This window comes from Aptenodytes forsteri, unplaced genomic scaffold, assembly GCF_000699145.1.
Source record: "Aptenodytes forsteri isolate BGI_AS27 unplaced genomic scaffold, ASM69914v1 Scaffold1, whole genome shotgun sequence".
Taxonomy (NCBI): Eukaryota; Metazoa; Chordata; class Aves; order Sphenisciformes; family Spheniscidae; genus Aptenodytes; species Aptenodytes forsteri.
The window spans coordinates 4,695,445-4,767,533 of NW_008795035.1; positions in this window are offsets into that span (position 1 = coordinate 4,695,445).

Here is a 72,089-nt window from a genome sequence, read left to right on the forward strand (position 1 = left end):
ATTGCCTTGGGTGCTGTGATAGTGCCATGTGAAACTGGGTAAACACAAACTAGCCTAATAGGACTTAGGTTAGTACGAATAATTAAAACACAAGCAAAATGCCTTCGTGGCAGCTTTCTAATTCTTTCGTTCTGTCTCTTCACCTCTGTCTTGTTGCACAGTGTTCTGAGGAGAGTGTCTGTGGCAGCCATCTTGTCTCATACAGCTTCCCCCTGCTCCTTGTGAGGTGTGTGTGGTGAGGAGGAAATGGCTGCCTCTCTTCCTCCCAGTGGCTCCCCAAAATGTAATGTGGGTGAATGCTGCAAATCCTCTCAGGAGATGGTTATGTAAGCAGACTCTTACAGGTTGTAAGCAATAGCTATTGTTTTCATACCCTGAGAACCGTATACAAATTTTCCCTCTGTTTTCGGGCCTAGTCAGTAGAGAGGTGCCAGCCTGGAGGGCTATGGCAGCATTTGCTGTGCCTACTGAGCACCTGACTGGGGGCTGTAGTTAGCAGCTCCTACTTGCAGGAATTTGTATCAGAATATGGCCCTAAGCATCCCATCTAGATCAAAGTGGGAAGAGCTGCTCCATAGGCAACAGCAAGGCTTCACTTTGTTCCGCCTTCTCTTATTACAGCCTCTTACCTACATCCTCTCTGGGACACTTGTGTGAGTCAGTGCCAACCCTCTTTTGAATTGTTACTGGGAGGAACAATTTTGAAGTCATAACAATTCTTGCTGTCTGTATATAACACTTTTTTGCTGGCATTGTTGATGTCCTTGTGTTATACAGCATTGGTTTTGGTTTTGACTAGGGTTCACAGCATTTGGGTCTAAAAAGGAATCTGAAAATAATTCAAGTCTGCTGGTTTGGCGAGCATGTCTTATCGCTCTGTATCCCAGCACAGTTGAGGATGTGGACAGAGGAAATGCACAGTTGTCCCAGTGCTATTTCTTATTTATCTCAACCTCTTTCTTGCTCTTTCTTGAAGAGGGCAGTTTTTAAAGTTACTTCCTCCATGCTGTCACGCTTTCCATTCTAATCTTCCTCCTCCATACTGTAATTCTGACCGGAAAAAGTGATTTAACCTCACTGCTGTTATATGTAGATGACATGGTAATGGCTAACAACCTCAGGTGTCCCAGTGCTACTTCTTATTTATCTCAACCTCTTTCTTGCTCTTTCTTGAAGAGGGCAGTTTTTAAAGTTACTTCCTCCATGCTGTCACGCTTTCCATTCTAATCTTCCTCCTCCATACTGTAATTCTGACCGGAAAAAGTGATTTAACCTCACTGCTGTTATATGTAGATGACATGGTAATGGCTAACAACCTCAGGTCAAAGGACTGTTGTACTTACAGCCCCAGCACACAGGAATATTGCAGGCAGGAAGGTCACCCCCCAGAGTGGGGATTGACAGAATAAACTGAGATGTTGGTGTGAGAGAAAACGTGGAACTCTAAATACAGCCTGAGCATACAGGTCTTAGCGCAGATCTTGTACGTTGTATTTTCCTGCTGAAACATGTCTGGGGTATTGGAATGTGAGTGTGTGAATAAACAGTCTGATCTATATTATTTCTTCTTAATGTGAGCCATTTCTTAACTATTTAAGTAGGTTCAAGGAGGATATTTTATGGATATTTTAATCTTGGAGGCAAACACACATTTAAATTCTTCTCTGCTGTACCTTTTAAAGAACAAATTCAGGGGAAAAATCTTCAGTTGCTATTAAGTTCTACCACAACCTTATAAAACGAAACACTAAGGCCCTTGTGTTATCATCTCATGAGAGGCTTAAATGAAAGGCAATTCAGAGTTAAGGTTGTATCTGTCCGAGTCATTGTCTCAGACTTACATACTTGTAAATAAATGTACAATACTATGTGTTTAAGGTTCAAATGCTCTGAGCAATTAAATTGTTCAGTTCTTAATAATAGCATATAGCAAATATCATACTAAATGTTGGCCCATAAGTATAACTCATCCCTATGGTGGAGGTGCCAATAGCCCTATATTTATCCTTTTGCCAAATCAGGTTCTAATGCAATAGCAATAATAGGAACTCTGTAGCTATTCAACATTCATATTGAAACAATTAATTTGTGTTTAAATACAGTTGAATTCTGGTCTTCCTCAGTCTTGTGAGTATTCATGTTTTCTGGAGGGTGGGTTTCGATAACGGTTCTCTCACTAATAAGTCATTTAAAACAGGAGTTCCTCTGGCTCTGATTTAAGTTGAGCCTCTGAGTGTAGTGTGATAAACAACTAACAGGGAGAATGAAAAGATCTTTGTAATTTTAGAGAAAGAAAACCTAACTTTCACTCTGGAAAGCATTTGGAAAATGCTTCCTTTGTGAAACTGCATCCTGTTGTCCACGTGTCCCTTTGCAATTTAGCTCAAGAGACATATAGTTCTACTATGTTTGGTGATGCTTAACGGCTCACTCTGTGTGTTTGCAGTTGAGGAGATGTATGGTATATTATGTCCTGTTATGATTGCTGCAGTTTGCTTGTCTTGCCCTTACAGCTTCTCTGGGAGGCAGGTGAAATCCTGGGATTTAACTGGGCAGGTTGCTTTGTGGCTTTTGGGAGGGAGGCTTTTGGGAGGTGCCCACGGAGGTGAGCGAGTAGGGAGCCTGCAGCAGCAATTCAGCCCAGGAATTGCTGAGTGAGAGGATTAACCCCGAGGCAAGCTTCAGAGGTGATAAAGGAGGATGACCTCCTGAGGACTCAGCTGTGACTGTATAATATTTGCTGTGAGACACCAATAGTTAGACTGAAGCTAAGGACCAATCCTGCAAGTATGGGTCAGGAGGATTTGTATTTAACCCTTGCATTTTAATCCAGTTCCCTCAGTACACCTTAAAGAGTTGATAAAATCTTAAGGAGCCTGCGTGCATTTGGCTGTGTTTATTTTAAGGAAAATGGGTGTTTTGCTTGGGGTACTCTCACACAGTGATTGTGTGTGGCAATTCTCAATTTCAAAAATTGAGATTATCCAAAATCAGCCCCTCTTTTTCATGGCCTGGTTGAGTTTCATGAGGTTCCTTCACAGAAAAGCTGGGATTTGCCAGTGTTCTGCTTTTCATTGCTGTTGGGCTGGCCTGTACTTGGGGAATAACATGTTGATGAAAACTAGAAAGAAAACAGGCATCCCACACAATCACCACATCTCACAGACTGATCGTCCTGCAGTTTCCCATTATCTTCATGCACCCAGTTCTTATCTTAAAAGCAAATAGATACTGCTAAGGAAGGATTAAAAAAAAAAGGGGGGGGGGATACCAACGCTTGGAAGCTAAAAGCCATGCAAATTGGAGATTTGGCTGCACAGTGTGTTAGGGACACTGTGCACCTACCTTTGCCCACTTGTGTGTTTTTATACCTGGGGGTCTTGTCTGGGCCCTTACAAAACGGTTGTTTGGGATTCCCTCCCCCAGCTGAAATGCCTGTCCCTCTGCCCAGTACCTGCACAGTAGATAGGAAGCTTGCCGATGTGTATTTTTGTGTGCACTGCATGGTGTCTGTGCTATTTCTGACCAAGATCCTAGATGGATTATTAGGCTCGTATTGTGTATGAAAGTGCAGCTTACTTTGGGTGGAAATGAGACATGATCTGCCTTAATTCAATCCCAAGAACTGATTTATTTAAAAAAAGAAAAAGTTGAAATTTGCAGGGTCATAGTCCTCCCAAGGAAAAAATGTGTAATTTGTTTTTAAAAAAAAGAAAAAAGAACCAAACAAAAGCCCAATTGTTTTCCCTAAATTGACTGCAAATGTGCAAGTATAAGTAACATTTGGGTTCCTTTAACAGATTCCCAAGTGATTCAGCAGTTGCCAAGGTAACAGTGCTACTTTTAACAACAATAAAGCAAGCATATAAAAATTCCACATTTCTCATTGTCTAAGATGCTGCTGCCCTGATGCTGTAATAACATTATTAGCATGTACTTTCTTTTGTTCATTGAGAAGCATGTCTGGTTCATAAATTGGTTGTACAGTAGCGTCTAGCACAGTGGGGTCTGGGCTCATTAGGACTCCTGGATACTACAGTAATGTGAAGAAATAATAAAGTATTTTTTAGCTCCCCATCCATTTCTTAGAATGTCCTTTTTGATTTTGCTTCCTGTGGCGGCTGTTGGGGTATGTGGTTGCCTTAGATTAGTTAGTTTGAATATTCTGTGATCTTTTTTAATGCAAAAGCATCAGTATGTTACAAACAAGTCCTGCAGATAGTCTTCATGACTAAGCTATACTTCATAAAACATTGAGAGTACTCTTCTATTATTCATGGGAAGCTGTGTATTACTAAAGAAAACTCAGTTTCTAGTACTAAAATATTGTTGTTCTTGCATCTTTTAGAGCTGCCCTTTTCCAGTTTAAATGGATGTCTTCTGTTGTGCTTTTTTTTCCCCCTGAAACTTGAGCTTCAATTGAACTTTGGCAGATAGCTCAATGTGGTTACTGTGGATATAAACCCCTAGGTCTGGGTGGATTATTTGCATTCTGAATGCTTGACCTCATGTTTCATTCTAACTGAGTTTTCCACCTTTCTATCAAGATTTTGGCACCTCACAAAAGAGAGAAACCTGTTTTCCTGCTTATATTTCTGCAGTCAGATCTGTGATTTGAAGATCATTCTTCTTTTGGCCTCTGTAGTTGTCGCAAAATTGAGTCTTTTTAATTAAAAAGGTCAAAATAAATATTCAAGAGCCTTTTACTAGTGATGTGGGCTATGTTATTTTCTTTTTAAAAAACTCCTATTGCTTTTTAATATTTTTGTTTTGAGGAAATTGCACTGAAATTGCATAAGTAGCTATAGACAACTCTGTGCCACGAACTGGGATTCTTGTTGCATTGGAGATACTAAAGTTTAATCTATGTTTCTAAATGCAGACTATTTATTTCAAGTTTGTTTAAAAAAACCAAAAAAACAAACCCAAAACGCCCTCATGGGTTGAAGACCCAAAAAACCAAACCCAAAACGCCCTCATGGGTTGAAGATGTGAGATGTGGAAGGAGGAATCACTTCCTCATTTGCAGTCTTTGCCAGTACTGACTGCCTTGGCTGGTTATCTCTCAACAACACTTAATGACCGCAGGGGAGGTTAAAGCAGGATTTAGTTCATTGCAGGATTAGATGATAGTTTCTGAGGTATCATCTACGCAAGTGTCTAGTTCAAAGTGATAATGTATTTTTTTGAGTTTACCAGTTTACTATGCATTAGTATGGATCATGGATTGCTCCCAGTGCATGTGGAACGTGATTCCTTTCTTCTAGAAAAAGCGCAATTATTTCCAGGACATCTGCTGCAGCTGCCCACCTAAGACCTCTAACCCAACCCTGACGTGGACACAAGGGTCTGAACCAGCGTCCCACCCCTCAGAAACTTCTCCAGTGTGTACTGAGCACTTGTGCACCAAAGGCATGTCCTTGAGCTGCTGAAGGATTTTTACCACACCCTTTCTCTTCTTGGCATGCTGTAATTTTCAGTGTCTGTCACATGGGATTGGTTGCATGGCATCAGTGAGGGCTGACTGAGGATACACGCTGCTTTCATGAAGATCTTGAACAGATCTTCAGGTAGGAGTGCACCTTGGAGCACACAGGGCCCAAGACTGTCACGTAGGAGAGCCCAGAGGAGGATATTGCTTTTGATACACGTCCTTAGATGTCACAGCAGACCTTATAGAGGCAAGCATGATGTCTAGGGACACCTCTTTGGCCTACTCAGTGCTACTGTCAGCATTGGAAACCCTCTGTGTTATAGATGTAAGATCATTAGTACCAACTCTGTATCTGTTTTGTTGTTTGTGCCACATAGGTTGTGTCTATACTAGAAAGATATGATACTTTAGGATTAAAACTAAATGAGTGCATTTAAATGTGTCTTTTTATCTTTGTCTAGTTGTTTTCATTACGTAAAATAAGAAGCTACTTATCTGACTTCATATGAGGGCATATTTTATCCATGACAGCATCAAATAGTCAATATTTATTTTAAAAAATTAGCTATGTTAATACAGAAAAACTCATCCTAGGGCAGAAAGTTTGCTGAAGGCCTTTGACCCAGTGAAGTCCTCCTTTTATTTGGCCTCTATGCAGGAGTCCGTTCCAACTTGATTTTGTCATTCGGATTCTTTTTTGCTTATGCTAAGATGCTTTGGGGCAGGGATTGTCTCTTCTGGTTTGTTTGCACAGTGCCTAGGACAATGTGGTCCCTGTCCCTGGTGGGGCCATCTAAGCCGTGTTGTAAAGCAGATAATAGGTTACTGCAGTTGAGAAGGATACATCAGGAACGGCTTATTTACTTATTTTTAAAGAATGATATTTCCAGACAGGAGATGTAAAGGAAGAGCAGAACGGTGGTGACCATTAATAATGATCTGTTATAGCAACAGACTGGAGCAGACAGTATAACTGGCATAATTTACAGCTTGAAATATAACAGTACTGATTTAAGCTCTGGGCAAGATAAAGTGTTTATAAATCTTTTCACCTCTATTCTGGGAAAACTTGTTTTTAGGATAAGTATCTGGTGGGCTATATTTTAAGAAGTGCAGAGCAGTTGTTTCTTCACTGCAAATTTCATTCCTCAGTTAGGATTACAGTAAAAGGGTGTTTGTGCATAAAACCTCAACAAAACGCTCTCTAAAACATAACTATATTGCATTCTGCCTCTCTGTCCGGGCATGCATATGCCAAAAGTGCAAATTTGCCATTTCCAGAGAAAGTTGTTGCCTGTTAGTGGCCAAAGGCTGATGTAATAGCAGACTGATGAATTCAAGATGTAATTTTCCACATCTTTACTATTTCACTGTTTGGCTGGCATTCATCCTGCTGTTATCTGGTTTTACCTCAGTGCAAATATTGTTGATAATATTCCTAATATAAGAGAGTAAGTCCTTAGTCTTCCATTCTTCTTTTGTCTATTTCACTGCAACTGGGCAAGAGTTTTGACAGAGGAAAGTCTGTAGCTTTGTGCTGGCCTGTAGGAAAAGGGAAAACATGTTTTTTGGTTTTTGTTGGTGTGTTTTTTTATTTGATATTTGTTGGTAAGGAAACAGAAGTATTTGAAAGTATTTTGAATTGTCTGATTCTGCTTTGTCAATGTGCTCAGCACTCACCTTCTGAACAACTGCCTTGTTCTTTTCTGTTCTTTGAACACATCTGGGAGTGTTCTGCTTTGGAGGTGTCACCAGGTAGTTTATCTCCTAATGTTTATGCCGGTGATCAGCACCCTGTCTGCCATGGGCAGAGCACCATCTCATTTGAAATGCAATGCAATGTCTGAACCCAATCAAGTGATGCTGGAAAGAAATGTTCAAACAGTATCTTAGAGAAAATAAGGTTTGAGGGCTAGAGGGAGAAGTTTAAATCGGTGTCAAATGGTTCTGAGTTTTACTTGGATTGATGGGCTTCTGCTGATTCATTAGTGGATCTGCCGGTAGGACTGCTGCTACATTAAAATACAGGCCTGCCCAGCCTTGGATGGAAAAGCAGGAAATAGCCTAAATCCAGTTAAGGACTGAGTTATTACAGGCTTCTGTCCTGGCCTAATTGGGAGCAGCACTGGACTTAAGAATATACAGGCTTAAGGAACTGTTTGAGCTTTTCCTGTAAAACTTCATGCTCAGCAGGAAAAAGTTGTGCCAATTACTATTCTTTTAAATTATAATAGTTGGCTGTGAAGAGAGCTGTGAATGAAGCACTGATACTATTTAGAAGTTTTATTAGAGATGATGTAGTAACATACTTGAATTTGGAGCCGCTTAGGTGATTTTTAGATCAAGTTTCAATCAAAGGTGGTGATGCCTAGGGCCAGAGCTGGCAAATACTGTCCCTTTTTCCAATTGCAAATGAAACTTGACTGCTATCACAGCTGCTATGCACTGCTTTAGTCACAAGCACGTTTTATTTTCACTGTGAACTGCTTGTTAACTATTCTCTTCCACTATCCACTCTTTGTGGTGGATGCCTTGTCACTTGGTCCACACAGCATGTAAGTTATTTCTGGATGGATGGCAGAGGTTTTTTCTTCTTCTTTACTGCTTGATTGTTTTCCTAAATGAGCAGTTACAAATAGATCGTGCAAAGCATTTTGAGATAACTTTTTAAGTAAATGCTACATCTTGTGGAATACTGATATCTGTAGAACTTTTCTTATTTGGAGAGACTTCAAGTATCCTGTCACCACCTTACCAATGGGCAACAAAGAGCAGCAGAGCCAATGCTTGTATCATTGAAAACATTTACTAGCAGTTGATTCTAAAGTTTGATCAGCTCTATCAAACAACCAAAATTTTGATGGATCAGTTGAAGGTAGTGGTTTTTATTAAAAAAAGAAGAGTTGAAGTGGCTGGGGGCCAACCTAAGACATTCCGTGCTGAAGCATTTAAAGTCTCATCGTGAATGTTTGAAAGGGGTGATTCTGAGAGCAGAAACCACTCTTACCTAAAAAATTCATTAGAAGAAAGGATGGGCTGGTCAAAGGGTTTGGATCCATGCAGAGAGCAGGAAGCTGATGTAATTCAGCAGTTTTTCATGGTGTCGGAATATGGAAATGTGCTGCTGCTGAGGTGCTTAGTGTGTGTAGACACCAAACTACTTAAGGCTGCAAAGTATTCAGGAGCAAAGATAGCACTGAAAAAACTGTCTAGCAAGTTGAGATGTCTGAAGACCATTACTGCTGTCACTGAGTGGTGGAGTCCTGTTTTTCAAGTTTTTTTAGAAAATATTTTCTATGGCATGACACTTAGGGTCATGCCAATTGCCTTAACGAGTGCCTGAGACTGGAGTATGTAGAGTTGTGAATTTTGTCTGATCATAAATCACTTTGCTAAACATGTTGTGACAATTACTGCGCAAGATCAAACACCTTTCACAACTGCATGTTGTTTCTTCCAGTAGGTCTTTTTATTAATATTGTAATTTACTTTCAAAAAATGGAAAAGGAGTTACTGATAACCCTCCTAGTTTTACTCAGAGCAATATTTGCTCTTTAACTTGGTAGTCATTTAAAAAGCATTGTACGGGGACTCAACAGAAGAAGAATGGAATGTATCCAAGGAAATGGTTCAGAAGAACATTCCTTTTAATCACTTTAATATGATGAAACTAGGTAGCTGGACACTTTGTTATGACAATGTTCATGGTTGGGGTAATACTGTTCCTATTACTTATTGCTACTTAATGACTGAAAAGGCAGGTTTGAAACATTGATTGAACTTCAGGAGTAGTACCGATCAGGCTTTGATTTGTAACTGGGTGAAATAAAACTCTCTATTCCTTGTAACCTCACATGTAAGCAAGCAGTTGGATGAATTCAGAAGAGGTCGGAGATCATGAACAGAGGAGAAAAGCTGGCTTAAAAACTTTTTTATAAATCATGCTTGGGAAATGGGAACTATGTGGCACTAGTATGTACCATTCAAGATAGCTATGTCTTCTGGAAACTAAGGTAACATAGAAGCAACATCTGTGGTAAGACTCTCTGCTATTTTGGTGTCTTCTACAACTCACACCAGTTATATTTTCCCTTGCACCACTGGCATAGTATTTGGATGCCAGTGCTGAACTTGAAGTAAACTAAAAAATTGCAACCCCTTCTGTCAGTGGAAGGCTACCTTTTCTCAGATGGCCTCCCAGAGACCCGCTGAAGCCAGGAGGTCAAGGTAGCTGTTGTATTCTGATTTCAGGCTGCCCTTTCCAGCTGTGATGGACAGCTGTTTGGTTTTGGCTTGGGACAGTTTCTCTAAAGAATGACTGGGTGAATGCTCTGGAAGGAGGGAGAAAGTTCACGAGGGGAAGAAGTGATCTACTGAACGCAGTCACAGGAGAGATTTGCAAACTGTGGGATGTGGTAGATAAGGAGTGGCAGAAGAGGCTACTTAAGAGTGACTGTGAGGATCTTATGCAAAGAGCAGGGAGCAAACAGCCAAGCCTCAGACATAGCAGAAAAGGCTTGTGAAAAATGAGAGTGTACTGGGGAGACCTTACTGCAACTCAGATTCTATCGCTTGCTTTAAAATGCAGCAAAAAGCCACAAAAACTATTTTTAATATTGTTGCTTTAGCACTCACTCTTGCTTTTTGGTGGAGTTCCATGCTGATGACAAGGAAAAATGTTGCATTGCTCACTCTTTCTTTGTGTGACCCTTTGTGGAAGTGTGTATGCACAAACCTGTGCATACGTTTATATAAGGTGGTATCTTCTGCAAGCAGTGCTGTCAAGCCAGCTTGTCATATTGTTAGGGAATTATAAACTGGATGGTGGGTCATATTGGTGTCATCTCATCTGTTAAGATCTTTGGGATCAGACTTTCCATAGGATCTGACAGAACTAAAATGTGGTGTTCTCCATTTTCCTCTTCAATCTACAATTATTTCTGTGCTTTGATTTATTTTTTATATTTTTTTTGCATAAGAAACCCCATAGCACAAAATAGATTGCCACAGAAACACAAAGTGCTCTTCTATGGCTGTCTTCAGCCTGTGATGTTTTTCCAAGGCTTGGAAGTAAGCTAGTGTCCATGCATTGCACTTAGGGCGGCGGGGGCTATGTCTTGCTGGCATTTCACAGATCAAAAAACCTCTTCTGTCATTCATTCTGAACTCAGGAGAGTTTTGGTGGGTTTTTTTTGTGGTGGTGGTTTTTTTTCTTTTTTTTGCTTTAGGAGGAGAGTTGAGCTAGCCCTCATCTTGCCTGAACTCTAATATGGCAATATTTTTCCTTTGTAAATCTGGTTGTATATGGCATTCAGTTTTTGCTCCAATATTGTTACTGCCACAATGGAAGCTGCCACATTCCGTTGGAGGGTTGGTTGCTTCTAGGCAAAGGGTGAAGTGGAATTTATACAGAAAACCAGTAAAGAGCTTCGAGGTCCTTTATAATGAAGGACTTCAAAGATATATTATTATTTAGACTTTAAGTAAGCCAGATTTGAACTTTAACTGTCTGCGTTCTCTTTCCGACACTCAGATCAGGCAGATAGTGAGATTACACCAAAATGCCTTTTTGTGATTGCAATTCCAGTGTTTCTCGAAAGACTTATACTGTCAAGTGTGTTTGTGTGTGAACTGTTTGGTTTTTTTCACTTGAATGGAGGTTTTTGTTTCAAAGGCCAGTACATGTATGACTGGAGTATCTCTTTGCGAGGTAGTATTATTGTAAATGGAAAACTTTTTGGGGAAATAATATGTTTTACTTTCATTTTGAGTAAATAAAATAGCCATGCTAAAGGAAGAAAAATCCAGGCTTTCCATTTAAAGAAATCTTTATTTGCATAAAATTGCACACCTATAATTAACAACTGGTGTTGTAGCTGTGTAAGCTTTTATAACTAAAATGCTCATGCCCTTGATTATCTGACTTACAGTGGCAGAACAGGCTATTTAAGTCATTGTGATAAAACAAATTGAGCATCATGACACTTAAACCTCTTGAATACTAATGGATTTAAAGCACAGACTTCTTGAAATGGTGCCCACTCATCCTCATGCTATTCATCCTGCTTCTCTGGCTCTGTTCTCTTCTAACCAGTGATAGTAGCACTCAAACATCTGGACATTAAAAAAAAAAAGTGAAAATGAAAACACATAAGTACTTGATTTAAATGTGTAGTATTCTCTGGGATGAAAGGAATGCCAGAAGGATATAGTGTAGTGTTATTTACTCTAGATACTTAGACTCTCCTGGAAAATTAATTTAGTAGCCACTTTTCAGGAGAAGTGTGTTTTGAAAGAGGCGTGGGGGGTGCTGGAGTTTTTCACTTATTTGCCACACTGTGAAAATCTTTAGCTGCTGATAAATGTAAGGCTGTTGATCTATGTAAGGCTTACAGTCTGCTGTTTCTCTGTAATACTCAGCTCCCCACTGCCACTCTACTCATGCCTATCATTGGGAACAGCTTGCATATGAATTTTCAGAAAAATTGCATTGGTAAGATGGGCACAGCTGGTTCTTAGACTTCAGCAGTTCTTCAGACAAACACTTTTTGTTTGCAGGGATTTCTCTGCAAACTTAATAAGAAAAATATAACCATATACACCTTTTAATAATGTAGTGACTCAAGTTACTTTATTGTTTGAGATGATTACTCTAAATAGGACAAGGAACCAATATTTATTTTTGCTTTAATCTTTTCCTGGTGATTCATAGGAACTGGCAAAATTAAGCAATAATTAGGATGTTGTTTCAGTATAAGAAAATTCCTATCATTTAGCACGTGGTGTTTCTCTGGTTAGCAGAGGGAATTTGACTTAAGAAAATGCCTCACATCTTCACCTCTTGGTGAAAATGGAATATTACTTCTGACTTTGTGGCTGCATCTGTTGGAGAGTTTGTATGAATATGTAAATTATGCTGGATGTATGGCCTATAAAATGGTTTTGGGATCATAGGACAAAAGTTGCTGTATGAATGTTAATTAAGGTATCTGATGAACTATAGCTCTAGGGCAGGGATGAGGGTTTTTGGCCAGGGCAGCTTATTACACCCCTTCTGAAGGCACCAGAGCACTGTGACTCCAATTCTTCCTTGTTGCTTAACTGACCTGGGTGATCTAAATGTTGCTGTGTCCTGTTGTATGACAGGCACTTCTTTGGACATGTGTCACTGTAATAGTTCGAGGGATACACATTTAGTCATACCTAATAGATTTAGATTTTGCAAAAAAGAATATTGTGATCTTGACTAAGAAACACTAAACTATAAATACCAAGAGCTGAAACACTTAAAGCCCTTCCAACCAGTGGTTCCAAGTGCTCTTGCAGTGGAGGTCAGGAAGGCGCAGAGCCAGAAGCAAATATTTTGCTGCATGACAGAGCCACAGCACCCTTCCTTCCAGGAGAAACCCTCATTCACTCACTCCTAGGATGCAGGTCTTCTCCTGGGGGGTGATAGGTATACCAGTGCTTTCTTGTTTTCTTTCCTATTCTTCCTAGCATCGCTGCTCTTTTCCTTGTTCTGGTCTCCCCTCTGGGAACTTATCCATTCTCCTTTAGAACCCGGATCTTCAATTTTACCCTCTTCTCCTTGCTTCCCTGTCTCTTCCTCTAAATATCTTGGCTTCAATCCTCTAGTCTTCCCTTGCCCTTAAAGGCCTGATGACGATAAGCTTCATGGAAAATTTAGCTTCCAACTCTTCATCTGGGCATTTTTGGGAAAGACGACCTGCATTAGCAATTGGAAGTTCTCTATGTGCTGTGCTCTAGGGAGATGATGCACACAAAAAACAGGCCAAGAAAAGATTAGTCAAGGTCAGGGGCAATCTAGCCTGGACTTGTCTGGGTCAAAACATGCCTCTTATTTCTAAGTGAAAGCAAAGTATCTATTTTTAATGTTTTTCTACGGCAAGGAGATTTTGATTTACATCATTCCAAAGCTTCTGTGGGCCATAGGTGTAGCTAGATTCCTCTGATCAGCCTGTGCTCCATAAAGATGGTAGATAGGTATCCTTTGGGTGGTGCAATTAAAATCCACCTCCAGCCCCCTTGCTGTGTCCATCAGCAAGCCAGTGGCATCATAAGCAGCTGATTCTTAGAATTGTATAATGAGTAACACGTGATTGATTACATTCTATTTTTTTGGAAGGCTTATGTGTAAAATTTGTCAGTTGGGGATCCCTTGGAGCTAGGAACATGTTTGATCACATCTGCTGGCAAGCAAAGGCCAGCGGGGTGTGTAAGGGGGAGTCTGGCCATGGGTTCAGGTGATTGCTCTCCCTAGCTATTTGCTCTGGCGCTGCTTGAGATGAGAAAGCAGGGGATTTCTGAAAACCTGTTTACCTCAGTCCCAGGCTGCAGGGGAAGGCATTCCCTCCCACTCTTCCTTCCTTTTCTCTGACAGTCCTCGCCTTCTCTGTCTTGCCTTGGGGCTAAGAAGGGGCTGGAAAAAACTAAAAACACTGGGAGAGGAGCAAAGATGTATGTAGGGTTAGGCAGCAATTAAAATGGGAATGTCCGGAGGGTGGGAAGGAAAGAAGAGGAAAGCTTCTCACTGCCCCAGTCCTGGTAGTTTTATTAACTCCATTTATATGCTCAAAAGCAGGAGGCCTGCAAATACTAGTTTTGAGCACCTGTACTGATTCAGTGGATTACTAATTGAGGCCTGTGAAGGAGGTTTGTCAGTCAAGGCTCTTGTTTACTTGTAACATCATGAATGTATGTTTGAAAGAACGTTTGTCATTTTTCCATTGCAATAAGTGTACCCATCCCCTTTCCTGGGTGTCTAAACATGGAGGCTGTTACAACTGCAAAAGATGTAGCACTGTGGATCACAGAATAGCAAACCAATTTGCGTGAGATTTCCTGCAGATTCTTCTCTGGATGTTGGTAATGATTTATTTACTGACTTTTGAGCTCATCTTCTCATTGCTGACTAATGGCAGATAACTTGCAATTGTTTGATGCCAAATAAAATCTACAGAGGCTTGTAGGTCTCTTTTATTTGGACAGGTATACATACAGTTAGTTGGTCAGATTGAAACTGAATATTATGGTTTCATTTTTATTAGACATACAAATCATGTTTTTTGTTTTTCCCTAAAAGTGTTCCGACCTGCTAATGTTCCTGTCAATAAACTCATCTACTGGATTATTCCTGGAAGATGAAAAGAAGAGTTTATAAACTCTTTATGTAAATTATTTTAAAATTTGAGCAGTTTTGCATGAAACAACCTTTTTTTTAGGGCACTTTTTTAACCAAAAAATAGCTGCTCGCCAAGCTCCAACTTGACTTCTGTTTACCTTTGAGGGCAGCTAACTTCTCTTTTCATCATTTTGTGTATTGAAATTAATGGGTTTTGGCTGGTTCAGCAGAAAATGTCTTGTTTCTTGAAAAGCACCCTGAGAGGTTGTTTTTACAGTACCGTTCAAGCTTGAACAGACATGGTAAGTACCAGAAAGTCTCACTCAAGCTGTTCTCTCGAGATTTCCAGCTCTGCTTTGCAGACAACTGAATTTTCTGAACTTTTGGGTTCCTATCTTAAACCAAACCTCTGAACCACTTTTGAAGCCTGCCTGTTCTTACAAGAAACCTTAGTACAGAGGAGATTTGTTTATGAAAGGATATATTAGACTCCTTCATTTGCAGCCAACAAAAGCAGCTCTCTCTTCCTGGCTGCTCTAATTGATTTTTATTTTTTATTTATTGTTTTGAAGTTAAACGAATCATAGATTAAAACCCCTCCAACCAATGCCTCTAGGTATTTTTGCCACATAGTAAAAATACAAGTACTAGTGCAAACAAAAAGGAAACCACTGAAGCTTGGAGTACAATGTTGCCTGCAGATGCTTTGTCTGTGCTTATTAACTTGTTCATGACCACATCTCTCTTTGTGGGCTCTGCTGCCATTGCTCTGGGTTTGTGATGTTGGAACCAGCAACGGTAGCCTGAGTTCAGATGAAGATGGCAGATATGTAAGAAACACAAAACTTGTTTTGGTGCAGGTATAAGAGTATCTGAGTGAATATAATAAACAAAGATTGTTTTTAAGTGGACTTTATTCAGGATTTCCCAGGAAGAGTTTAAGTAAGAATACACTGTTGTGGCTCAGAACAAAGAGATAATTCCACTTTTGACCCCAACTCCTAAACCCAGAAGACAAACAACAATTAAAAACTCTCTTAAGAAAACAAAGCTTTGTATTCCCTCTTAAACTTCAGCGCAAGCTAAATCTTGTACTGTTTTCAATCTGGTTAGACTTCAGCTAACTGTCAGTCTTTCTCCTTTTCCCTTCTATTGCACTACTGTTGACAGCATTTAATGCATTTTTAAATGCATGTCATGAATAGGCCGGGTCACTCAATAGAATATGAGATGTCTTCATGAAAGAAGAAGCTGTTTCTAGAGTCACGACAAAGCCATTAAGAAAAATTAACTTTCTTTGCCATTCATTTTGGGCCACAACACTTCTATAGAACATAATTAAGTTTGAATCTGTAGCGAATACACAGTTTGGTCTTAACCTGTATACGTTCACAGGCTTTTTTACACATTTTTACATGGCAGGCAGACTATAGATCTGGTTCAGCAAAGCAATGAACAGAATGATCTCGTGCTGAGTGATTAGGTGTGGTTCCTGAGCAGTTATTTAGGTTCTTGCGGCCTCTGGCCAATTCCAAGTCCTGGTGTTGGGTCTCTCTTCCCTCTAGCCTTCATTTAAAGGTCATTACTGACTTTCACTGACCTACTGACTGCCTTCCCCTGACATGTACTACTTTAGATATGAAGGACTGCTGGATGTGTCCGCTGTGCTTGGTATTCTTCAAAACTATCAATGGGTCAGATTCAAAGCTAAGTGATGAACTCTCACTGATGTCAGTTGAGTCCCTGTGTATTCCTTATTTATAAAAGCAAGGTGCATTTATGAACCAACGATGGCAAGAAACCGCAGATCTTCATGAGGAGACCAGAACAGAAGGCTGATCATGAAAATGAATGGAGATGTCTTGTGCGTGCTAAGATTTTCTTCTGAACAGATAACATTTTCTTTGTTACTCTGAGCCCATAAATTTATGCCTAACGTTGGCAGAGAGCAATCTCTTTGTTTCATAATGAACTTGTTTAATTTATTAGTAAGGAGATAACTTTTTTCATATGCCAAGAGCCTGTCTTTGGAAATTATATAGTCGTCTGTATTCTCTGTTGCTAGATAATGGGCTTATGTGCTATTTAAAATATACCCATCATTTTTGCATATTACAACGCAGTGAAATTTATGGGGTATGCTACAGTTTGTGTAGCATCATGATTATTTTTGTGGTATTTAACTAGCAGTCACTTGTCTGACTACTTTAAAAAGAAAAAACCAGTAGTGGTGGGGAGAATTTTTCTTACCTAAATGTTATTTGGCTTTCATAACACCTAATGCTTTAAGCAGGTCTTAATACCCTCTCCCCCCTCCCCCACCAGGTAATATGTGAGAAATACTATTTACCAGGTTCCTGGAAGTAGGTTAAACTTTCTAAAGGAACTCATTATAAGATCGTAAGAATTAAAAATGCTAAGAACTGTAATCTGAGTTAGTTCTACTGGTAAAAGTGGGTTGATGCAGTGCTAAATCAGTCATTAGCTTTGAGGACGGAGCACTTTGAAACAGTCCATTAAGGCGAGGGATTGCCCAATTAGATATTCACGTGGCAGTTAAAATTGCATCAGAATGTTAACCACTTCAATGTTCTTAGTTCTTGCTGCATGGAGAGAGAGAAAAAAGTGCTTGAAATACTTGTTAAAAAATAACCAAAACCCCACATCCATATTAAGTTCATGCCAAGTTGTTCTCTATGTAATTTGAAAGGGCTGTGATATTCAACTTCAAGTATTGAGAATTTTAAAGGGAATATTAATATGCCCTTATAATATTACCACACTAGTGCAAATGATGCAAAGACTTTCTTTGTAAACCGAGACATGAACAAATGTTTTGAACCAACTTATCTGCAAAACTTTTGATGCGTTTCAGAGTTTGGAATATTTTTTTTTAAATCGTTAGGGGAAGGGAAAGAAATCATAGTCAGACGTTTCGGTTTAATTAAACTTATTTTAAATGCTATTTGTACTATTCTTGAAGAAATTACAGCAATCACTTGGGGGGGGGGAGGGGGGTGGCTTTACTGTATGGTCTATGTAATTGTTATTAAATTCAGTCTCATTAACCAGTCTCCTGAGAACTCTTGATTTGTTCTTTTTCTTTTTCTTCTGGTTGTGTGGGTTTTTTTTTTTCCTTTCTAAACATTGATTCGGTAAATAGTTGAAAAGTACCTTGGGCTAATGGAGCTATGGATCCTCCAGAGTCACACATCAGTAGAGTTGCGGTATTCAGTAAAGTTGATGTGAGTGAATTAGGCATTATAATACTAGAGTCAGACATTTGCAACTGTCTAGTGAAAACAAGATAATAAAGGCACAGACCAAATTACCTGGAAGTCTGCATTAGTGCTCTGTATTCCTGTATGTGCCACAAAAATACAGTGTCAAGTATATTAGAGCAATTCCTTCAGGAAAGGCAAGAAATGCTGTAATACTGAGGCTGTGCTAAGAGATGAATACTTACTGCTTGCAGAGATGGCTATTTTAAAGACAGTGCCAGGGCTGGCTGTTTTAGGAGTTGATCAGCATCTCCAGATACTGTTAGAATTATAATCCCAGCACTGCTGTCAGGGCTACATTTAGAAAGCTTGTTTTGAAATGTTTATAGGAATATTCAAATTTAGTTAAAGTGTCTGATATCTTGAAAGTTTGTTCTGCAAAGTGTCAACCTAAGAACCCCTTTACCCCAAATTTGGGTTGGTTGTGTTAGTTTGTGGGTTTGGGGTGGTTTTTTTGACGTGAAAAGGGAAGGAACTCCTTTCTTCAGGCAGTCAACGTGTTGGTGATGTTGATTGATTATTTAACATTTCACCATGTTTAGATATAGATGCTTGCTAGGGGAAGTCAGGTCCGCAATGACTGATGTGGAGTGTGTGCATATTTGGTTTGGGTTTGGTCTTTGTATGTCAGAATTTAGTAAGAAAAAATGAACAAAATGGGCTGTACCAACACTCTTTGTGCTTATTCTGGCATATGCGAATGAGGTTACTGTTCTGGCTTGAAAAGTCATGAAGAGAATTGGATGGGAAAGAGCTGGGGATGATATGTGCTGTCATTATTTCTGTTGAAACAAAACTTATTTGTCCCTTTACTAACACTTTGACACAAGTGCTCTGATATAGTGTATGTCGTGCAAACACTGCTCAGCAGGACTCCTTGATATGCAGAGCGCTATTCCTTTCTATGGTACTGTGGCAAAACCCAAACAATACTCAGTGGGTCTGTGTTGTGTTGAAAATACGTAGGAATGAATAAAGAAAATGTGTTTGTCAATAGCCTTGTTCAGTCCATCTCTCCCACACCTTCTTTCTCTATCTCCAGGGCAAAATGGTGTAACTTATCTCTCTATGTGCTGCTCTTAATAAAACTGAAAATGGAGAGCCCGTGCAGCACTTTGCTTAATCTATTCCTTTCTCAATCTTCTCTAACACCACGTAGCTGTGTTGTTCTCTCACGTGAGCAGACAGCTTAAAAATTGGCCTTTCGTAATTTAAATCCCCTGTTACTTTAAAAAGTGGGCAATTCTTCCTTCACCAGAAGAGACCTAAAGAAAGTACATCTAAATGGAAAAATGACAAGTGTGGTGTTTCATGTTGTGTGAGGTTTTTTTTTTTTAAAGCTTCAGTACAAAGGGCTGGAAGGCTATTAAGTTCTTACACAATATATAGCACATATAAATGTGCATTAAATGCCAAATAGTTGGGGTGAGCACCACAGAGTTGACAATATTTCAAGTTTCATATGGCTGTGATAGCATGAATGCAGGCATAAGGCTAAAAATCATAGAAGAAAAGTAGTATGCCAAGTTAGGATCTATGAAAGTAAAAATATTCATAAGCTCTTGTGATGTCTGACTTAAAATATTTTGTTTTTTCAACCTTAAAGTTAAACTTGTTATGCTATAGAAGAATTTTTCCTTAACTGAAAAAAGTATTCAGTATATGGTTTCAATTTAATCACTGCTTAAACAAATTAATAAGCAGTGGATGCTATTAGATTGAAGGACTGAGCGAGTCCTTCACTGGGCTACCTATGGAAGTAGAATAACCTTCTCTTATTACTTAGATTTAGAAGCCCAAAATGTAGTGCGAGGCAGTCTAGTAACTCCTTCAGTGAGAAAGCAATGATTGAAAAATATGAGAAAGTGATTCAGACTTCTGAGGAAAGATTTGCAGGTGCAGTAACTATATGCTAGAAATGCAAAGATGTCTTTTATTCATCATTCAGATTCATTTCTACCACAAAAACAACACAGGAACTGTTTCGAGATAATAGAAATGGCAAGAAACATGTGGCAAGCATAACCGGTATCTACCAGTATTGCATGGGGAAATGGAGATTAAAAGCTTTAAGCAGACTTTAAAACAAATAAATAAAAATAATAAAAACGCTCAGTTTAAGAGATTCCTGAGGTCTAGAATGTGACTAACATAACGCCTTCATTTGAGAGGGTCAAGTAACATACTGGAAAACTTTAGACTGCACTGTTTGATGTCATTCATGTGGAAAGTCTTAGAAGCTGTTTTAAAGTTTAAGTGAATTTTAATGGCCCAAATGAGAAAACACTTGGAAAAAATGTCATACGATTAACTGTTTACCTGCTGAAGTATCAACCAGTCCCATTGGCAGGCTACAAAGGAGTATGAAAAGCCAAAGAGATCCTTCCAGAATCATGAAAGCTCTGAGGAAAGTTGCATAAAGATGATGCTGAGTATTATAAAGCGCTGGTAGCTCTTTTGCCATCAGAGTCTTGCTCTTCTTGATAGAAGCCAGACAACAAAAATCCTGTCTTGAATATGCTTAAAATCTTTAAAGATCTTAAGAAAATAGTGTATTAGTTTCATTTAAAACAAACAAACAAAAAAAAACCAACAACCCAACATACTTGGGGGGTAAGATGGCTCGAGGGGGCCAAATTCAGGAAATGAATTGGAACCATCAATAAGCCTTAAAGGTTATGAAGGGACCATAGCGTGACAGCTTAGGATCTGTGGTGGAATCCAGGCTTTACTTGTGTACTGTAATTGCCTCTGGTAATGCTGTACAAAGCAAGGATTTCAAGGTTAGAAATCAATGAAAAGGCACAACAAATGAGACCTCCCTCACTACAATTAGATACAGGAGATTCAGATCATTTAAGTTTTTGCTCATAAATTGCAAAACACAGTCAGTTAGGAAGCTATAAATGGTGTGTGTGTGTGTGTAAGCCTAACAGGCAGTTTAAAACATCATATATAATGGGTGAGATTCCAGAGCGTGCTGCCCAGGAAAGACACTTTCAAGTGAACATAAAAATCCTTGAAGTGCTGATCCCAACATGCACAGCTGCAGTAAAGAAGGCAAACAGTGTTACTGCCAGAGGACTACAGTGTAAATAAGGGAGCCGCCATTCTTGTTATCTGCTGGTTAGAGCATGAGCACAGGGTCTGTTCAGTGTATCTTTGACAGGAAATAGCCACTCTTAATGGGATATGAGGGAGATGAATCCAACTGGCACCATAAATCTTGGAGGTGTTGGTAAGCGTAAGGAAATTAGGATCCTTTTCACTGCAGGAAGAAGACAGTTTTATTACTTCTTTTAAAGTGTATTTTTTTTTCTAAGTGATATAGGTGCCTATTTTGAAACCATTTCATTTAAATATAGCAATGAGCGAGGGAATGTAATCTCAACAGGAGAAACAATCTGAGGTTTTGAGTAGGCTATTTCGCACAAACATAATCCGAGCCAGCTGTATGCTAGTTTTAAATAATTCAAAGTAAGGTTTGGTGTGTTCACCCATAGTGCAGTGTGCAAATTCAGGCTTCCAATACAGTTGCCCAGGCAGTGTTGCAAAAGACCTGCTTGGTAGATGATAATTAACAGCTCCAAATAGTGTGTTCCCTCTTCCCCTGCTGATCTTGGCCTCCAGCATCTCTCACTTACCAAATCCAGTGGTAATCTTTTGGATGCAAGTGGCATCTCTTGGACTAAGTGTTCCTAGGTAGGTGCGTGGTTCTCCAGGCATTGCGGAACGGTGGTGGAGGAGAAGGTGGGTGGGAAGGGGAAGTATGTGTATGTCAGTGCAACAGCTTTTGGAAACAACTGCAGAGTTAACATTTGCATCTAGCCAGGGAAAACTTGGTTTCCAAACTTCAAACTTTTTTATTTTCCCCAAGTTCTAATGCAATGGCCAAAGGCAAGTTCAAAACTGTGATCGACAATGCTGGTAAGACGCTCCAAAGGATCTAGCTAGGCACCTCCTGTGCCAAGAGGTGCCTTTCCTGAGGTTGTGTTGGTGGTTTTTGGTGGGGTTTTTTTGAGCTAACTATGTCTGTGCCCATTTAATGGCCAGTTCTGTTAGAATCTTTTACTGTATAAGCTGGCACTCTTTCTTTGTTTTTATAACATGCTCATTACCATGGTATCTGAGCACTTTGTTTTGCATTGGTAACTTTAGAGCTTCTGCTAATGTATAGAATCATGTTTTTCCATTACTTTTCCCAAAAGGCCATTACCTATTTTCCTGTACCAGCTGGGGACTTCACTACAGATTAACACTCACTCCCTCGCCCTACACCCAAACTGGAGGAGATGGTTTATTCAGATTACCTTCTTTCAGAACTGTGCAAATTCCTCAGTAAATGGGCTGGCACACACACCATACAGCTAAGTGTGTTTGGGGTTTTTTTTTGTTCATATATCCAGACTAAAAATGTATCGCTATCTGCAAATTGTTTAAATTCTTTGTGCCCTGCCTTGGAAGTCTATTTTAGAACTGTTTTATATGAAATCTGTGGTATGGTTCTTAGTTTTTCCCCCACCCTCTCTGTGTTAGAGCTTTGCATGCAACCCAGATGCTGAACTATTATGGATGTTTAGTCATGTATCAGTGGAAGAGAAATTCAATGTGATATGCTGAGCGTTTTATATTGCTGTGTCTGATTTCTGATCAGATTTTTCTGAACCTAAGAAAGAAAAGGCTTTTTCCTACCATATGGAAGGGCTTCAAATTCCCCTGCATCTGAAAGACAATGTGTTTCTTTTCTTATTCACATTGCTAATAGTGGTTTCGGTAATTCCATTCTGATCTTAATAGCACTTGTTCTTACTCCATTGCCTACGTATTTCTGATACTTACTGGATCATCCTCAGTGTTGATACTAACAATAATGAGGGGCATCTATCCCTTCGGGCCTGCCTGTAGGTTTCAGTGGGCATCGTAGATACAAGTGTTGTCAATGAGGTAGCTTGTGGAAAAAATGATGGTAGTTTGTCAAAGAAAAGTAGTTTCTTGTATCCATGGGATTGCACTGTGTAAATCGGCTATTTTTATTTGCTGAAGTTATATGAAATGATCGCACTGACAGCTCATTTGGCTGGTGTCTCCAGTTCCGATTCCTCACATAGTCTTGTAGCATGGTCAGTGAACAGAGCTTTGAGCTGTTCTGTAAACTTCCTCACGTTTGATTAGGGCTCTACCCCCCTGAGAAAACTAGGGTTGTAAAACTTGGTTAAGCAAGGGTTTCACAAATCAGAAATGGAGAAAACTAAGTAATAGGAAGAGTGATACCAAATTCCCCTATAACTTCAGGGAACCTCTGAGTGGAAAAATTCCAGGCGCAGGGGTATCTGGCTTGTGGTATTTTTTTTAGGAGCAATGAAAAGTTGCACGTAAGAAATGGAAGATTCAGAATACAGTAATACAGACCTTGGGAAATGATCAAATGGAAACTTGTCTGCAACAAATTGCTTTAATGATCAGGATAAATGTGTTTTAATTTGGAATAATTACAGCCTGGGAAGATTTTACTTCTAAATAAACTTCAGGAAAATGTCATCCATAATGAATATACTAAATAAACTTCAGTATAAATAAATGGGTCATGGCTCTCCTTCCCACTGAAGACTTGCTGTGTTTAGAAAATATCAACAAAGCCCTGCATATATACTATACCTTAAGGTATTTACGTAATGACAAAAGATCACTTTTTCATTTTCCAACCATCACCAAGGGATTGCAAAGCAATCAAACTTTAACAGCCAATTAATCTCTCTAGATGATGTTTGTGTAGCACTTAACCAGTTTCAGTAAATTAGATCCCTGTGGGCTGGGCTGTTACATTGATAGAAATGTTACTGCTAGCTGGAGGCATTCATTTACTAGTTTGTAAGAACAGCAGTATTGAGAAATTGTGAGCATATGGAAACAAACTCTCTGCACCTTTTTAAAAGAAATGCTGTTTGTAAAGAATAGGAGGTTCTGGGAGTCACCCAGCATGGAGCCTCGCTAAACTAAGTAGTTTGTCAGTTCTGTTGGATTGGAGACTGCTGTAAAATTCCCTGTAAGAAACAGAAGAAATCCATTGGGAGGCAGCTGTGGCTAAAGAAAGATAATTCATTGCAATAGCATCCACTTAAGCAAACTGTTAAAGGAGCAGACTTACTTAAAGTACTTCTCCTGTGCACCTAAGCAAAATACATTGAAGTAATACTAAAAAAAAAAAATCTCCAGCAGAGCAAAAGCTTTCAGTATACATGAGAAAAATCTATCAGAAAACTATCATCTTGGAATGAAGTTGGAAATTTTCCTTTTCAATGTGGTGGTTTAAGGCATCTGCACTAGTTTTCAGGCTCCCTGTGTGTGAGTTGAAGTCCACAAAGCACAACTGCAAGTCTCCAAGTGAAGAACTGCATGATTGATGTCTATGTACCCACAGCGATACAGCACCTAGTAATTGTAGCTAGATTCTCTGTATGTGTTCCTCAAGGATCTTAATAGCACCATGACTTCTGTACTAGGTTGGTGTAAGGATTCCCTTGCCCATCGTGACTCTGGAGAAGGGTCCTGGGGAGTCATGAATGAGTTCAGCTCTGTCTGCTCCCCGCTTTGGCCAATTCCAGCTGGGAGCAAGGCAGGAATCCTGTATCAGATGAACTGTTCCTGCTTGCAGCTGCACTGGTGTTGCATTCAGGATGCAAATAGGGTTAAGGGAGATGACTGAAGGCATTTCAGTAATGGTTTCTGATCCATGGAAATGTCAGGAGGTCTTGAGGGAGAAATTAATTCCTGGCAGAATGAAGGCACTTGGTAAAACTCACAGTTTAGATTGCTGCTCCAAGAGCAGCAATGTAGTCAATGACACATGGCTGGGATCGCATACTGATGTTGTCACTGTGGGTGTGGAAGAGCAGCATACTCTTGCATACTCATACTGGGATCGCATACTGATGTTGTCACTGTGGGTGTGGAAATTGTGTGTGTGGTCGGCTTTTCCAGGTAAGGGTCAGGGAGCCTGTGGAAATTCAGGACTTGCTGTTGTTACTTGGGAGTTGTCAACCCAGGAGTGTCATGGCCTAACCTGTTGGTAGGTCAGTTGGAGAGGCAATTGGTTTATATATATTTTTAATGACTGGTGAATGTGCTCAGTGTGACTGGATGCTTGCCTTTGAAAGAACAGGCTGCCCAAACCCTGCTCGAGCCTGCGGTGGTACTTTGGTTCCCTGAATTCATTTGCTGCAAGGTGCATGTGCATTTTTGAAGATTATAAAAGCTGTTCACCATTCTGTGGGTGTTTGCTGAGGAAAAAGCAGGGCCGTGAGTACCTGCTGAGGAAGGCAGGTGGTAGCAAATAGGAGTTGACCTTTGGATATGACTTTCTGCTTTATTCCTTCTGATAACTTACATTATCATGCGGTGGCTCACGATGTGGTTGGACCATATGGTGTTTAGCAGTGGACGGTTTAGTTATATTGTTAGGCAGCACATACGCTTGCAAGGCCAAAGAAAGAGATAATAAAGGAGATCTGTTGCTGTATCACATTGCCATTGCTGAACTTGCTCATTATGGCCTAGAAATAGCAGAATGCTTGAGGTCAGAAGGGACCTCCAGATGTCATCTGGCCCAACCCCCCTGCTCAAGCAGGGCCACTTACAGCCAGTTGCCCAGGACCATGTCCAGATGGCTTTTGAGTATCTCCAAGGGTAGAGACTCCACAACAACTCCCTGGGCAAACTGTGCCAGTGCTCAGTCACCCTCACAGTGAAAAAGTGTTTCCTGATGTTGAGATAGAACCTCCTGTGTTTCAGTTTGTGCTCACTGCCTCTTGTCCTGTCACCACTGAAAAGAGTCTGGCTCGGTCCTCTTTGCAGGGCTGAGTAGAGGGGAAGTTTTTGCTTCCCTCAACCTGCTGGCGATGCTCTGTCTAACGCAGCCCAGGATACCATTAGCCTTCTCTGCTGCAAGGGCCCATTGCTGGGTCATGCAAACGATGCTGTTTGCTTAGGTGCAGTCATTCTTGGTGGCCTGTTTGGCAGGACTTGGTACTGGCTGTGGTGCTGAGAAGAGTTAGTTCTTTAAACTTAAGCGATAAGTGCTGCATCTGTGGCGGTTGTCCTTTGTGCTCTCGGTCATAACTGACCCTGAATTCTACCAGCCTCTTCTAGGTGTTTTCATTCTAGCGCCTTTCAAACGCTGCTCTGGACTTCTGCGATGAATACAGGGGAATTATAAGTTTAGCTACAGTTCTAGATTGCTCCTTGGGCAACTGGAAGTGTGATGGGGAAATGCCATGCGTTGATTTACTTAGACAATACAGCAGCTTTTACAGAAGGAAAGAGATAGCTATTAACCAGGTAAACAGAAAGTAGCATAGGGTATGTGGATGCAGTAAGAGCAAATGTATAGGCCCTTACGGCTCTCTCCCCCAGTATTTTAGCGGGACTTATGCTGCACGTGTGTATGTTTAGAAATTCCACTTGAAAGCAAAATAGGAATTTCACCCCACACTGTAGCAATTGTAGCACTTGCAAGAGTGGACAGGAAGGTTTTTGAGTGTGGATATTGTGGTCAAAACAGTTTAGAACATAGGGAAGCCTGTAGTATAAATGTGCTATTCATTACAATTTTCCAGCAAAGATGTGGTCTGAATGGTTGATAATGAAATGCTTTCTCAGTGCAATGATTTTACTTACTGTTTAGATGCACAATGGATGAGTTTGGGTAGAGGCTCTTTTTTGAGAACATATGAACAATTTCGTGTATTGAATAAAATTACAACTTCCTGAAATGACATGCTGGGAAAATAAATGTATCTAAGTGATACTTGGCTCTAGGGGCGAAATGAAAGAACAAAACTACAGGACTCTCTCCAGCCAAGTGAAGTTCTGACAAGGTCATATAACAAAAGCATAATAATATCACTCTGGGTTTCTAGTTATCATTTCAGTATGTGCTCTGAGCAGTGAAAGCATTGCTAATTTTGTTTTGCACAGCTGTCCTCCATGTCATGAGTTTGTATTTTTGTATTGTTGGATCTTGCTGTCTTCCAGATATGCCTGTTTTCTGTCTCTTCCGCAGTAATAAGTAGCTTTGAGACTGTTAAAATAATCCTCTCATAGTTTCAGCTGAAAGTGACAACAGAATATTTTTCTGCAGCTTAATAGCTGGATATAACTCTGAAAGCTTATACCACGTATCTGCTAAATATCTTCACTCTGCAATGCAGGCAGGCAAATGCATCTGACTTCTACACTGTAGTTTATAATCAAGCACTGTCAACGCAGGAGTGAGCAGTGTAAAGATTCAAGAGGTGATGCTTCCTCCTGTTCAAACACTAGACCTTTGCAGAACATTTTAATGGGGTGGGAAGCTGCAGAAGGAAAACCACATGACACTTCAATGCCTTTTCCTGAGATCTGCAACTTGGGAGACTGCCAGCCAGAAGGGTACAAGTTGACACACTGCTCCTGACACTTATGCGTCTGCCCCCCTGCCCCCAGTCCCCCCCCTGTTGCCATCCAAGGCAGGGCAGCTGCTGTTTCCTGGAGGAGGTCAAACATACAAAATCTAGGTATATGGTGCAGGATGCTTCAGGGAGCAACCAAAGTTATGCTGAAGTTTGGTCCACAGGACAAGTCCCAGAGCAGTGGAGTGGTGATTTCAAGCGACCTTTAGACTATCCTTCTATCGAAGCACTGCTCAGTATCTGAATTATCAAATAAATGTTGTAGCAGTATTTGAAGCATTTACTTTCCATTTTCTTCAGGCTAGTATGTTGCAATTCTCTGAGTCTCAGAGCTGTTATTCCTGTGAACTAGATCTGCCAGGTAATAATTACCATGCTTGCAGGCTCATCTCTTTCCTTTATAAAAGAAAAGGGCGATCACTTCAATAACAGTTTAGTTCCGGTGGTGTGTGTTTCTCTCATGGTCATCTCTCTTGCACAAGTGGACACTGGCTTTGGTCTCTATAATATTTTTTGATACAAAGGCCTCAAGAAAGGCTGTGTTTGCCATGCCCAAAGACAATCGTACAGAAGACTGTTGGATTGAAATGTAGGATTTGGTATTACACTGGAGACGTGGAGGGGAGAACACAGCTGCTTGTATCAGGAGCTTGTGGGTTTGGTTTCCTATTTGGTGAAAATTGTTGAACAGTTTCTGGCAAAAATGCTTGGTTTTAAATTTCAAAGGGTGAGGGGTCTCTTTGCAAGAAATTACTTGTATGAAAAGCCTTCCGGAATGGGACAGGCCATGTTATAGGGAAACATTGATTGTGTTCCTTCTGGACTGTATTTGTAAGTCTGGACTTGATGAGAACTGTTTGAAAGTATGATAACGCATGTTCATCTTGACTTGAATCTGCCGCTTAAGGTGGTGGAGGGAGTTAAATTCATTTAAAGAGAAGTTTTAAGATGGTATAGATTTTTCTCATCCTCTTTCTTCTCTCCAGACTACATTGCATCTACAGAGGGGGGAGTGGGAAAATACCCAACACCCCTATGTTTTCTGGAATAAAAATTATGCGCTAAGAAGAAACACATTCAATCTCATATGCATGTATGTGTGAACAAGCAGCAGTACTCTATGCCCCTGGGACTGGCTCCCATCCAGAGGCTTACTTACATTGCAAGGGGGAGCAGGTGGCATCTTTGCACAATCTCCAATTTCAGATTGCATGTTATCTTTAGGGCAGCTTTAGATTCTAGCCAGCGCTCTGTAGGAGCCTCTTGGCACACACCATCTGGTAGAAACATTGAATCAGCCTGGTTTGGTCCTGTCTTCTGGCTGAGGTGGTGGTGGTGAAAATACTGTACTGAAAAAAAAAAAAAATTTTTTTTCTTCCCTGCTGTGTGCAACTTCAAATGACCTTTTGACTGGGGACTGTGAATTGAGGATCTGCCAATGGCAACCTGGCTCTAAATTGGGTCTTCTGAGTTGTGCTTTGAAGAAATGTTCTAGTGCTGAGGAGAGTTCTTTAACTCTAGGACTGTGTTGTGATCCTACATTCCCATCTAAATCACCTTTTTCCCAGTCTGAAAAGAGTATCATAGTTCTAGTCTCTTCCAGCGTTGGTGACATTTTGTATCTGTACTCACCCTTCTAGAATTTCCTTGTCTCCAGTGCTCTTTTGGGATTAGAAGCAGAACTGAACAGTTTTAAAAAGCAAAACAAAACTTGTATGCCACCATAGGTTTGTAGTGACAGACACGTGAAGGTGTTTTGTACTTCATTCTCTCTCCTTGGAGGATTGCTCCTCTGTTTGATTCACTTTTCCTTTGTTGATGAACACCAAGCTGATACTTCCACAGGACAGTCCACAGATTTCTTTTGAGTGGCAATAGCTGATCTAATCACTGTGTATCATGGTTGGATTGATTTCCCTATCACGCCTGCAGAGTGTGGCTTTGAAGTTACTGATGTTGAATTCCATCAGATAAGGGCTCCTGGTCTCTGCAAGAACCTTTGACAACCGACCAAGGAAACTTAGAAGTCACCAGTCAGGGAATAGAGTTATTTTTTTTAATTTGAGTTGTTGGCTTTTTCTGTATTGCTTTCATCTCTTCATACTTCTGGGTTATTAAAGGTTTGTCCAAAAAGAAAAAGTGGGGGGCAGACTAGATTAAACAGAGTGCTAGCTGTTCACTCCTTGGGGCTTATAGGTACCTACTGTATTGGTGGAAAATGATAAATTTAACTCCTAAAGCCCAGAGGGGGTCTGAGGATATATCAGTTTAGGGAGTGTTCCACCCTAGTGTGGCTACACAGTATAGGTGTTAGGGGAGAGCAAATGGCCATCCAGCTTGGAAAGAAGAGGGACCAAATGCAAGTCTTTTGGCACCAACCCTCTTAGAAATGCCTGGAAAGCTCTACACAAGTAAAGAATTTTTAAATCATTAAATGAGTCTAATGACTTCATTAGGTCTCACTGAAAATGTAAGGCAAAACAGCAAGAAGCTAAATATTACTGTTACTGCTAATATATTTTTAAAAGTTCTTAATTTTGTTGTGCTTTCTCATTGTGCGTGATACCTAGCCAACCCAGTGCCACAGGCTAATATTTTTGTTAGTATTCCTATTTATCTTCAGTGAAAATTAGTTACATCTGAAAAAGCATGTGCACAGGATACGTATAAACTGTGTCCTGGTGTTGGCAATTCTGTTGTTCATGCTTGTTAACTTTACTGTAGCCTTAGGGCTCTCATGCTGACTCCGTTAAGCATAAAGTGCTGTAACTCAGAGTACTGTTTATGTGTTAGGCCTTTAAACTTATCTTTACAAATATTTCTACTAGTTTTACTGTGTTCTTTACCTTGCAGCAGTTCTAGGTGTTCAAACTATACAACCAACACTCCTTCGCTTTTCCCACTCTTGCTCTTTTTCTTAAATATTAATAAAGCAATGGGAAAAAGCTCAAAAAGAAGAGATCTTACATGTGGACACTGAGGTTGGTAATGCCTATGTAAAGTGTTTCAGCAGTTCTGTCCAGGATGGGGGAGGGAGAGGGACAAGTACAAGAAATAAGACAAAATACTTTATGGTAAAAGTGCATAGCAGGTCCAGGAGGGGAAACTAAGATCTGCAAACAGCTTCATCCCAGCAACACTGGTCTTTCATTGGCAAAAATCCAAACTCGACCTTTTTTGCGTTGATTCTAAAATGAAAGTGCATCAGTAATAGCAGTTTGACTAGTGTCCATTTGGGCCAGCCATAAAGTGGGAGAGTTCCAGCACACTTCACATGCCGATTCATGGGAACTGTGGATGACAGAGCTCAGGACCTCAGCAGTAAATGTAGAAGCAGCTTGCTGTAGTTATGACAGCTCAACTACTGTAGATACCTCCAACATGTTACTGCCTGAAGACACTGCTGCTGTTTGATCAGCCATGTGCTCTGCATCACCTAGGGCAATGCTGGGATCTGCAGAGTCGGGAAAAAGGGTAAGGAAGGAGCATAGATGGGCAGGAAGTGAAAGACGCTGTGGTGGGTTGGGAGTATAGGGCTATGTGGTATTAAGGACTGGAGGATATGTTGTTGAGGTCCTGACTGGGGATGGCAAGTTGTGCCATCAGGGAAAGGAAGAGGCTGGAGCTCAAGCCTGAGGGTGAGGTTTGGGCAGACAGACCCAGAGTTAAATAGTAGTAGCGGAGTAACAGAAGAGGCTTTTGCTTCTTAGCGCTATTTGAGGCCTTTAATCTAAGACCAGTCCTGTTTCCACATCTGTCATCTGTATCTCTAAACAACAACAGAAATAAAGCAGATCAGTTGCACTGATTTTTATTTGCAACTGTTTGTATACTCATCAGAAAGTTTTAGGGAGTTTTCTATTGCATATTACTATAAATTAGACTTAAATCTGCTGGACCCTGTGTTATACTGCGCCCTCTAGAAGCAGATGTCAATATGTCTTAGCGAACAGATTTCATGTTACCATGTGGGCATGCAGTTTTGTTAGCAGTACACGTGCCAGGATATTCAGAAATGGCTAGTGATGCGGAAACCTTCATTGCTTGAGTCTTCAATTTTGACTTTGTTAACAGTTGTGATTTGTTATTATAACAAATAATAAAGAAAAAAAAATCCTTGCTTTAAAAGAAATAGTGCTTGGTAAGCCACCTTTGGAGTGACACACAACGATTGGGGCTCAGGTGTCATCAGTTGCTTTTTGAAAGCCCTGACTCCTAGTTTCTAAACTGACAGGATACTGAATAAGTGAAATGCCTAACAAAAAGAAAAATGTCTGTCAGAGAAATATTGCAGCTTCCCCCTGTAGGAGGATGTTTTAAATGTGAAACTTCTCCTTCAAACATTGTGTGAAAGCTGCTTAAAAAAGAAAAAGTTGAGGTAATATTGGTGTCTATTTTGAACGTATTTCGACCTTTCAGTTCTTGGTATGCTGTTGTCTGTGCGTGAGATCCTACACTATCTCAGAGAACGACGGTGGCAGGCTGAATGTATGTCCATTTATATGCATCTAAGGATTTAGTCACAGGCAACGTAAACAGTTATGTAAAATATATCCTGGGGAAAGGTATTATGGTGTAACTCTTCTTATGATGAAATTCTTTAAATAAAAAATTAAAATGTTTAGTTGAATCTTGTAGGTGATAGTGAGCTCTGCACCTCTCTCCGTGAACTCCAGAATCCTTTAATCTTTTGCATTTGCTGCAATTGCACCTACTTCAAAGCATTGCTGCAGGCATTGGAAAGGATCCTGGCACTCGGTGGGAATAGGGTGGGGATGTGAAATTCTGTCATCACTTGGAAATTGCAGCCATTTCTGAAGTGCCAGTGTGATCTATCTTTACAAAAGGGTAGCAGCATTATGCAACTAATTTGGGAATGTAGGGAAACGTGTCTGTATTGGCTGCAGTTTTGAAAATGTTTTTTAAAAAAACCCCAACTCTTTATACTGAGAAGCACTTGCCAAATAATCTAAGAGCTGAACATAGTATGGTAATGATAGCTGGACATCTAATATGGATAAATGACATTTTGTCTTGCGGTTTTGAAACCAGCTGTAAGAAGATGAACCCTGGACACAATCCTGCCATTGATATGGGGGGTCTGGTGGTACTGGAATGTAGCAGAGGGTCTTGGGGAAGAGCTGGAGAAGAGGGAGTGAAAGTGTTAATTTGAAGAGACGGGGCTGTCTTAGTTTTAATTAAGAAGGTAGTCTGGATTTTAGCTGTTATCACTTGTCTGTCAACTGATCTTTTAAGAAACAAAGTCTACTTTAGGGTGTGTTAAGTTTTAGGTGAGCTAACTTAGTGCGATGGAAGCTGAGGGTGGCGATGCCTTACAAGAAGCCAATCCTATGCTACTGGTATCAGTAGGAACAGTACGTCAAACCTCCTGCTGACTGCTGTGAGAATGATCAAACTTGGAATGAAAATATTTGTCCTCTTTCAAGACTGATATATTTGTATGAATACACAAAAAAGCATGTCATTCACAGATACCTTGGTTTCATACTGGCTCATACTTGGAAAAAAAAGTTCAGTCATAAAAGTCTCAATTATTAATGGCATCTGCTTACACTGAGTTGTGCTTTAGCATATGCAGCTGCTGCTTTGACTTGCAAAACTACAAGATACTGCTTTATCATTGAAGGAATTTAATTGTGGAAGAAGCTCTAAGGTTTTTATGGTACTTAGATTGTGCTTTATTTTAAAGGCCATATTAAAAGCATTCTACAATTAAGTTTCAAAAGAATTAGGCACTATAATGCATTTCAAGCTGCCACTGTTGTAAAGAATTAGAATTCTTGGAGTATAAGAAGTGACTAAACTGCTCCTAAATGTGAAATCCAAGTGCACTATAGTTTTTTGTTGTGCAGTGCGCTTAAGTTATGAATTCACATGGTGCTAGGAACAGAAGGCAATTTCCAAGGTGCTTCCAAGGTTGGAGAAATCTTTTTTTTTTATAGTCGATGAGTTTTCAAATAACCTGTACCACAGATCTCTTGCAGTAAAAGCTGAATCAGTTGGAACTATGTCTTTTGTGGATAAGATATATTTTAAAATAATGCTCAGACCTCTAAGTTTTCCTGTATTGCTGCAACAACTTTGTTAGCTCCTAGTATGAGTGCTATATATCCATGCTGCCAATTAACACACACCCTAATGTCAGGGGAAGAAGAGCAATTTCCAAGTTAGAACTAGGAGAAATACGGGTCATAGTGTCCAGAAGTTGTTTTTTTTAAATTAGAATAGCACATTCTATGATTCTGTGTTTGCAAAAATAACCTATAAATATCAAAATAACTTTCTCTAGAAACTTACCTCCAATCTCTAATTGCTGTTGGAAAGGAAGGAACTAGACTGCACTTTGATCTGTACTTAATAAACTTGATCTTGGTTTACACTTCCTTCTGTTATGAAAGATCAAAGGACACTTAAAGCTGAAACCTTTTTGGATTTTGCATGTTTAATGTGATGTTATTTTGTTTTTGGTGTTGGAGACAGTGCTGTTTCCTCAAGGCGATAAGCTCAGAATAGGTAGCTATTACTGAGCCTGTGTGATAACCACTCTCTGTTAATGTTATAGATGCCCAAACAGAATATAATCTGTTCATGCCATATGACTTCTCTTAGCCCAGTTAGTTGGCAAAGATCAAACCAAACAACCAAACAGAAAAACCAGCAAAAAACCAACTTACGTATTTCCTGGTGCTTTATAAAAGTACATAATATTTCTCTACAGAGACTGTAAAATCCATAGACAAGCTATAGTAAGCTTGGTCAAAAATTAGTACTTCCTGTACCTAAAAAAAAACCCAAAAAACAAACAAAACCATGACACAACATGGCCAATGCTGACATGAATTAATTTATGTATATTACTAGACATGACATCATTCACAAGGAACATGTGTTCCTTCTAATTAATCTTGAATAGGACACAACCTCTTACCTGCCCAGGCAAGAACAGATTAAGAATTATTGTACATCTGTACAGTAAGAGATCAGGCTGTCATATTCATTCCAACTTTCTAGCTTTCTGCATAGATGCATTTTTTACAATTATTGTAATTGTGATATTAGTGTTGAGTTTTTAATTGCATGGTGTACTTTATTTAAAAGACCCGCTCCGAAGCAACAAGAAACAACATAACCATGTTTTTGTTGCATGATTGTATGAAGTGTGGAATTAATAAGTGGAGGATTCTATAGGCTACAATAAGGATATGGGGGAAACAGTGCATATAAAAATTAAATTGAACTCCTAGATGATATATATACTATCCTTTAGTTTTTAACCTTACTTAATATATGCACATCATTTACAATTATTTTAGACCTGCACCTCCATAATTAGGATTGGCCCTAAAATTATATTTCTCTCATGACTTTTTTCTGGATGTTTCACTTTGTCCAGCATGATATAAAGTAAAAATGAGTTGGTCTGGGATGGCTGGCATATTAGGTAACTAGAGGAAAATATTACAAATATAGTTTTACCACCTGTTCATCTTTGGTTTTCCTTTTTTTTTAACTTCCCAGATGGCTGTATTTTGATAAGAATTGCTTGCTTTCTTTCCCCAAAGCTGCAAAACCTAATCTTATTGGACTGTAAGCAGAGTATTGGAAGAATCTAAGAAATATTGGTGTTCTAGGTTTTGCTAGTATACGCTGTATCATCAAAACATAGTCTATGGTGGACTGATTCTGCAAGCTCAGCAATCTTAAACTAGGCTAACATTTGGCTGTGAGACCTCCTGGGAATCCTGGGTACTGTATGCACAAACCAAGAGGTCGAGATCAAACTTCTGGCAAATATTAGACCACAGATGCTGAATGAGCAGAAAGACTTCATTCGGTACCATCACTGCTGCTGACAGACAGGAATAAAACCCCACAAACAGCCCTTCCCCCCCTCGTGAAAGCTTTCTGTTGATCTGCGAATGGCTCATCACACCCAGAAAGCAGTTGCCTCTTTTGGGGCTAATGATACCATGCATTATCTGTCTATGAAAGTGAAAAAGTTTTGAGGAAAGCTAAAAAATTTTTTATGTTTCTCTCTTTCATGAGACAACGTAGGAGAGATATTACCAGGAGACAGATAAGAGGAGGGAAGTGTGGACCTGTGGCTGAAAAAAAAGACTGGAACTTGGGTTTTGCCAATTCCAGCCTAATGAGTGGTTCTGAAGCAGAGTTGTTCTGGGGAAGGGCTGATAATATAAAAATCTGCTAGGTTTGTTTTTGCTGTAAATCTGTAGTAGGAACAGAAAGGAAAGACAAGTCACCACTGCAGGACCACTGGGAGCCAAATTTTCTGTCTCTATGACTGTCTTAGCATTATGAAGGAATACTATCTTCTGAATGTCTGGCATTCCTAATTATTGTTGTAGCTAATTTGTCCTGTCTCTTCCATATTATTTTATGACTTTCTATCTGATAAAGTGTATTTTTGACTTTGTTGAAAATAGTGACATGTAGCTTTTCTATAATTCACTTTTTAATGGCACTGTTTGCAGACTTATCAGGTGATTAGTGCCAAGAAATACAATTATTTTTCAGTTATTTTCCATAGTTGAGTGGTGTCTCTCCTCTCTTGATACTCTATAACCTTAGAAGATGTTTTTTTTTTTTTTCCCTGAAGGTCTGGAAGGCAAAGATTAAATTTCACTAAGGTCTAATCAGATTTTCACAAAGTTGAGCCAGAAAATGAGGTTGCTTCCCTGTCTCCGTTTTTGACAGGTTTGCACTTTTTTTTTTTAATTGCATCTCTGACTTCCCTGCTTTGGTGATCACGCACTAGTAGTCACAACATTCAGTCTCCTTTTCAAGAGAGGAAAGTCGCACAGAGCAGGCTGCTAAGGAGCCCACTGCAATGGCAGAGTTCTTGCTCCTGTTCTCCTGAAATTTTTGTAACACCTTTCCATGTTTGAATTAGAAGAGCAGGGCATGAGAGTTCTTGGCTGCTACTGCTGATTTTCGTAGTATAACTATGGTGATGCCCTATAAACATCTCTAAAGAAAACCAGTGTCGTAGCAGAAAGGGAAGGCTAACAGAAGATCTATGTAATGTTCATAGACTGACCACAGGCAGGTTCACTGCTGTGAGGGAGTTTTCCAGATCAGTGTAACATGCAATGCAGGTCAGCTTCTCTTGGTTCAGCACTTAAAGTAGTATAAGGTCTGCGCTTTTGGAGAGCTCAAAGTGTGAGTCCAAAGTGCAAGTCTTTTGCAGCACCAGTCAGATAACCTGCTGTTCTGCAGTAGGCAGTTACCTGACTGTGTAGACAACTAATTTATTGATTTCCCATTAGAAATGCTTTACATTTTTCAGTTTTCTTCAGTCCTACTCTTTGCAACTGAGCTAACAGATAAGAAGTGTGAGGTGCTGGCTTCACTCAGGTCCATGGCACAACTCCCACCTCCTTCAGGAGAGCTAATTTTGGTTCTCTCCTCCTAGATCTTCTCTGCTTTTCCACTGTTTTTTCTTGGGTTTTTTTTTCCCCTTTCTGGTAAAGGATTTCTCTAATGTGTGCAGAAAAGAAAAGGGATGGCGGTGTGTATTTTCTCAGGGTACTTACTAGGTGCAAGAGTGCTGAATAAAATGGTTGTGGGAGCCAAGTATGTGATAAGTAACTTCTTGAATTGTAGTTGTTTTCCCCTTTGACCAGCTGTCTATCTGCATAGGATTTTGGGTGGATGGATAAAATGGATGTGCAACAGAAACAAAGGGGTGTGGGGGAGAATTTTAAAGATAAAACATCTTTCATTTTCTCAAAGATTATTCTTGCCCTGCTACTTTATGGAAAAGCAAATCAATTGAGTAACGCTGCCACTAAGTCTACAAACATGCTGCTAAAGACATAATTATAAAGAGGAAGAATTAAAGGATGTATCTTGTAATGCTGTGGCCAAAAGTCCACCTGTATGCTATCTGCTAGTGTTCAGTACCGAATTATTTGCCCCCTTGAGGTATGAGGGCCAAACTTTGTTTACAGATTGCACCTATTAAAACCCAAGAAATATTAGTCTTCCAGGGATGAATCCTCTCACATCCATACACTCGGATGACAAGCGTGTCACCTAGAGGGTTGCTTGTGACAGCTGTCCTGTACAGGAGAGCTCAGTGCAATGTACCATGCCAGGCAGGCAGAACTGCAGGGTAAGGCAGAAAAGACACTGTGATATGGTATCCTGTGTGCTGTTAACATCTACTCTGCTCTTTCAGCTGAGGGCATCTGTGGGAGCAGCTTGTGCTATTAACTGACCTCCATCTTAACTTTTGTTTCCATCCCCATTCTTCAAATACTGTAGAATTAAAATTATGAACAAACCAGCCCAGTAAACTTGGCAGATTCTGACTTTATTCATGAAGGCAGATCTAATGTTCCCTGACAAATTGTTCCAGAGAAAACTGTCTTGTAAAATACAGTATCTGCCAGTTTCTTAATACCAAGCTATATTCCTATTAGGACATAGTGTTAATGATTCAATAGAAAATACAATGCCTGGTGCAGAGTGAATCTGAAATAATTTAGCATACTTGATTGTTAACTGAGCTAACTATCCTGCGAGTGCATCGACTGCCATCTGTCCATTTACTGACAGCCTTGTCAGGGGGGAAGAAAAAAAAAAAGTCTTGAGAGCTGGCAGTGGTTCAGTTTGCCGCAGGTCTGCTTTCTAGTGTTTTTGTAACAGATGTTGTGCCACATGCCCAAAACTGCTGCCTGTAAGCTGCTGTGTGCTCAAATTTTTAATTTTGGGTGCCTGACTGTCTTTGACACGAGATTTGCATTTATCTTAGCAGTCCATAATGGGGTGCCTTTGTTACAATGATAGTCTGATGAAAGAGCCAGAGCCAAAACCTCTAAGCCTCTGTTACAGGTTTTCTGATGACTTCAGCGGACATTGGATTGGACCCTGACTTGCCAGTTGTTAATATCTTTCACCTTTTCTATTTAATTCTGTGTATTTTAAAGTACAGCATTTATAAAACACTTAGTATGGAACTAGGGAGCCCTCAAGTTTGCACTGTGCTTTTAAGGAATTCAATGGTCCCTGCTTATCTGGGATGCTCCGGAAGCGTTTATATGCATAGATGCCCTGCCTCTTATGCATAGACAAACTAAAAATTACACTGAATTCTTCCTCCTCTGTTATCTTCTGTACATAACATAATTCCACCGTAAGCCAGTTGATCCTAAATTAATGTAAATCAACCAAGGTGAGGTGAAGCTTTAGAAACTGCTGTGTTTTTCAATTCCATGATTAAAATGCCTTGCTCCTCCTGTGAAGCTTGGTTGTTGTCAGCAGAGTAGCAGGAGGGAATTATCATCTTCCTGCAGCAACCCCTGCTGCTGCTGATAGGAAAGATTTCTTCTACTTTCCTTCCTTGCTTTTCATTAACAAAAAGTAAAAAGAAAAAAAAAATAGGTCAATTACATGATGTTGCATGTTACATTGTCTATCTCTGTACACTTTCTGTCATCCATTTAAAGAGGTTTGCTACATAAAACTGCTAACATGGTTATCCACAGGATCTTTCTTCTATCCTGGTTTATATTTTCACTTGATCGCTTTGTAGTGGACTGCCTGTATGATTTCTTGGAAGATGAAAAATGGTTTGACTGTGTCTGTTCAGCTGTAAAAGCAACTGCCCGTTGATTTGCTGCTGACCGTGTGTGTAAATAAAACATAGTACAAGAGGTGATCTATATATGTGTTAGGCATGGGAAACTTTCTGATCTCAGTAATTCATTTATCACCTTTCAATGGAAAACTTGTAGGTTGTTTCTTCAACATGTGGCTTAACTTGCCTTTGTACATTGTCTGAGTCTCTTTGAGCTTAAAATATTTGGTTCAGAGTCTCTGCTTTTTAAAATATTAATTGAAGGTGTACAATAAAAATGTGATTACAAGACTCAATATTCTTGATTAGTCTCCATTGTTCAGTCTGTTAAATGCTGTTTGCCTGTCAGGGAAATGCATCCCATGTGCAGGGAACGCTGCTGGAGTGCTGCAGAAGTGATATATTTAGAATATCCTGAATTTTGGGAAAGGCCTTCATAATATCTCTAACTAGAATACTGACTAGCTAGTTAATCATAATCTAGGATCTCAGGCTGAGAAATGCTACTACTTCATGCTGTGTATGCAGGCATCTGTTACTCAGCAACAAACATCACTCTCTCTCCAGATTAGTTATTAGCAAATGTTAAAAAGACAGGTATACAGTAAAAGTTTAATGCCTATGAAATGACCTGGAAGGCTGCAAATGCCTTAGCATATGGAATATAATTCAGAGTAATAAACAGACAAGCATTCCAGAGTATTTATGATTTTTTTTTTTAAAAAGACTGCTGCCATGTAAAAACAAACAAAGAATTCAATTTACTGTTCCAGCAATGCATGCTTTACAAATATACATGTTATGGTTTACAGAGGCATTTAGCTGAACACGGCAACAAATGTTTTCTGCTGTGAAGTAATATAAGAGGTAATGTATTTGTCTACAGCTGAAAATATGTAGTTGCTTTCCTAAAGCTTGGAGGTAATCGTACTAAAGCAGAACAAGAAACTGTTACAATATCAAGATGCCAGTAGAGAGTGGACGGAAAAACTTCACTTAGGTGAAGATACGGCATTTGTCTACCTTGTCTGATAAAACACCACACCTTTCTGTAACTAGTAGCATAAGAATAGAGTTAGAACAAGCTGTAGGTATCACAAGCATTTTATTTTCCATACCGTACACAGTTTAAGTTACATAAAAGCAAGTGTCTGCAGTATTTCTCTAAAAGATAGACAGCAAATTCTATAATAGTTGCATCAGGACGGTTTCTCTGGTTCTTACCTGTTTAATCCAGAGACAGATGTTGACAGTTCTGGTGCATAACTGCTTGTGCCAGTGCTCCAGGATGCAGCACAATTCTCTGCGTGCTGGGTATAGATACTCAACCAGATCTGATTAATTGTGGTACAAAGAGTTTGGAAGACAGGCAGTAAAAATAAAGAATTTGAAAGTTCATATAAACAAGGCTATGTAGAAGCCTTAGTTTTTTATCTCCTATCTATCCTTCTAATCCTGAAGTCAGGCACTCTCCCTCTCCCTTGCCTTTTCTCCATTGCTTAGCAACACTCATGGGTGAACTTACTTAAAGCAGAGCTTTGTTCCCAGATGTGATTTCAGTAATATTTGCAGGCTCAATAGTTCTGAGATGTGAAAATCTACCCCCTTCCCTCCCCACCACCATTAGCCTACTCCATTAAATAATCTCTCTTCCTCTCTGCTTTTGCACCCCGGGCATGTTTCAGTTTTTGTCTCTACTGTTTTGATCTAACCAAGAGTGATGTAGAAGGAGGGGGGAGGTTCAAATAAAGCTTTAATTATGGAGGACAGTTATACAATATGTGCAACAAAGCTGCGTGTTGAGCATAGAATTGGAGTATAAATGCAGAATGGGTCAAGAAAAGAACTGTTATTTCTCTCCACTCAATTTGAGTTTTGAAGTTGAGATTGAATAAATGCTATTTTTCATGCCAACAGTTACAGGCTGAATTGGTATGACCAACTGCATATTACAATATAGCCTTGAACAATCATTTTAAGTAGGGAGAAGCTACAGTAGCTAATTGCTTCCTACACAGTTTCTCTAATTTTGGCAACACGGTGGCATATCAGCACTTCCTAGAAATATTCAGTTTGCCAGGCTAATCTGTACCTGTATTCAGTCCTATTTCTGGAGGATGATCTGGTTTATCCATTTGGTTTCCTCTTCCTTCCCCTGGCTGTTTTTCTGCAGTTCTCTCAACTTTCAGTTCTGGGTGGGTTTTGTGTGTGTTTTCTTCTGCAAGCCAGAAGATGTTGATGTAAGTCTCTCTGATCTTGGAGACAAGCTGGATCACTCACAAAGGAGAGTTCTGTTGAAATGCAAACATTCCTATTGAAGTCTCTCTCAATTTATGTGCAGAACACTATGTTTATATGAAAGACCTATGTAAAAGCTGGTGGTAAGTCTTCAAGTGTTGTATTGCTCCAACAGTGCCATAATCACGTTGCTGATGTTCCATTGAAAACTCCCTGTGTTTTGAAATGGAAGACTTCCCAGTCATGGCAAATGTAGGCGCTTTTGCCAGGCAGGATGATCTAATGTAAAGGCTTTTATATTTAGGCATCTATCATGGATTTTTGAGGTTGACGCTCAGCTGAACTACCTACCTTGCGAAAACAGTAATTTTGGGTGGCCTGTTGCTCAGAAGGGATGAGGTACACACTCACGTGCTCCCTCAGCTCTAAGACAATGAATAAAATGAGGCACCTTAAAAAAAGGCAGAGCATGTAAAATGCAACGGCAAATCTCTAGCGTGTTTTGTAGGATAGTCATAACATAGATTCTGGGAAAAGGATGAAGAATTTTTCTATGATGACTTGGAGAATTGTGATTTATCTGAATCTAAAATCTACTTGCCTCAGTTTGTCTGGATAGAAACCAAATGAAATTCTGAGTTATTGTGCATTCTCTCACTGGGTCTTGTGTCATGGAGCTTTGCTGTAGGATACTGTCCTTTCAAGAGGAGGTTGACTTAATGAAGGCCTGTGTATTCCTATGTGAAGTTATTTATAAAATAAGGGAATGCCCAAAAGCTTCTATGACAGGAGTATTGAAGAACTTTGTGATTCCTTATTCTATCTCCTGTGTGCTAGCTAGTGTGTTCCTACCATTGCACCTTATTTCCCCACTGACAGTGTGTTATTCCCTTCATAATCTTTCATTGTAGCTGTGTAGTTTCTTTACTTAAATGTTTGTTATTGTGAGGAAACACCAAACAAAAAGAGGAAAAGAAAAACAGGACTGAGAAGGTAAGTTTATTGTTTTGTCTGAGAAAAGCAAGTCACTTCTGTATCATTGATAAGATGTCAAATTGATACAAATACATTTTTTCGATTCATACACTAATTGTTTAAATGTATATCTAGGAGTTGTTTCTGACTGTGCGTCATTCCTCAGGAGTGTTCTTCCCTGTTACCACAGGTGGTGGATCAAACGTTTGCTAGGTGTTATATGCATACAGGTAGTGTGCTTGGGGGTACTCTAGCACTTCCAGTCTCCTTCCCCACGATTGCTTCCATCCCCAAGCTCTTCTGTTGCTGACAGAGAATATGACTTCTCCTAGGGCAACTCTCCCTCTATTGCATTCCTTATGGTAAGGCAAGGTACCCCCCCCCCAACCCCACAGAAAGTTCATATAAACAAGGCTATGTAGAAGCAGCCTTAGTTCTCCTATCTATCCTTCTAATCCTGAAGTCAGGCACTCTCCCTCTCCCTTGCCTTTTCTCCATTGCTTAGCAACACTCATGGGTGAACTTACTTAAAGCAGAGCTTTGTTCCCAGATGTGATTTCAGTAATATTTGCAGGCTCAATAGTTCTGAGATGTGAAAATCTACCCCCTTCCCTCCCCACCACCATTAGCCTACTCCATTAAATAATCTCTCTTCCTCTCTGCTTTTGCACCCCGGGCATGTTTCAGTTTTTGTCTCTACTGTTTTGATCTAACCAAGAGTGATGTAGAAGGAGGGGGGAGGTTCAAATAAAGCTTTAATTATGGAGGACAGTTATACAATATGTGCAACAAAGCTGCGTGTTGAGCATAGAATTGGAGTATAAATGCAGAATGGGTCAAGAAAAGAACTGTTATTTCTCTCCACTCAATTTGAGTTTTGAAGTTGAGATTGAATAAATGCTATTTTTCATGCCAACAGTTACAGGCTGAATTGGTATGACCAACTGCATATTACAATATAGCCTTGAACAATCATTTTAAGTAGGGAGAAGCTACAGTAGCTAATTGCTTCCTACACAGTTTCTCTAATTTTGGCAACACGGTGGCATATCAGCACTTCCTAGAAATATTCAGTTTGCCAGGCTAATCTGTACCTGTATTCAGTCCTATTTCTGGAGGATGATCTGGTTTATCCATTTGGTTTCCTCTTCCTTCCCCTGGCTGTTTTTCTGCAGTTCTCTCAACTTTCAGTTCTGGGTGGGTTTTGTGTGTGTTTTCTTCTGCAAGCCAGAAGATGTTGATGTAAGTCTCTCTGATCTTGGAGACAAGCTGGATCACTCACAAAGGAGAGTTCTGTTGAAATGCAAACATTCCTATTGAAGTCTCTCTCAATTTATGTGCAGAACACTATGTTTATATGAAAGACCTATGTAAAAGCTGGTGGTAAGTCTTCAAGTGTTGTATTGCTCCAACAGTGCCATAATCACGTTGCTGATGTTCCATTGAAAACTCCCTGTGTTTTGAAATGGAAGACTTCCCAGTCATGGCAAATGTAGGCGCTTTTGCCAGGCAGGATGATCTAATGTAAAGGCTTTTATATTTAGGCATCTATCATGGATTTTTGAGGTTGACGCTCAGCTGAACTACCTACCTTGCGAAAACAGTAATTTTGGGTGGCCTGTTGCTCAGAAGGGATGAGGTACACACTCACGTGCTCCCTCAGCTCTAAGACAATGAATAAAATGAGGCACCTTAAAAAAAGGCAGAGCATGTAAAATGCAACGGCAAATCTCTAGCGTGTTTTGTAGGATAGTCATAACATAGATTCTGGGAAAAGGATGAAGAATTTTTCTATGATGACTTGGAGAATTGTGATTTATCTGAATCTAAAATCTACTTGCCTCAGTTTGTCTGGATAGAAACCAAATGAAATTCTGAGTTATTGTGCATTCTCTCACTGGGTCTTGTGTCATGGAGCTTTGCTGTAGGATACTGTCCTTTCAAGAGGAGGTTGACTTAATGAAGGCCTGTGTATTCCTATGTGAAGTTATTTATAAAATAAGGGAATGCCCAAAAGCTTCTATGACAGGAGTATTGAAGAACTTTGTGATTCCTTATTCTATCTCCTGTGTGCTAGCTAGTGTGTTCCTACCATTGCACCTTATTTCCCCACTGACAGTGTGTTATTCCCTTCATAATCTTTCATTGTAGCTGTGTAGTTTCTTTACTTAAATGTTTGTTATTGTGAGGAAACACCAAACAAAAAGAGGAAAAGAAAAACAGGACTGAGAAGGTAAGTTTATTGTTTTGTCTGAGAAAAGCAAGTCACTTCTGTATCATTGATAAGATGTCAAATTGATACAAATACATTTTTTCGATTCATACACTAATTGTTTAAATGTATATCTAGGAGTTGTTTCTGACTGTGCGTCATTCCTCAGGAGTGTTCTTCCCTGTTACCACAGGTGGTGGATCAAACGTTTGCTAGGTGTTATATGCATACAGGTAGTGTGCTTGGGGGTACTCTAGCACTTCCAGTCTCCTTCCCCACGATTGCTTCCATCCCCAAGCTCTTCTGTTGCTGACAGAGAATATGACTTCTCCTAGGGCAACTCTCCCTCTATTGCATTCCTTATGGTAAGGCAAGGTACCCCCCCCCCAACCCCACAGCTTGAAGGATGTATTTCCAAACAGCATAATAATGTGCAGAGAATTTAAAGGGTGCAGCAATCCTCCAACTCTCTAACATTCTATGGTATTCTACTATTTCTTTACTTAGTTTTACTACAGACAATGGATTAAGTTTAAGAATAGAGGCTATAAATCATGTCTTGGTGGGAACTTTCTCTGGCTTTACTTTGCAGGCCAATTTCTTGGTGGTATATTTGATGAATGTGACCATTACTAGTGTGAAACACTTGTTAGTTCCTCAGAACAGCGCAGAAAGGCACATAGTCCCTGGCAGTCCATATACTGTACTTGTGTATTGAGACATTTTGTTGCACTACAGAACTGAGTTATGTTTGCCTATCCTTGCTTCTGTTATCTTGGAGTATATAGTTAGAAGTCATATGGAAGCTAAAGATGATGCTCCCTGACTCTGAATAAAAAACATGCGTTTATTTTCTATACAGTGTAATTCTACCACATTTCTCTGTCACTGAATGTGCAATCAGACAGCAGAATGTGTCTGAGGAGAATCTTTCTCCTCTCATCCCCTTAAGTGAAAGCTTCTTTTCAAGAGTTAATGGAAGACTGGAGATACCGCTTGCTGCAGTGTACTGTTGTCTGAATTTAGTCTAAACAGCAATGGATAAGTAAAAGGATTGTCTGTGGTGTTCTCCCACTCTTCTGGTAGAAGTGGTTTTCAAAGGGAGGTGTTAAACAGTCTTTGGACCGCAGTGTCTCTAACCTACCTGAACAGCTTTAGGAGTTAAGATGTTTGTATATGAAATCTTATAAAGCCAAAGGGAGCTGTTAATTGCTTGGTTACTGTCACAGCTGCTGATGTTTTGAAAGTGAAAATCACTATTATTGTTAGTGATTTTTAAAAAATTTTCTTTTAGGTACTGTCGTATTTTTTTTTTTTTAGCCAGAATACATTAGGAATTGTACTGTTGGGCTGATCTGAATGAACAGTGGATCGTTTTTGCAAATACCTATCCAACAATCAACTGTCATTTGCTTAAAAGTAAAGGGTTTTTTTGTGTAATATAGCGGTTTAGCTAAATATTAAATTGAAAAAATGTACTGCAGCTCAGTCTTAGTGTCTCTGTAACCTCTTCAAACTACTTTAACTATCGATAAGTGTGAAACCTGGTCATGGGTTTGCAGGTGGCCATGCAAGCATGGAACTGGTTCTCCATTACAATAGCCCAGTGTAACACCAGAAGTTCACAAGATGCCTTATACCGTTAGGTAGGATTAGGCACAGTGGTGATGATGAGGCTGAAGATAACACACTTATCTTGTGCTTTTCATGTTCAAAGCACTTTAAAGACAGTATCTAATTAATCTGTACTGCAGCCAGATTAAATATTCCAGGTGGTTCTCCAGATCAGTTGTTGTCATTATCAGTACTTTTCAGGTGATGGGGTATTCCGCCTTTACTCTTTAAATTCCTGCTGCACTTCATTGAAATCCTGCTAACTTCGCCATTCTGTTTCTTTTAGCTGTCGTATTTTTTTTTTTTTAGCCAGAATACATTAGGAATTGTACTGTTGGGCTGATCTGAATGAACAGTGGATCGTTTTTGCAAATACCTATCCAACAATCAACTGTCATTTGCTTAAAAGTAAAGGGTTTTTTTGTGTAATATAGCGGTTTAGCTAAATATTAAATTGAAAAAATGTACTGCAGCTCAGTCTTAGTGTCTCTGTAACCTCTTCAAACTACTTTAACTATCGATAAGTGTGAAACCTGGTCATGGGTTTGCAGGTGGCCATGCAAGCATGGAACTGGTTCTCCATTACAATAGCCCAGTGTAACACCAGAAGTTCACAAGATGCCTTATACCGTTAGGTAGGATTAGGCACAGTGGTGATGATGAGGCTGAAGATAACACACTTATCTTGTGCTTTTCATGTTCAAAGCACTTTAAAGACAGTATCTAATTAATCTGTACTGCAGCCAGATTAAATATTCCAGGTGGTTCTCCAGATCAGTTGTTGTCATTATCAGTACTTTTCAGGTGATGGGGTATTCCGCCTTTACTCTTTAAATTCCTGCTGCACTTCATTGAAATCCTGCTAACTTCGCCATTCTGGCAGAAACTCTGAAAAACACTGCTTTTATTTGGAACAAAATTAAATACTTGACTTTGAGCATGTGTACAAAAAGGTGTGGAAAACCAGGGCTGGAAAAGTGGAGAAACTTGACTTCTGTTGTCTGAGTGTCCTCAAGGATTGCACTGGAGTATCACTTTTGTTCTTTGTATTAAAGGCCTGGATTAAGCAGATTATAGTTGTGACCCAAGATTACGCAGTTTTTGGGGGAGGATCTCAAACACCTAGGTTGTAAACTGTGCTCATTATACTAAGTGTTTTCAAAACCTCTCTTCTTTCAATCTCAGAATGCTACTCCTGCTGTCAGCATTTGAGACGTGCCCGCCCCCTGTTGTTTTTTTTCTATGCAAAACTATTTGGTGAATTTGCAAATTGGTTGGGGAAAATCAAAGACATGGGTTTGTCTGGCTTATTTTTTTCTCCAGAGAAGGTACTATGCATCTGGAACTCTTTTGTTGCCGAGTTCTAGCACGTGGTGCTGTCATGTTAACTTTCCAACTCTCTCACCCTCGTGACTCAGTATTTTTCATAGCTTGTCTTTATCTCTGTCCTTGGAATTTATGGGAGAAAACGTGCAACATTTGTGTGCAGCTGAGGATGGAGGGGGGACTTGGACTGAGCACAGACTCAAGTGTTGTTCTGATATAAATAGTGTGTAATAACTGCAAAGCAGATTTGCTGTTACAGACATCAGCCTTTGTGCTGCACACACGAAAGTCTCTCGTATAACACAAGTGAAACACGTTACCTTGTTTTTGCAGGCAGTTATGGACAAAAGATAGGCAATGACACTGATCTTGTTCCTGTGTTTTAAAATTGAAGAACCCGTAAGTGTGACATGTGAAATCCTTCAGTAAGTTGCTTCTGTTATTAACTGCGGTGTAGTATTTCAAAACTTTTTAACCCTTTTATAATGGAGCTTTTGCGTGTTGTTTAAATAACCCTGCTAGGCGGCTGTGTCATTTCCTATTCTAATCACCTACCTTTTGTGCCGAGTTCTGGGTAGCCTGGAATGGCGTGCTGGGAGCAATGGTGGAGCCCTCCTGTGGCTAGTTCAGTAGGCGCACCTCCCCATGAATGGGCTAAGAAGGTAGGACACCCTGGGCCAAATCTTGTTAGGATTACATCCTATTAGTGTTATAAAGGCATTGCAAAATCTTGATCGTTTCCCAGTTAAGAAGTTAGTACACTTGGTGCAGATAAATTCTGCTTCTGTGTGTGTATTCTGCTTGTGCTTCTGTTTCATTTAACCTACTCCGTGTAGCTCTAAGGAAGAGGGTAGAAGCAAGTGACTCTAACAACCCACCAAACAATTTGGGCTCTAATCCTGCAAGTTCTTAGGCATTTGCCAAACTTTATTTGCAAACAATTGTATCTATCCTATTCTGTAAACTAAAGGGTTTTTTGTGTCTAAGAGCTTTTAGATATTGAGGCTTGAAGGGATGATCTTGTGCTATTGCAATAGGTGGTTTTGTCACAGGGAGCAGGACTGAACCTTAAACAGGTAAGATTTTTTTTCCCTAACATGGCTGCTTTAACAAGGGCATATTGTCTCATCAATTTTTAAGCTAAACTCCCTATAGAAATCAAAGAAGAGTTCTGCTGAAAAATCAATTGTACAGTATGACCTATAGGTACTGCATGTCTTACAAGATTGAACTGCTCTCTTTGTAATTTGGCCTCTTCCCCACCTCCCCCCCCCCTTTTTTTTTTTATTAAAACAAAGCAAAGCATGTGCAATCTCTTTGGAGCACGTATTTAAGCATGCCATCTGATGGCTGAAACTGCTTCATTTCCTTTGGCTGTGGAAGAAATGTTAGCTCAACGTGAAGCTTTCTTTACCTCCTGCAGACACCAGAATAGTACGTGAAATATTTACCATTTTAATTGTGTGAGGCTTCATTGAAAACCTTATTTGCCTTGCTATGTGTCATTTAGAGAGGCAGTGCTGAACTATTGCTGAAAATGGGAGCCCTGACAGACAGGGAGTATAGCACTTGTTTAACAAAGAACAGCATGCAGGCTCCACGTACCATAATGCTTAAGGCTATATAATTCCATTTTCTTCTGTAGATTTTGTTTCATTGCTTTAGCGTCTGCAACACACAAGCCTTTAGTATTCAAGGGAAAAAATTCAAAGCCTGTAAAATGTGATGTCATGTGCAGAATAATTTAGGTTTTGCATGATAGATGTTTGCATTTTTAATCTAAATGTGATATACGAAGAATATAGAACTTTTAAAAACAAAACAAAAAACTAACAACAAAAAGCCCCGCGAAACAAAAACCCCTCAGTTTTCATGTTATCACTGTTCATATAAGAAAACATGTATATGTTTAAGTATTCCTGTGTTTTTTTTTCATTTCTGATCCAGAGGAAAATTACCTTTCCACACAAAACCTACTATTAGTTCAATAGATGATGCTTTCCATGTCACGGTGAAAGAAACAGATCCTCCAGGCAAAATCATTAATTTTTGCTTAATCATCATGTTGGGAAAATTGACTTTTTCATATGACTGGAAAAAAGCTCTTCATGGCAAATTTTTCTCACTCCTCCCCACCTTTAGTCATGAAAAAAAATCTGATATTTATTATTTGTGTAAATTAAATTTTTCATTGCTCCAGCTAATAGCTCATATTAGTAGCCTCAAGAGCATTCACCCATACAGAAAGCTACAATAGCTTAGTTATCCTAAAATGTGGATTCGTTGGTGGTTTTTTTGCCTTGTAACTTATTCCCTGCCCCAGCCCTGTGATGAATCCCTCAATCTGTGGTTGGATTTTCATTCTTTGCAGGAACTATAGCATACCATAGTATGTGTTTTAGGTAAACAAACTCGATTACGTTGAGCATGAATTAACACATGGCTTCTCTAGCCCAAATCCAAAATGTTTCTGTAACTTTCCTTTGCTTTTTGTCTGGGTTTTACATTGCAATTCCCAACTTCAGCAGTGACTAGAAGCAGAAATACCAAAATCCTAAACAAATAATATTCCTAGTATTTCTCACCTGGGTGGAAGGCTAAGAATGGGGTTGAGAGACTTTGACAGATGCTATTTCTACGTTCACCCTAGTTTTTCAGATTCATGTAGCTTTGTATAAAGTTCAAATAATACCCTTTGTGAATTGAACCTGAAGGTCTTCTGAGATTCAGCCATCATCTCTAATTCTTTCTCCTACTTTGACATGTTTATAATTCATTTTGTTATCGTGTACACTTTATAAGTGCAAGCCTCTTAACTCATTCTGACTAGGTAGAAATTATAGGGTAAAAATAAAATTTACCTGCGTTCCAGCAAGAATAATGATGCAGCATTTATGAATGAGAATGTCAGCCTATATCCATCACTAACAGGAATTTTCTTCAGTGGTTACCTGTGCATAGCTGTAGACTAAACAAAATTACATATATGACCCACAGCGAAGGTGGAAATGTGCTGGAAAATACTCAAAGCTCAAAAGGGCTATCATACAGTGTTTCGGTGGCACGTTGGGCCAACTTGCTTTGTGTGGAGACTTCAAAATTACTTTTTTTCCTCCTTTCCTGGGGAAGTTGGGATGTCAATAACTTTTCATTATGTTCCTTTCTAGTCAAATAACACGAAACATCATGTTTTCCTGCTGTAGGTAATCTTTGAGGCTAACCATATGAAAACTCGGTAGCATAGGGAAAAAGAACAACTTTATTTCTGTGAGAGGAAAACAAAACAAACAAATTATGTTCTTTCTGACTTTGCTTAAACTAAGAAGAATCAAGCATCCGGGTAAATTGGAAACTTCAAGCAGTGCATGAGGTGTGGCTTGTGTGAGAGCATGTAAAAATGCAGATCTCTATTACCTAAAAGAATAGGGAAATGTCCACAGCTGGGCTTTTTTGTATGGAAAGGGAATGTACAGAGAGCCCCAAGAAACGTTTCACTATTCCCTGAAAAGGAAAGACCTTAGGTGCAGTCCAGGCAGCAAAATCCTTGTCAGCATAAACCAACCATAACAGAACACTACCATTATAAACAGTTTAGTAGTCTGTAAGAGCTCTGTTACCTATCAGTGCACACCTTCACCTGCCTTCCCCTTGAAGTGGAGGCAACTTGCACAAATACTGTCACATCCATTTGTGTTGAGGGAATTAACCATTAGAGCTGTGGGCACGGAGGGGAAGCTGAGCGCGCTGTGCCTTCTGTACATGCTCCCTCCCTTTCTGGCTGAGGATGTGCCCAGAGGGTTGAGAGGTGCTGCCTGGTGCTCAGGATGCCAGTGTTGTGCCAAAACTGGAGAAGGTGCCCAAAGAACCCACGAGGGGTTTTATTTTATTTGTTTGCTTATTTAAGAAAGTGGAGGGCACCTTGGGGGAACATCTAAACTACTTCAAGTATTTAAAACAAATCAGTTTGTGTAAAATAAGACATAGCAAAAAAAGGTTGTGTGTCTTTTTTTTTAAAGTCTTTGTGGTGTACATGCTAGTTTCAGATTGGTGTCTACAGCTGTTGTCACATGGCAACTTTGCCCGAGTAAGATCTGTGGACTGGGACTGCTAGCTCAGCTCCTCTGAGGCGTTTTTAGTGCTATATAATGGGAATTTTGAGTTGTAGTTTTCATAATTATAATGAGTTTTTAACGCAACAAGTAATTTAACCAACATGAGAGGAAAGAGGTTGTTGGGCAGGGAGAGACTTTGTGTGTGTCTCTAGTCTTGTTACCAAACATCGCCAGGATTTTCTGGGGATCTTGTGATGAAGATCAAACTGCCAATTACCCTTTATAGTATTCAAGAGCTTCTCTTGTATTCATTTCTCAATGATTTTTTTCCCTCATCTTGAGAAACACATATTTCCTTGGAACAAACAAACAAAAAAAAGCCCCAACCCCTCTGTAGCCTTTTAAGTCCCTCTCTGTGCTTTTGTGGTAGTGTAACTATAGGGGCTGTCACACCGTGTACCAGGCACTTATTCCTGGAGTAAGCTTACCACATAATACCAGTCACTCCTAATGTGTCAGGCTTTATGCTATGGTTACAGTGGTAACATAAAAAGGCAAAATAGTGTTACTTTGAAATGGGAAATAAGTGCAGATTTGAAGTGTTGTTCTGTTCAAAGAAAATTAACCTGGAGCTTCATACTCTGGTCACCAGTAGTTCAGTTACTAATTTCACCCTGTTCAGCATCTGTACTTTGGTCTTGGCCTTGCAAATGATTCTGTGGTTACTGCTACTTTTGTTAATCTCTTCTACCATGAAACTACATATACTAGTGCTTTGGGGTGAGATTTACTACAAAAATATTTTTATCAGCCAAAGCATTTAAAGTAGCCCAAGTTGACCAGTGTGATCCAGTTTGCAGTTTAGTTGAGCACTTGAGTCTATACCAAGGCCTTGGAAATACCAGGTTCTGTTTTAGAGCAACTGAAGGGGCAAAACGTGTTACTGCCAATGGAGGCTGAAGGGCTTGGGACTTCTGAAAACTAGGCAGCTCCTTTTATGCTTGTGTCTGTACTTAAGTGAATAGTCATAGGCATTGGTTGAACTTTTTCATACAAATGATCTCTGTGTGAAAAGATGACAAGAAATAAGGGAAATGGGATGCAGTGATCCCATGAATGGAGATATTGTTATTAATAAAAAGAAACAAGTATGTTGGCAAAGCAACTTCGCGTAGGAAAAGTTGGCAGGACTGAAAAAGATGTAAAGAGTAATCTTTGGGCAACGTGGTTAGAGGTGGAATGCCTTTGGAAGCGTATTGGGCTGATAAAGCATTGATTATAAAACTGGAGGGAATACAGCATTTTATAGGAAACTATCTTGCTGATTTGGAGGACAAGGAAGGAAAAAGAACAAGAGAGGAAGTGAGACTCAAAAGAAAAAAGAAATCTGTGGAATTGAAAGAAATTAATCCAAAGAGTTTTAATACTTGATTTAAAAACAAAACAAAAAAACCCAAACCTTTTGTTATTCCCTAAAATCTTGTGTTCTCTTACTGCTTAGTGTTTTTCCTGCTTTGTTTGAAATAGTATCTTTGAATACTATAAAAGTTTTGTGTGTAGGAACCAGCTAGCTTACGGGATTTCCAGAATGACTGGAAGTGATCTTACAGTGGTAATATAAATATCCATGTTATATGAGGTGCAGTTATCAGCTAACATGGGTGAAGAGGTTCACACTGTGTACTGTGCACGAACGAACCCTAGTTCCTTGGCTTGCCAGAACCTATTGGAGTGTAAACTCTGTAGTTATGTATCAATAACTGTACAGCATCCCTACCTTCCGGTGATGAGATGATTTGATTTGTGATTGACATGAGTTGTAACAGGAGCTCAGAAGAGTTTATGCATATATGTATACACTTCAAACACACAAATCAAAGAATAATTATTGTAACGCTTCAGAAACAGAAGAGAGCTCCACATAACATATTAATGCACATGTTTCAGTAAGATGTGTAAAACATCTGCAATTACAAATGAATGGACTCGTTATTCTACCATGTGCTCACTGTGCTGAACAGAAAGTCAAAATAAATCTTAGAGACACTTCTATCATTTCCTTTTTCGTCAAGAATTTACATCTGGAATCCTCATGGAATCTTTCAGAATACCCAGCAGTGTAAAATGATCTGCCTGACTAATACAACTATTACATTACATTGGTTATGGCTTTCTTACGGTTTAATTGTTGTAGCCCCTGTAATGTTAGCCACTGGAATGGGGGAGATACTGATCTCTGTCAGATGATGGATATTAACCTTTTGTTAACCTAGATCCTTATTTTCTGAAGAAGGTCCTTTCTTCTAAAGAAATGAGTAGTCTTTCACCCAGCCTGCTGTTATCAAAGACCTCAGATTGAAATCTTTTTTCGCCTTTTTTTAGCTAATGAATTGTATGAATTTATGGTTTTTCATATTAAATACTCCTGAAAAAACATGAAGGTGTTACGTTGTTTTAAAGACCTGCTACATTTTCATCTTGAAATCCTGTTTGACTTTTAGCCAAACGGATAATCCTGAAATAGCTTTCTCTGCTTCCTGTCAGACACATGCTTTCATTCTGCAGAAAGCAGCAGGAGGCCTTTTGCTTGTTTGGAGTAGTGCTCATAAATATAAAATTGGACTGGACACTAGAGTTTCAGAGTGAAGGATGAATGTTAATAGATCACACACAAACTGGTCTCTGTTGCTTCCAGAGTCCATAGCATGAGGTCTACCAATTGCCAGGCAAAGAGTTGTGTTGTGGTGTAAGGCTGACTTTTTTTCAGCAATTTAGATGTTTTGTGCAAGAGTAGTACTAAGAAAAGAAATTTTCCAGAGTGCTTGATGACAAATTGGTGGGTAGGTTCTTTCAGAGAATGGAGGGGTTATCTCGAGATTTAAGGCTGTAGTGCTCATTTGTCCAGTACTTTGCATTGAGAATTTCAGCACGGGTTTGAATTATTACTTCGTGTTGCTGAATCTAGTATAGCTTATAAAGCATACGTTTTCTCAGTATTGAGGCTTGTGATATGCTCCAAGGTCAGCATAGTCCTTACAAAATTAGTTGTATGCAAGAATAACTGACCATCTGGTCTCATGGTGGAGAACTTACTAATCATATGTATAACTTCATACTACTTATATACTGTTCAGTGCTATAAACATGAATTATATTTCGCAAAATGCAAAATGTGAATTCTGCTCTTGGAGGAGGAGAAGTGCAGAAAGAAGTGAAAAGATTTGTCAGGTCATAGGGTAGGTACAACAGAATAGAAGAGCTTCAAACACCAGATTTCTCATCACTGTGTTTACTTGGTTTTGGTTACTAGCCTATCTGGGGATTAGATGAGAATTTCTTCCAAGTTGACTTGATTTTTAGTTGTGTAAATTGGTTTTAGTTGTGTAAAAGTAGCTTGAAATAGACTTGGATTTACCAGGGAGATTATGGGGCTGTTAGTCCTGTCTGGTGTGCTGTGTGAGGTCCTGATTTCTACGATGAAATATGGTGATGCAGCTTCCTAGACCTTCCTGCTTTGGGATGCACACTGTGGCTTCTGCCACCTGGGGAAGAATCCCTTTTCTTTCACGTCAGGCTCTCTGTGTATTTCCTGTCCAGCCTTGGGAATCCACCCTGAAAAACCACCTAGCTGTAAAGGAATTGAACTTGGTATATGGATATAGTGTATGAAAACTGATGTATTAGCCAATATTATTGAGGCACTTATTTTAACAGAATGCTTAATGGCTGCAAATAGATAACAGCAGTGACCTGAACAAGAACTTCACTTATTTGACACTGTATCCCAGGCTAGTATTTCAAAAGCTGTGATGCTGCTGTGTCTGCCGTCAGTGAACTTTTATCAGCTTGAGTAAAAACTGTTTTAAGACACTGTTTGCATAGCTCTGAAAAGCTTATTATTTTTCTTTTTTTTTGTGTGTGTGTGTGTGTAATAGCTCTGCTTTAGTATCAGCTAAAATGCAGTTTCTGTATGCGGACTTGTCAGGGTTTGAACTCTAGGTACTGATTTTTAAACTGGTATTATGGAAATCAAGATAGAAGGTCAAGGTTTGAAGACAAATTATAATTTGTGGTGTTTCTCAGTACTAGGAACTATGTACAGTGAGCTTCGTGGAACAGATCGTGCTAAGTTTACCAGTTTGTTGTTAGCGCTCATAACAGCATATTAAATGTTGTTTCCTTCCTTTTCTCAACCAGAAAACTGCCTTGTCTGATAACGAAACAGGTGAAGAAAGCATGTACAGGTGTAGGTGAAAGCTTCTATGAGATATTGCAGTCGTAAAGAAGGAAGAGGTATGTAAGGGGAAATCTGCTTTAAAAGCTAAAGATTTGGAAAGAATAAAGGAAAAATATTGGAATTATTTTGTTATTTTATAGTTAGCCTACCTGCTTGATTGTGGCAAAGGGATAGACCTAGATGAATTCAAAAGGACAGCAAATCAGACTGCACATATTAACAAAGTCTCTCTGGTGGAAACAAGTCTCCAGAGAAAAGCACTACTTGGAGAATTTTCACCCTTTAACAAGATAAAAAGATAATTAGGAAGGGTTTCAAATTGAAATAAGATGACATGTGGAACAGTGGTCGTGCAGTGAGAAATTAAAGCCCTGTGAGAGAAGTGTGCCCAAAGTTCACATTTTAATGAGAATTTTCTGACACTTGGGAAGATGTTCCCCACTTTCAGATTCCAGAGAAGAGCTCTGATCAAACAGGACCGAGGTGGGGCCTGTCCTGAGGGAACAATACATGTACATCAGATTAGGTTGCTCATTCAGAAGGGCTCTTGAATTATCTCAATATACATTAAGTGCTTGCAAAGTCTTTCCGATTTAGGTAAGAGGCCTTTATTTAGGGTAATATACATAATGAATGATGCAATAAACGCATTGATGTCAAATATAAATTCTTCATAAACACAGATGAATAGTTACCTTGTTTACTTAAGGAAGATCTCATTTAACCTGTTTATGCCTATGTAAAACTGTGTGGAAAGTCTTTAAAAAACAAAACATGATTGGAATTACTTTCTGTTGTGGTTTGGGTATGTCTGAGATGTGATATGCTTGTTGAGTTAAAGGTACACCCACACTGATTTTCCTGAGTTTGCTTCTGACGTGTATTTTTAATGTTGTTTTATCTAGTTATTTGAGAGGCCTAATGGATGATAGAGTTGGCATTCCTTACTATTTTGAAATAATTATTTTAATTTTAATAACTGCTTTCCTTTGTGACTGCAATATACAATATCAAAGACGCTGTGGTTTAGCATCTGAAAACACTTATACACACTGTCACTATTTTATTGAACTTATTTATGCCCTTCAAATGTGCTTGGCTTTTTACATAGCGTTTCACTAAGATGTGTGGATTTAAGCTTCATGATAACCTAGAGATTTTGGTGATCTTGCCTTTGTGGCAAATGTTTAATGTCTGTGTGGGGGAGAAAGTTTCTTCCAAAAATGTGGCAGGACTTCAAAGATGGATAGTTCTATGGATGAAAGATCTTTTGGGATAATTGAATTTTGTGGTAGTTCAAAATAAACTATGCGGTAATTTGTAGAAAAAGGAGAGAACTATTCATGCAGGTCCATCTGAAAGAGCAGCAAACCCTGTATGTCTAAACTGGCTGAATTTTAGCAGAGAAAAGCATTCACCAAAGGTTTGATGTAAGTCTCTGCTAATTCAGTTAAAAGATTCCTGATAATTAAAATCTGTACCAGATGGTGGATACTGAGGAAAGGTGAAGGCAGCAAATGTGACTGGAGGCCAGATTTGTGGTCCCAAATGCTGAAACTGAGGATTGATCCAGCCTGTTTGCTGACACAGGTTGGATGAATCTAACAGTGTGTTATATGCACAGCTGCCTATAACCACAACAGCCGCAGAAGGCGTGTATTTTTGGGGAATTCTTTGGCTTAGTTTTGAGCCTTTTATAGGGCAGAGAAACAAGAATCAAAATTGAAGTAATAAAGGCTGCATTGAGGAAGTGATGGTGCTTTAAATTAGAAGTAAGGTTTAACTTTAGGTTCAGTTAGACTCACTTGTCAGTTTAATTTAAAAATCTTTTTCCAGCCTCTTCTAAGACTCTGCGTACCTGTAAGATAGGCCTAATATGAGAATTGTGTCTTTCTCCAACAGTTAAGTACTAGCTTTAAATTTAAACTCTGATCTAAGTTCTAACTCGGAACTCAGCTGAATTGTGTTTTATGGCCCACTTTCATCCACCTTAATTTCACCTAAATCCCTATACTGTGTCAAGTATTTCCTGCAATGAGGTAAGGGGGAGAGACTTGGGTGAATTTGGGCCCTGTGGGTCTGAGCCTAAGACAAAACAAGGAAATTGTGTTCCCAAAGAGTGTCTAGCTTGCACAGTGTTAGTGTCGTGGCTGAGCTTTCTGAAGTGTTTGCAACATTTAAGGCGGGGGGGGGGGTGGAGGGGCAGGGAAGGCTTGCAGTGGAAAACAGTCTGAGTAGACTGTCAGTACCTGGTCAGTTAGGTGTGTCTTCATCTGAGTGGTTGTTCTGTCCCCACAAGGTTTATAAATGCAACAATTGGCCTTGGATCTGCTATTATGTTGTAATGTAGCTTCCCATTTGGAAGGGGTGAGTCTTGAAGAAGTGCTTCATAAAAAACCTATTTTTAATATACATACAATCCGATCAAAATTCTCACAGAAGAATACCATTTAATGTCTCAAGTACAAGCATTGGACTAGAACACATTTGTTCTGAAACAAAAACAAGCTAAGCTTGTGTTTATCTTCCTTATGTATATTTATAACAGGTGTATTATGAAAGATTTCCTTGTGTATTTTTTCCTGTGTAGTTCTGTTTTAGTAACTGTGGCACGAGCTCAACAGGTAATTTGGGTGCTGTGCTGCCTATGAGTGAGATGGGTATCTATTGTGGTTTCAGTGAGGCAGAAAAGGCGCTGTATTTGTTGGCAAATAAGCAATGTTTATGCATCTATCTGTTGCCCATACAGACCTGGAAAAATGATAAAGTATGACTCGCTAGAGAGCGTATAATATTTAGTGATTCGGTACTAGAATAGTTTGTGATTGTCACAGTCTTTCAGTTTTATTTCTTTACGTGTGACTGAAGATTTTTTTCTGATTAATGAATGTGCGTGCAACTTCAAGCAGTTGCCAGGGCTTCTGGGGAAGCTTTGTAATGCGTCCAGGAGCTTTTATTACTTCGCTGGAAACAAGGAACTGGTAACTTGCTTGACATTAAAATAGTCTCTGCTTGTGTTATCCAAGATACATTCCTTGGGCAAGGAAAACATATTAGTATGCTTTGTGCAGTGTTAGCACACTGCAGCCCAAACATGGAGGTGGCAACCACCTCAAGTGGCTGTGGAGCACCACCGTATCGTGTGCTGTGTTGGTGCAACAGAAGCATCTTCATCATTAGCCCGTTTCTGAATATGATGCAGAGGCTCCTTCAGCAGAGTGAAGGTGAGGGGCAGAGAGTGAGATAATGAAAGAATAGGCAAAGAGTAAGGCAGAGCTCTGTTGAACCAGCATATTACGCTAGAAATTCGTAAACAAAATCATACTCCCTGAATTCTTCTCTCAAGTTTTTTATCTGAGGACCATTCGTTGTATTCCAGGTCATGAAGAAGAAGAGGCATATATCTCTTTCTGTCTCTCTCTCTCTTCCCCTCACCTCTTTCTCCCCCCCCTTCTTTTTTTTCCTTCTCTTTTTTTTTTTTCTTCAGCATCAGGAATGGTTATAAGACAAAACCTCTCCAGAATGGTTGCTGATGCTTACTGGGAAAATTCAGTACTTAAAGTGGAGGACTCACATTGCAGGAAAAACCTGGAAGGTCCTTCAGTCATAGTTCCTGAAACCTGTTTTGCATCTTAACTTATCAGCTTGCCCTATATGGTGAGGGAGAAATAAATGGTAGACTTCTTCGCTAAGGCATGATTTCCTCATATCCTTTCCTGATCTTTTTTGAAATGAAATGGCAAAAAGCCATGAGAAGTGGCTTGAAAACAGAAAGGAAGTAAAAGAAGTAATGAGATTGATGTAACTGAAACATACTGAATAATACAGCAGAATCCTTGAAATCTTTTCACAGGTGACTTACAAGTTAGGATCAAGAAATGCTTTGGATAAGATTATTTAGTCATACTCTTAGGGAATTTTGAATGCTGTCATCTTGTTGTCATTGGGCTCTATGAAACTTACTGTGTAGAATATCGAAGAAAAAGAACTTTATTCTGGAGTGGTTTTAAAATCTTCATTATGAGAGACTAACAAACCGTAGCAAAATAATCTGTATTCCAAACATGCCCAAACAATGGCTTAGCATTGTGAATATTCAATAAATAAGTTGTCTTTTTAATAGTTATTATGTTCAGTATCAATGGCTGACAACTGCTGTCACCCCATTGAATTGTGCTAAATCCTCCTAAACGAGACACCCTTGCAATAAAGCTTCACTTGTAATCATTTTTTGGCAAGCACATCTTACAATTGTTATTATTCTAACTGCTCACACTCGCGTACAGCATGAGGTGCCAATGTTTTCAGTTCCAAACATTAAAGATGTGGTGATAGAGAAGGCGAACCCTTATTAATTCTGAGAGATTTGCTTAATTGGGACACAATGTGAAGATTCTCAACAATAATAACAGATGATGGGGAATAAATAGGCACGGCAGGAGAGAGGCAGTTTCTAGTGTGAATTTCCCTTTGCTTCTGTTTAATTGCATTACATACTGTGGGAAGTATCTGGAGTATGCGTTTTCTAGTTAATTTTTCTTGACTGCGTCCATCTAGCTACTGCTCCCGGACATTTTAATGTTTGATAATACTCTATTTGCATATGACTACGCATCTATAGCTGTCATTAGAACCAATTTACACACATGATTTCCTTCTTGAAGTGTCAACGTCTGAATTTTATCTAGAGACAGGAATAGGGTCAGGAAAGTTTAATTGATTGTATAATGCAATTGAAAAGGCTGGCAGGGATCTAGGGCAATTTTGGGACATCTGTCTTTGAGTCATCAAAAATAAAGCACATAACAGCTGTGATAACAGCAGGATTATGATTAGATGTACAGCATTCACCATCAGATTGAACAAGAACTGGAAAACAAAAAGGAGGTAAATAAGTCAGTTTTTGATAGCGTTACAAGAATTTTCAATAGGTCTTTAGGGTTTTTTTACCTTTTACAAGTTTATATGTAAATACAAAGTTGAACAGAAATATAAACAAAATCTGTTTGTTTTTTTCTAGCAAAAACTTATAGGTATTCCTCAAAAATAGAACTTGTTGCCCAATAGCTAAATGTTGCATCCCGCTTACTACCTTGTGTGTTAGGTGAGCAACTCCTGCTTCAAAATTGCAGCTACTAGGTCCTGTTCATAATTTCTGCTTAAAGGATCCATGAAACATTTGTGATTCATTCCCTGTATGACATGGAATCAGATTTACCTGTATATCTATTTTATGTCTTTGTGTATCTGTTATGCATATAAGTACAGTTAAAACAATTCCTTTGGAAATGAATATAGTGAACTGTACCGTGCTCTTTCAAACATGAAGACTTTGTATTTTTTTTAAAACATGCTTACTATATACAGATATACCTGTCCTCTTTTTCTTTTATCTGCTTCAGGCTTTGCCCTGTGTGGCACTTATGCTTCAGTTATTTTGTATGTGACTGTCACCTGACTTGAGACTGACATTGTTTTTAACGTATAAACTGTTGCCTAATTCATACTATGGACACCTAAGAAGTACTTCAGTGAGTCTTCAAAAAATTAAGCCAATTGTTTGCAATCTGAAATTGTTTCTTAGTTGCAGAACTGACTCTAAAACATGAGGAAGTGTTAACTGTTCGTTGAATTACTTTATATCATTTCTAGTTAAGTTTATAATTTGATGAAAGCTGAAGATATAAAAGGTATCTAGTTATACAAACTTATTTTATAATTTTTGCATCTGTAACTTTTGGATGCAATTCAGTTAAACATGGTTGTATGACTCTACAGCTAGAACTGAACATACATTTCATATTCAGTAGTCATACGAAATAAGAATAAATCTGAAGAAAAATGCATAACTTCAGCATTCATTTATGCTTTCTACTTAAGCTAAGTAATTTTAATTCATGAAAATTGGATATATAAGTAATGACACTTTCAAAATTAAAGCACTGGTTTGTTCTTCTATCAGTATGAAAAATCATTATGCTACAGCAACATAGAAAAAACTACAGAATGTTTGCAAAAATATGCAGCCCAGAGCTACTTTCTTGTCCACAGATAATTGTTTGGTTAACAACAAATTAATTTTAGGATCAAACTAGAAGACTGACATCAGTTGAGTTGTTAAGATATTCTGTGGCTGTCTAAATCCATGCTGTGCTATTGGCTTTGCAAGAACGTTTTTGTTTCTGAGACTTCTCAGCAACTGCCCCATGTGGTATAAGGCAACTCGGAGCCTTGGAATCTGTCACTTATTTATTTCAGATACCCAAATCACTGCTTCATTTAGAAGTATGTTTTGGCACAGAAAAGCACCAACTGCGGAGAAGTATGTGTTTTATGCCAACTAGTTTTTTCCACCCATAAGTGTCAGCACACTAACAATCATGTCATAATCAGTGTTTAGCAGATGCGTTATTGGTTTAATTCCTGCAGGCTCTGTAGAGTTTTCTCTCAGATCTTTCATATGAACATAACATCCTCATTTACTGCAGCAAGTGCATGTAAAATTTCTGCAAGCCAAAAATATATGCTGGTTTACTGCTAGCTAATAAAAGTAATTATCTAATCAGTGGCCTCCAAAAGATACTGAAGTACTATATCTCAAACAATAATTAAGAATGGGGATCATACAATAATATGGCAAAGCACTTTGAGAGCCACTGTTGGTTAGTTTTGATTGCAGTAATTAAAATCTGTAGGTTTTTGACTGATCTGTCATATGCCAGTCAGCAGCTGTTTTCTAGTTCAATTTCTCACCCGCTTTAAGATTGCTTAGTGCTGCTCTGATCCTGAACTTAGATCAGGAGGCAAAAATTAGTGGTTCGCTAGTCTTTTTGAAATGAAAATGAAACTGCATGTGGGAAGTATTAAACATGTGGGAAGGAGTAAAGCGTGCTCATAAATTTTGCCTATAGAGCGAACATGATGCCAGGCAATGCTGACATCGGCAGTTTGCCTCCATAATGCAAGAATGTTGTATGAGTTTGTTTCCATTAATGATGAGGATTAATAGTTTGGGGAAAATGGGAGAGGGAAAAGTGAATTCCTCTAATGTAGCTTAGCTCTAGTTTGATTTTTTCCAAAGTGAACTAAAATATCATTATCAACCTGAATAAAAGTGTCCACGTAAGTTATATTGGTGTAAGTGCAGTGAATGTGCTTTCACTGAAGTAGAAATGGCAGTACCGCTTCCCAGGCTGAGAAGTACCCTGGGATTCATCCAGTTTGAAAAACCTATCACAAGGTCTTAAATGTAGCAGAATTTTGTTCACCGGCTGCTGTCTTCAGATCTTTCTTATATGTTAGGGCTTCTGCTAAAGCCAAGGATGTTCTGGAATGAGATGTAAACAACTGCTGACCTAGCAGATATTGCTAGACCTGCTGTGAGTCTGAAGTTGGCATGTTGTGATACTAGTAAAGACAGAGAAAGAGGAGGTTTTTTTGAAGGCTGAGCTGAAATACTTTGGGAGTAAAAGGAAACAATGTAGGAAATCAACTTAAAGTGTGTGCACCTGGGTGCAAAGCAGAGCTCAGTCAGAAGGGAGAGAGGTGACTGGTGCGTGGCATTTGGGGAAAGCAAGAATATTCTACAGGAAACACAGGGCTTTGCTGGCAGTGCCTCAGCAAGGAGGAAGACTTTTCAAGAAGAGAGCTGCATTTCTTGCAGATCTGGAAGAATTTACTCATTTCATCTCCCAAGTAAGGAACTGCAACATAAGCTTGTTTCCCTGGTTGGTATTTCAAGATGCTGTGCCAGCTGGGATCACCCCATGCTATGGAGCTTTTGCAAATCAGCTTTAAGACAACTCTTCCCTCTTGTGGTGTGGGTCTGTGGGAACTTAGTACTAATGGCTTTTCCCAGGACCCAGCAATGTTGAGGGTACTGTTGTGCACAGGGTGTCACAGCAGGGGTTATGTAGCGGGCGTCTTCATTAGCTCCTTTTTACTTGGCTTTTCTCTTGTCCCTTCCTTCAGGTAGGACAATTCCCATATGTACATGCAGGGCATAGTAATCAATATCCCTTCTGTTGGGGTTGGAATTCCAAGCACTTTCTGGCAGTTTTTTCAAAATTGAAGCCTCTACTTGCTTGTAAGGGTCTGGTGGACCCTGGATAGAAGAAATCCATCGCTATTTACTCTTCCAAGCTGACGTTACTGTGTCTTTAGATAGAGTGGGCTTCATGAAGGAATGCCTTCACTTCTTTGTAAAGGATTTGAAAGTTAGCTCTCTTCAACTTACCATGTACACATGAATGGCAGATAATAAAATAATTTGGAGTTTATTTCATGAAGTCTTGGGAAAGTCTTGCGTAAGCCCTAAATGTGATTGACAACTCTGTTCAAAACACAGCAGTTTTGATTCAAATCAAGGCTCATAAAAGGTGGCCATGTTCTTGGCACAGGGATAAGACAATAGAATGAATAATTATTTTGCTTGTGATACCTCTGGGCACATGAGGCAGTTGCAATCTTCTTTTTCCCTCAAGAGACCAAGAAAAACACTTAGGGTGATACAGCTGCAACTAGAGAGAATCTTATTGCTTGGGTGGCTGGAAGCATAGATGGGCTGCACAGAGGGTTCTTTTGTTGTTTTTGGTTTTTTTTTTTAAGGTTTTCATCTCCTGAGGACACTTAAATCCTTATTGAGAAGCCACTGCATCCAATAGGTGTAGTAGCTTTATATACCTGGATTGTTGTATGTGAATTATTTGGCTCCTGCAGCAGGATCATAAAATTGGCAACATTCACCTTGCCCTGTTTTATTAAACCATGAATGCAAGTGTCGTGTTGGTGTACTGGGGCTCCTGTTGTGCCAGCATAACTGGGAGAGTCAATGTGATCTTAGGTACAAGTTTTTAACAATTAAAAAACCCTGAGCCTTAACATTACTTCAAAACGCAGGAGATGTCAGTTTTTGCTCTAAAATGGATATGATGGTGTGGTGGGTTGACCTCAGCTGGCTGCCAGATCCCTCACCCAGTTGCTCTCTCACTCCCCTTCCTCAACAGGGCAGGAAGAGAAAAGAAGATGGACAAGTTCATGAGTTGAGATTAAAGGCAGCTTAATGAGAAAAGCAAAGGCTGCATATAGAAGCAAAGCAAAAAGAGGAAATGTATTCTCTACTTCCCATCAGCAGGCAGATGTCCAGCCACTTCCTGGGAAGCAGGGCCCCAGTATGTGTAACAGTTGCTTTGGAAAACATGTGCCTTAACCACAAATGTACCCCTGCTGGGCTCCTTTCCCTCAGCTTTTTATTGCTGAGCACAACATCACGTGGTAAGGAATGTCCCTTTGGTCGGTCTGGGTCAGCTGTCCCAGCTATGTCCCCTCTCAGCCTCTTGCCCCCCACCAGCCTACTGACCTTTGGGGAGAGGGGGTGAGGTTGGAGAGAAAGCCTTGCTGCTGCGTGAGCACTGCTCAGCAATACCCAAAACACTGGTGTGTTATCAATGCTATTCTAGCCGCAAATGCAAAGCACAGCAGTACATGGGCTGCTAGAAGGAAAGTTAACTCCATCCCAGCCAGATCCAGTACAGGTGGTATTGAAAGAAAAAGGCAGAATCTGAAAAATCCTGCTAACCAGACTTCACTTTCTCCTCCCTTCCTTACATACACTGCAATGTTACTGATTTCCTATAAATCCACCTATGATAATGTCCTCTTCTGGGTCCTGAGCATAATGTGGGTCTAGAGGTAAAGAGGACTTGTCAGGAAGCGCACTGCTTCGCTGTTCATGCTGGCAGGGGTACTTGGATGTGTTGCAAGTATATGCTGGAGCAATTCTGAGGATATGGTGAGTTGTGCTTGTAAGCTAAACCTCATCAAGGCCAGCAAATCTTAAAGGTGACTTTTCCTAGATGTATCGGGCAGTTCTGCCCCAAAGCCAAAACATAGGTACTCTGCTGAGACATTTCCCTGGAAATAGAATGTGTGTGATTATGCACTTGTATGCATGATTTTCTCATGAATGCGCATGATGCGTACGTACAAATCTTGCAAAGTTGATGGGAGTTTGTAAATACAGGCGCAAAGTAAAATAGTTCACGGCGCTGTCTGGCTTGATTAGAAATCCATCCATGGACTTGGTTGGTAAGCTGTGCTGGAAAGTAGACATATACTGTGAATTTGGTCACTTTTAGCTCTGAATCTTTCATGATCCAGACTCATGTGTGTTATGCACTCTGCCTTTTCTGTTAAGCTTGAAAGTGCAAGGCTTCTGAAAGGAATAAAATGTTTTGGCATGAGTTTCTCTAGTTGCTGTAGCACTAGTGCCTAAGAGCTTTCCTGTGTTTATGAAGCATCTACTGATTAGTGCAACACTCCGCAAATTGCATAAAACTGGTGGTGAAGGACCCTTGCAGATTGAGAGTCTGATCCAACAGCCGCTAAAATTGATGTAAGACAAGCATTAGCAAATGCCACTTATAAGTGCTTTAGCAGAGGAACAGTTCATTAAAATCAGTGGCTTTTCCACAAGTCAAATGTGCCGAAACAGGATAATTTTGTCTGCTTTTACATAATTTTATGTGTGCAAGAGTTTTTGGCAGAGAACGCTCAGCAACAAGCAACAAGCCTGTAGCTAAAGCCAAACGCATTCCTTCTTGCTCCCTAAGGACCAGAGATAAGATATTATTCTGGACAATAAGGTGGGATCGACTTTTTCCATAGAGTGGGAAGAAGAAAATACCGGAATGGGAATTACAATTTGAATTCCATTTTCTGTGTCACTTTGACAGGGGGTTACTTCTAAGCAAGACATGTTATCTAATATCTAAGAGAACTTAAGCTATGTACTGCAGAGCTTTGTTGGCTCTTGCATGTGAGCTTTTCTAATTGTCTTTCCAGGCAGGTATCTGAAGGACAGTGGAGTGGGAAGAGCATCTCCAATACCGTGTATACTAGAGCTGGCATAACAGCACTAGAGTCTCAGAAGAGAGACACCCTTAAATGCAGTGGTTTTCCCAGCTGGAGTGCCAAATGTCTCTTGATTACCAGGCTCTTGACAGCCTGCAGATGAGGGGCAGAATGCACTTGGCTTTTGGAGGAGAAAAAAAAAAAATAAATGGCAGCTAAGCCAACTCTTCTCCCTTAGTACTGTAACTCTTACATGCTCTCAAACTATATAGACTGATGTTGTGCTTGAAATCTTGATCTTGTTTTAAAATATTTATTTCTTGAAACACTGCTTAGGCATTTAGTATTTGACAACATAGGAGTTATTTTAAAACTCCAAATTGTACAGTGTCAGGTTTTCACTCATAAAAATTCAGTCCAAGTCTTTATGTATCTTCAGACTTTTTTTTTAAAATGTTCTGTTTGAAAATGGGAGGGGGAGAAAAAGAGCAATTAAAAATGCAAGAATAGAAGCTAATTATGAGCAATTCAGGCAGAGCTTTGTTTAGAAAATGTATCAGTATAAAATGGATAGGTGAATAGATTAGCACTGATTGCAGTTTTTACATATAATAGTCTCTTTTTCATGAGTAATCATTAGCAATTATAATGTAGGCTTTAAATCAGCCTGGGATGGGACTGCACTGTAATATGAATACTAAATAATTGTACATTCCCAGGCAGAAGAAGAAAATAACTTTGTGATTTGGTGATAAAATCCATAGTGCAAGTATTTCCTTGGAGTGTTTGTCATTTGCTCTCTGTATTTCAGCTCTGGGTTCAATAATGTCAGCATTGAATGCCAAGGTTCATCACACACATGATTGTTACCTTGTCCTAGCTGGGAGTGGAAGCTGCAATTATGCTTTTAAAGAAGTATGACTTCACGTAGTAATTACTGGTATTATTAATTGCTAAGGGAAGAAAAAATGATCCAGGAGTTAAAGTGGCTAAAAGTAATGGTGTAACACACTACACGGCTGTAACAGTGCAAATGTACTTGGAGGTTGTCTGTGCCATTGATCAATGACTATTTACTTCCTAAGCCTGAAGGCTTTGTGCATCAATAATTGTGCAGGACTGCATGGGAAGACCTTGTTGACGGTGCCTGCTAACACCTGGGATACTGCTTCCTTGGCTGCTAGTTGAGATTTTTAGGAGTGCTAATGGGCAATAAAAAGTTTATCCCGGTTTGCATCTGCATTTCTGTTCAAGATTGTGATACTGTTATTTCAGGTTCTTAATCCTTTCCTGAAAAGTCTACATTTCTAAAGGGTACACACCTGGCCAAGAATGAATTAAATGGTCCGAGTAACAGCAGCAAAGTGATCTGTGAGAATTATAGGCACAGATTCAGTTTCCTGTTTCCTTTAATTTGTTAATAATGTTTTTTATGGAAATAGTCTTGTGCATTCCTTCTGTCCCACTGCCAGTCCCTTGTTCCACATCCTACCTCACTTATTGACTAATTTTAACCAAACTAGACAGATGGGTAGAAGACTTCAACAAGACAAGTTTCTATAAGCTTTGTGTAAATCGGTGGCTGAGTAAGGAAGAAATTGGAACAGTCTGCATCTTTTATTCTCTTAGTAAAGAGAGTAGGAGAGTAAAGATGGTAGAAGGAGAATTGAGCAGGAAATTGTGGGAATAAATGTCAACAATCTGAAAAAAAAGAAAAGGCTTTGAACTGCAATGACTGACGTCCAGGCTTAAAAAAGGCTTTTGAATAGGAAGGCAGGAGTCTGTTTGACGCTCCCCCCATGTTGATGCTAAGTTTTACCTCTTGATTGGTACCACGTTTCTGGTTCCAAATAAGAATCAGTTCTATTCCACAGTTTTTAAGAATGTCTTGGATACAAGAAACTGTATAGCTTTCCTGTAAGCCCAAACAGAAGCTGGAAGTAATTAGGTAGAAAATTTATATAAATCTATAAGCTGATATTCAGATATCTTCTAACTGCATAAATTTCTCGGATGTGCAGAGGTTTCAGTGCCTTGAGAAAATAAGAAATGCTCTAAGATAAGATCGTCAGCCGGGTGCAGGTTCACCATTTGCTGTTGCAGCTGTCCCTCCCTGCACTGCTTGGTGCAGCATGTTTTTGTGGTCACAGTGTTGTCCCCCAGCATCCTCACACTATATCTGCATCTGTTCTTGTTGGCAGCATTGTAAATACTAGCGAACAAAGACAAGCTGCTGTTTCATCCTGATGGCTTGTAGACGGGTTTGTCTCACTGACAAAATTAAGACGGAATTTTGAGCTTGCCCCTTCTGTATTGAGCAGGGTTTACAGGGTGTCAGCTACAAAACTGTAAGCACACCCCTTTTACAAGTTTAGACCTACGTATTTAGGTAACAGTTCATAGGAAGCATGCATGTATTTTATAGAAATGTAGCCTGGTGTTTTTTCTTCTACTTTCAAACTGCATTAGGAAAAAAATTGACGTTATAGTTTAAATATCCATTAAAAAACAATGCTAGCCACCAAACAATGGAATCTATTGGGGGGGGGGGGGGAAAAAAGACCCCGGAAAAAACTCAAGGGTCTCATGCACGTGTGTGCGGTCTCTCCCCTCAAAGAGAGAAGGTTATTGCTTATAAGGCATGCCATCAGGTGTGTATATATATTTGTGTGTGTGTGTATATATATCTCCCCTTTTTGAAGGGGAGGTAGTCAGTCAGTGCCTCCATGTTTTGATTTTTGTAGGTCTCAGCTGTCCCTTTCCTCCCTGGGCAAGACTACCCTCCAGAAATATGGAAGAGGGAGACTGTACACTGCAGAAATCTGCATTCTAATATGTTGGCTCTACCCTGAGGAAATGCCCTGCAGGTATAAAAGCACTGCACACATTATACTTGGCCAGTCCAAAATGAGTACTTCTCCTCCTAACAATGTTTCCTTTCACATGAGTCCTACAGGTTTCTATAAATAACTGTGTTTTTAATAGCCCAACCAACACACTCAAAAAATGTTTTGGGAAATGTGGAATTAATTGCCTTCCTTATCCCTATTTAGAGATTTCTAGGACTCTTTTTCCCAGATCCCTGTTAGAGGGACATGCTGTCATTCTTTACCCTGTAAGGGCTGACTTATCCACTGTTTTTGCATCAATTTGGCTATTAGAACTGTGTTAATATTTGACTGAAGAAAAAAAAAATCTTATTTTTGATTGGCCTCAAACTTAAAAAAAAATCCACAAACATTTAAACTTTAAACAAACTGCATCTGAAGGGAAATGGTTTGTTCCAATTTTCATTAGTTCTTTTCATAGTTAAAAGTAACACTTTTTTTTGTGATGCCTGAAATCTTATATTAGAAAGTATTGAAGTAGAGCAATTCATCCCTCCCAGCATTGAATATTCTCTTTAACTGCAATGATTCAGAAAGCTGTGAATTATTCTGGTCCAGCCAAATCTACCTATTTCAATGAACAAGTGTCAGAGAAACATTTTGTGCTGCTCTGGTAGCAGTGGTGGTTAAACTGCTGCAGCTGGAAATGTCCAAACATCTCGTGTGGATCAGCCCTTAAGGAAAGCTGTATGGAGGGTAGCCCTGGCTGCTGGCACCTCTGGAGTTTATGTGCATTTAATTATGCTCCTCGGTCACCTTTCCAAGCCTCCTGTCCTCGTGGAACATGCTTTTGGAGCATGTTTTCTGCTCTCTGTACCTGCCTGCTCCCAGTATTGCTAGGTGCTAGCAGCTATGCTCAGGTCTTTGGGAGCCAGATCTGGTTACCCTCATTTTGGTCCAACAGCTTCTCACTCTTTAGATACCCCATGGACATCAGTAACAGGACTAGGTGAGTAAGGTGAAAACCAGTCAGATTCTGGCTGCTTGCAGAAAGCCATGATGGCTCTGATAGTTACTCCTTTTACTTTTTAATAAATAAATCGAGTCACTTTGGGATTGGAACAGTCTAATCCTAGCAAATTCTGAGTCTTTCCTCTTTCCGTTGGCTTTAAAGGAGTTTGTGTCTATTCTTAATTTTTTTTGTGCTGTGCAAAAGCCCTTTAGCACTTGAAACAGGGATGCGTTATGAAGTGAAAGAACCAAACTGATACAAAGCGAAGTGAAACTGAGGAAAGAAGGGCTTTACCCCCTTTCTTCCCACTAGCTGCTTTCAACGTGATGTGAACAGTCCTATTCCCTACCACTTGCCCAAGCAGCTCTATAGCCTGTGAGCAGGAGCAGCCACAGGAAGGCATTTGAGTATGAAAGAAACGATATATCAGGTGCTGAAGGAGAGGTTAAAATGTCTGTTTGCCCCAAGTCAGATAATAGTGTATATGTTACGGATAAATAGATGCACAGCTGTCCTTAATCTTTCATGCTTCTGTTTACATACAGAAATAAATGTTTTCTCGAATGTAAAGTTACTGTACTCATTTAAACAAACATTACGTGTGTATGGGAAACCTCAGCCTTCATCTAGTCCATCAAGGTGATAGAGATTTTATTTTCTTGTACCGTAGAGGAGCTTCTGGAAGAATAATCTCTTAGCCCTCCTTTAGGTTTTTGCACTGTCCCTTAAATAACCTCGTGAAAGGCTGAAACAAATGGAAATTCCTGTGTGAGCAAATAGCGATATGCAGCAAAATGGGGATTAAGCAGAATTCATGTCATTTCCCCAGTAATAGATTGCCATTAAGGAATGTGAGTAACAAGGCAGGCTCTCTGTCTGTGCTGAATCAAGGAAGTTGTGCCTGCCCTGACCCTCCTATGTTTTTTTTCGCCAGGGGATGGAGATTTAATTTCCATATATGACAGAGGTTTTTGACAGCTGGAATTTCTGTAGTGTTGTAGCTAAGCCCCTCTGAGTGCTCTCATTTGCACTCCTGTGGTATGCACTGCCTGTGCTTGCAGACAGGTTTTGGGTGGTTTTTTTTTTGTACTTGAATTCTGCTCACCTCCACATCTGGCTTGTCTGTGGTGAGCTGATAAGATATCAGTGTATCTAAACGAGGAGCACGTGAATGATCTCTTCTTGCTCTATTCTTCCCCTCCTGTGATTTGTAAGTGTTAAAGCACTCATCTGTTCTGGCAGTTAATGTATGCAGCCTCTCAATAGCTAATATCCTGTCATAGGCAGTGCAAACCAGCTTAATCTGGTTCACTGCTTTAGCAAGTAGTTGAGAAAATATAGGGGAAATGAAGAACTCAGCTACTAGCTGGGAGACTAGTGCTTGCCCTGCTGCAGAGCGATACAGAAATATTACACGGAAGATTGTGCCTGTAACATAAAGGTCTATACTTTGTCGCTCGCAACAGATTGGCTGTAGCTCTTCGTATCACTCTGCAGCTCTGAAGTCTATTACTTTGCAATATGAACACTTATGTTTGAGGATTTAAAATGCAGATGCAAAAAATCTGTAATGAATTGTAACTTGGCAGGGATGACCAAAAACGGGGAGAAAAATTGATTTTTATGTCTGCAGAATCCATCATCCTAGATTTTTGGAAGTTGGTTTCGTTTGCTTTGGTAATAAAAAATAAATAAATTAGTCATTTGGGCTCCAAATGCTCCTCTGCCCTGATATGCTGGGGAAGGAGTTAATAAAAACAATTCAAAACCCAGGCTCTCCCAGAACTGAACAATATCTTTTGCACCTACAGAAAATCT